The sequence below is a fragment of the Oncorhynchus mykiss genome, chromosome 2 (genome assembly GCF_013265735.2).
Source record: "Oncorhynchus mykiss isolate Arlee chromosome 2, USDA_OmykA_1.1, whole genome shotgun sequence".
Classification (NCBI taxonomy): Eukaryota; Metazoa; Chordata; class Actinopteri; order Salmoniformes; family Salmonidae; genus Oncorhynchus; species Oncorhynchus mykiss.
This window is the reverse complement of record NC_048566.1, coordinates 78,281,552-78,353,640: the sequence shown is the minus strand read 5'-3', so window position 1 is coordinate 78,353,640 and position 72,089 is coordinate 78,281,552. Positions and strand designations below refer to the sequence as shown.

At 43.4% G+C, this 72,089-nt stretch overlaps 2 protein-coding genes across 4 annotated transcripts; one reads left to right on the top strand and one right to left on the bottom strand.

Moving 5' to 3' along the window:
- Positions 1 to 995: 995 nt before the first annotated feature.
- On the bottom strand, positions 996 to 5,561 carry LOC110496927 (leucine-rich repeat neuronal protein 2). Of its 2 annotated transcripts, none has more exons than XM_021572942.2 (2): positions 4,983 to 5,561; positions 996 to 3,699 (listed from the first exon to the last, which is right to left on the bottom strand). In XM_021572942.2, exon 2 carries the CDS (start codon positions 3,459 to 3,461, stop codon positions 1,512 to 1,514), a length of 1,950 nt encoding a protein of 649 aa, XP_021428617.2. In that variant the 5' UTR covers positions 3,462 to 3,699; positions 4,983 to 5,561; the 3' UTR covers positions 996 to 1,511. The 2 variants fall into 2 exon arrangements, with proteins under 2 accessions (XP_021428617.2, XP_021428613.2); XM_021572938.2 differs by having other exon boundaries at positions 5,007 to 5,560.
- Positions 5,562 to 12,064: 6,503 nt separating this feature from the next.
- Positions 12,065 to 52,068, top strand: LOC110496911 (S-adenosylhomocysteine hydrolase-like protein 1). Of its 2 annotated transcripts, none has more exons than XM_036956197.1 (17): positions 12,065 to 12,340; positions 45,045 to 45,156; positions 45,571 to 45,714; positions 45,929 to 46,029; positions 46,159 to 46,261; positions 46,372 to 46,466; positions 46,592 to 46,698; positions 47,071 to 47,187; positions 47,269 to 47,332; positions 47,443 to 47,531; positions 47,730 to 47,800; positions 48,677 to 48,771; positions 49,117 to 49,215; positions 49,302 to 49,370; positions 49,556 to 49,634; positions 49,731 to 49,851; positions 50,011 to 52,068. In XM_036956197.1, the coding sequence occupies exons 1-17, from the start codon at positions 12,080 to 12,082 to the stop codon at positions 50,015 to 50,017; spliced, it is 1,734 nt and encodes a 577-aa protein (XP_036812092.1). In that variant the 5' UTR covers positions 12,065 to 12,079; the 3' UTR covers positions 50,018 to 52,068. The 2 variants fall into 2 exon arrangements, with proteins under 2 accessions (XP_036812092.1, XP_021428608.1); XM_021572933.2 differs by lacking the exon at positions 12,065 to 12,340 and adding an exon at positions 44,332 to 44,587.
- Positions 52,069 to 72,089: the final 20,021 nt, after the last annotated feature.

Sequence of the window (72,089 nt, the reverse complement as noted above, 5' to 3'; positions counted from 1 at the left end):
GTGAAGAATACTTCTCTCCTGTAATAGTCAATTTATTTTCTCTATGGCAAGTACCACAGTTTGAGTGTCCTCTTTATACAAACTCAAACAATGTCAATGTGTAGGCGTATGCATACAGTGCACTCGGAAAGTATTCAGACCCCTTCACATTTTGTGGAAAATGTCCGCATCAGTCTATACATAATACTCCATAATGACAAACCAAAAACAGACACTTTTGATAATATATTCTATATAAGGTCCCACAGTTGACAGTGCACGTCAGAGCAAAAACCAAGCCATGAGGTTGAAGGAATTGTCCGTAGAACTCTGAGACAGGATTGTGTCAAGGCACAGATCTGCGGAAGGGTACCAAAACATTTCTGCAGCGTTGACGTGACGGTCCCCAAGAACACAGCGGCCTCCATCATTCTTAAAGGGAAGAAGTTTGGAACCACCAAGACTCCAGAGTTCCTCTGCAGAGATGGGATAAACTTCCAGAAGGACAACCATCTCTGCAGCACTCCACAAATCAGGCCTTAATGGTGGCCAGACCAAAGTCACTCCTCAGTATAAGGAACATGACAGCCTGCTTGGAGTTTGCCAAAAGGCACCTAAAGGACTCTCAGGCCATGAGAAACAAGATTCTCTGGTCTGATGAAACCAAGATTGAACTCTTTGAGTAGAGTGTCCTTGAGTAGCCCAGCCAGAGCCCGGACTTGAAACCCCATCGAATATCTCTGGAGAGAAAATAGCTGAGCAGCAACTCTCCCCATCCAACCCGACAGAGCCTGAGAGAATCTGCAGAGAAGAATGGGAGAAACTCCCCAAATACAGGTGTGCCAAGCTTGTAGCGATTACAGACTCGAGGCTGTAGGTGCTTCAACAAAGTACTGAGTAAAGGGTCTGAATACTTATGTAAATGTCATATTTCAGTTGTTTTTTTTAATACATTTTTAAAACTTTCTAAAAACCTGTTTTTGTTTTGCCATTATGGAGTATTGTGTGTAGATTGATTAGAGAAAAAAAATGTTTCATCAATTTTAGAACAAGGCTGTAACATAACAAAATGTGAAAAAAGTCAAGGGGTCTTAATACTTTCCAAATTTACTGTATATATAAAATATATACATATCTGACTGTACAACACTGTCGTATGTACTGCCACTGTGTCATATATCCTATTTACAGGCCCCAATGCTCCCAACCACTCCCACAAGCATCTCCAGATTCAGCCCTAACATGTCCCAACTGCGGCAGGACATGTGCCTCCTGGATTGGGCTTCACAACCACCTACAACCGCACCCCCGCCAAGAGTGGTATCCATATCTATCCTATAAATCATCCCTGGAAGCGATGTTATCTTTGGAAACGATGTACTGCAAGTATGTGTGTATGTTATTATGTGTATAATATCATTCATTATTTATATAGCTAGGCTTTACTCATATGTGTGCTGCTCCTCATGCTTGTTGTCTTGACCCTTGCCCTCATGTGACCTCCTTTCCCTCAAAACCCTCTTCTTTAATCCCTATCCTCTACCCTCCAACATCTGTTGCCTCAACCCCTTCCCTGGCCCCTGCACCCCTACAGTCACACTGTGAGTGTCGGCCCCCAGTGTGTTCTCAGCCACACAGGTGTACAGACCCGAATCCCGGGATGTCACCATGACGATCTCCAATGTTCCCTCTGGCAGGAGCCGGTAGGCAGGGGAGGAGAGGAGGGGGGGAGAGGAAGGGGTGAGGCTGGAAAAGAGGACAGAGGCATTACCAGATGCTGGGCTGGGTAAGTGGGAATGGTAAGAGGAGTAGTTGGATGTCTGGCTGGATGCAGGCTTGGAGTTGAGGCTGGAGATAGGCTTGGAGTAGGGTCTGGATGCAGGCTTGGAGAAGGGTCTGGATGCAGGCTTGGAAAAGGGTCTGAATGCAGGTTTGGAGTTGAGGCTGGATCCAGGTTTGGAGTAGGGTCTGGATGCAGGCTTGTGGCTGTGGGTGTTGTTGGATGATCCCAGTCTCTGTCCAGAAGGAGTGACCCAGTAGATTGTGGGCTGAGGCTCTGCCAGGGCGCGACAGTGCAGGGCCAGCCTCTCCCCCTCTCGCACCCCCACGTAGGGGGGGAGGATGCCAGGGGGGATGAGGGGGAGGCAGGAGGCTGACATCTCTGTGATTGACACCTCCCTCACCCTGCGAGCCCTCAGCTCTGGAGGCTCAGAACACAATGTGGCCTGGGGCTGGATAAACCTCACAGCCTGTGGCATCTGTGTATCTGTGTGTGCGTCAGCATCTGTGTGAGGGTGCTCCTCAGCCACCCAGCGAAACAGGCAGTCACAGCGGAGGGGGTTGGAGTGCAGGCTGACCTCCCTTAGTCTGGGCAGAGACAGGACAGTGTGTTGGTGCAGAGCAGTCAGAGCGTTGGAGTTCAGCATCAGGCTCTCGAGCCTGCCCAGCTGGAAGAAGGCCTGGGGGTGGATGTAGGACAGCCGGGGGTTGTTGGTGATCTCCAGCTTGGTGAGCTCAGGCAGGTTCTCCATGGCTGCCCTCTCGATGGCCACCAGCTCCTCCATGTTGTTCAGACCCAGCTCTGTCAGGTGGACCAGGTCCCTGAAGTCCCCTGTCTGAACCAGACTCAGACGGTTCTTATTCAGGTCCAGGAACTTCAGGCCTGGGAGCCTCCTCAGAGCCTGTGTGGGGACAGTGGTGAGGAGGTTGTCGTAGAAGGACAGGCTCTCCAGGCTGTCCAGCCCCTCCAGGGCCCTCTCAGGCAACCCTTTCAGCCCCATGCCCCCCAGAACCAGGCTGCGTAGAGACACCAGGGCCTGGAAGCCCCGTTCAGGGAGGACCTCCACTGGGTTTCCCCCCAGCATCAGCACCTGGAGGCAGGGCAGGGTGGTGAACCAGAGGGGGTCAATTGAGGTCAGGTGGTTGTTGTTGAGGTGCAGGCGCAGCAGGGAGCCCAAGCCAGAGAAGGCTCTAGGAGCCAGGGAGGCCAGCTGGTTGTGGCTGAGGAAGAGCTCCTGTAGTGCAGGCAGGGAAGAGAAGGCGGCAGGGGGCAGGGACCGGAGCTGGTTCTCCTCCATGTGCAAGGAGAGTAGGGAGCGCAGGGAGGGAGTCTGGGGCTGGGTTGAGGTTAGTGTCCTAACACTGCTGAAGCGGTTCTGAGACAGATCCAGCTCTGTGAGGTTGGGGAGTGTCTGTAACAGTGGTGTCTCCAAGGCAGACAGCAAGTTACTCTGCAGACAGAGGGTGTGTGTGTCTAGGGGGAGAGGGGTGGGGAGCTGGGTCAGGAACAGGTTGTTACAGTCCACAGTTGGAACCTCGCAGGAGAATGACTGGGGGGAAAACCAGGGCTTGATCTGACACACACACCCTGCCGGGCAGGAGACGCTCCATGGCAGGGAATGGACCACTAGTGCACTGGACACACACACCCACACACACAGGACCAGCTGCCTCTGCAGTAGGACCATTGACACCCTCAGCATCCTCACTGCAGAGAGGAGTTGATTCAGAGGAGTCGATTCAGTGGTGGCAATTCGATTGAGGTAACTCAGTGTTGTTGCCAAGTTACAGCGCTGTAGGTATCTGCTGTTGCCAGGTTACAGTGCCATAGGAATCTAAAGTGTTGTGGACTGTCTAGGTGATGGTCTCCGTGGTCAGACGGTCGCTGTCACATTGTGACGACAGGTGTACTGGGCATGGCTCTGTACACACGAAGGAGACCTGGCAGAGAGAGAGAAGGAGTGAGTGAGAGCGGTGGAGAGAGACAGGGAAGATAATGTGTTAAGGACAGGTTTTGTAACACATTTAGATAGCCAGAGGACAGGTTGAGAGAGTACCTCTTGTTCTTTCAACTCTCAACCATTCCATTTGATTTGATTTCCAGTCTCTTTTCATATGCAATGGATTACATTTGATTTGATTTTTGTCTCTCTTTTCTTATTTACTTTAATTACATTTTGAATGAATGAAAATATTTGTGTGTGCGAAGTGTGCACTGATGACGACCAGTCACCACCTGGTGGCAGTGTTTACCAGTTAAGATAACAGAGGAAGTCTGAAATAAAACACACACACTCACACAATGGAAAGAAATGGGTAGAGAGACTACTAGACCATGTGTCAAGGAAATGAGAGGAAGAGGAATATATCAAAAGGAGATAGAGGAGATGAGGATGCCTAGTCAGTTGTCCAAATGAATGTATTCAACTGAAATGTGTCTTCTGCATTTAACCCAACCCCTCTGAATCAGAGAGGTGTGAGGGGCTGCCTTAATTGACATCCACATCTTCGGCGCCCAGGGAACAGTGGGTTAACTGCCTTGTTCAGGGGCAGAACGACACATTTTTACTTTGTCAGCTCGGGGATTCAATTCAACAACCTTTTGATTACTGATCCAACACTCTAACCAATAGCCTACCTGCTGGTGGGAGAGGAGGAAAGGAGGAAGAGGAGGAAAGGTGGGAGAGGAGGAAAGGAGAAGACTAGAGGAGGTTGTCTGGCTGTAGCTGAGACTGCAGTAGGAGGGATGAAGGAGTAATCTGCAGTGGAACCAAGCTATCTGTACTGACAGACAGGGAAATGGAGGTATGGGAGAGAGTGAGAGCAAAGAAAATGGAATGACAGGGATAAAAGAGAGGGAGGGTTAGAGAGAGGGTGCTGGATGCTGATGCCTCGATCGCTTCAATACACACAAACATGCGGGCACACACACACACACACACACAGACACACACACACACACGACAGAGTCTGAGCAGTTAGCACAAATGAGATGACACCACTGTGGCACATCACAGATGGCACTCTTCTCCTTCTACTGCTCTGATTCTGTGTGTGTGTGTGCGCGTGTGTTTGTGTGTGCGTGTGTGCGTGTGTGTCCATGTGTTTACCTCAGTGCCAGTATATCTGTGTCTAACCCAGACATATGTCCAAGCGAACACAAACACACACATTTGCATCTCACAAAAAAAAATCTTTACCATCGAATGAACAATAATCCTTACCATCGAATGAACAATAATCCTTACCATCGAATGAGTACGGTTGACTGCATGATTCTCTCGATCCGTCCTCTTTCCTTCTGTCCCTCTTTTCCTATCCCACAATCTTGTCAGAGTTGTTTTTCTCCAGGAATGTTCAGTCAGCTTGTCTTTGTCTCGCTTTGTCAATAGCTTGCGCCACAATAAATAATCCTTCCTCTCTCTCCCCTTAAAACATATGTGTTTCCCATTCTGTATTTCTCTCTTTTTAAAATATTCCTCCTTTTCTCTCTGAGGCTGAGGGGAGATCTCTACCGGATGAATCTGCACTCTCCCCAACCCCACTGTATCTCAGTCAGTATGTGTGAGCCCCCCCCCCCCCCCTCTCTCTCTCTCTCTCTTTCTCTCAGTAGCCAGTTGTCTTGAGCAGGAAAGCCAAAGATGATTTAATCTGAGTTTCTGTCCCTCTCTACTCCACCCCTCTCTCCAAATAAAAAAATAATTTAATACCTCTGAGTTTCCATTTGTCTCACTGGTTTGCTTTTTAAAAGCTGTCTAGTGGAGCATACTGCTGGCTACATAGAGAATGAACTATTAAAACCAAAAAAGCTTTCAGAGACATCAGCATCTCTTCTGTGCAGAGGAAGAATCCTGGTAGCTATTGTATAAACTTTAATGCACTGTGCGGGTGCGTGCGTGTGCGTGTGCGTGTGTGTGTGTGTGTGTGTGTGTGTGTAAAGCGGTGGATTCCATCTCCCCTTTCTCTCCAACCGTTCCACATCTCCCTCTCCCTTCTGCATGTGTATAAAAGAAAATGACTGTGTGTTTGTGTCACTGTGTTTATGCCCTCAGCCATTCCTGTGCCACTGCTGACAATTGAGAAGAAAAGACAAAAGGATTGCACAAAAGTTTCCATTCTCTCCCAACAAACCCTAACAAGTCACCTGCCTACCTGGTTCAACACGGCTCTGAGTTTGAGCAGCAAAACCTTGTTGAACTATGTACGGTAGGTGTGTGTGTCTATTGTAGAGCTGCAAATCTATAAATACAAATAAAGATATATAAATATATATTTATTTTAATCATCTAACCTAAATCCTAACCCATCTAACCCTAATCCAAGTCAGGATGGAATGTCATGATTAGTGTTAAATGTTTAAGTTGACCTAGTCTTACCTAATCACATAACACATAATATGGACAGCAGAGAGAGAGAAAGAGAGAGAGAAGATTGGATGGACGGAAGGATGGAAGCACTCTGAGGAGAAGTGTAACCATTCCTGTTAGGCAAAGTGAGGGGGTTATGGGAGCTGAGCAACTAAGTTTCAGAAAAGCATGTCACAGAGACACACACTCATGCACGCGCCCAGCAGGCTGGAAGGCAGTGAGAATGAGGGATGAGAGGTAGCACAATGAAAAGGAATCTAGAGGAGAGGTCGTCATAGCAACATTGAGAGAGAAAACATTTGAGAGAGAAAACAAGCACTGCTTCCTGTTCTCTCATATTTTTCTCCTGCGTCTTTCCTTTCTTCATGTCTCTCCTCTCTTCACATCTGCTCTCCTTCATATTTTTTAATTATCTTATCCTTCCCTCTAGTGGTTAGAGCGTTGGGCCAGTAACCGAAAGGTGTGTGTCAATCTGTGTGTCTCTCTGTGTGTGTGTCTGTGTGTGTGTCTGCCTCTCTCTCTCTCTCTCTCTCTGTGTTTCTCTGTCTCTCTAGCTCTCTCTCGGTGTCTCACTCCCTCTGTGTTTCTCTGTCTCTCTAGCTCTCTCTCTCTCTATGTATATCTCTGTCTCTCTCTCTCACTTTCTCTGCCTCTCTATTTCTGTGTGTCTGTCTCTGTGTGTGTGTGTGTGTGTGTGTGTCTCTCTCATTTGAATTCTGTACACAACAGGTGTTCGCTGGACCGGGGAAGGCTCAAGGACTTATGAAACGCTCCCCACAGCACAGCTAAATGGTGCGGTGTGTGTGTTGTAACGCTGCAGAGAGAATGAGAATCTGCTGCCATGGCGACAGGCCCAGCAGTATCTTATAGCAACAGGTTGCTAGGCTGCCTGCATTGGTAGATGAGTTGGAAGCTTTTGTGTGTGCATTTGCATGTGTGAGTTTTGTAACGGATTGTTGAGTTCAGAGGAGTAAATCAAACGCATCAAGTTACATTGAGTTCTCTTTGGCCTTGTAGATTATGGCTGTTGACGCTATTTGGCACAGCATTAAATCCAGTAAGGTTTTAATGTCCATAACATTGCAATGGTAGATTTTAAGACTTTTCTCTTTAACCTTTTAATCTGAAACCTTAAACTTTAAACCCTCAGACTGTTGACAGCAAGCCCACCTCAGAAACGTTACAATCGGGTTACTTACAGTGCCTTGCGAAAGTATTCGGCCCCCTTGAACTTTGCGACCTTTTGCCACATTTCAGGCTTCAAGCATAAAGATATAGAACTGTATTTTTTTGTGAAGAATCAACAACAAGTGGGACACAATCATGAAGTGGAACGACATTTATTGGATATTTCAAACTGTTTTAACAAATCAAAAACTGAAAAATTGGGCGTGCAAAATTATATAAATGCACCTGCACTGTGATAGTCTCAGAGGTCCGTTAAAAGCGCAGAGAGCATCATGAAGAACAAGGAACACACCAGGCAGGTCCGAGATACTGTTGTGAAGAAGTTTAAAGCCGGATTTGAATACAAAAAGATTTCCCAAGCTTTAAACATCCCAAGGAGCACTGTGCAAGCGATAATATTGAAATGGAAGGAGTATCAGACCACTGCAAATCTACCAAGACCTGGCCGTCCCTCTAAACTTTCAGCTCATACAAGGAGAAGACTGATCAGAGATGCAGCCAAGAGGCCCATGATCACTCTGGATGAACTGCAGAGATCTACAGCTGAGGTGGGAGACTCTGTCCATAGGACAACAATCAGTCGTATATTGCACAAATCTGGCCTTTATGGAAGAGTGGCAAGAAGAAAGCCATTTCTTAAAGATATCCATAAAAAGTGTCGTTTAAAGTTTGCCACAAGCCACCTGGGAGACACACCAAACATGTGGAAGAAGGTGCTCTGGTCAGATGAAACCAAAATTGAACTTTTTGGCAACAATGCAAAATGTTATGTTTGGCGTAAAAGCAACACAGCTGAACACACCATCCCCACTGTCAAACATGGTGGTGGCAGCATCATGGTTTGGGCCTGATTTTCTTCAGCAGGGACAGGGAATATGGTTAAAATTGATGGGAAGATGGATGGAGCCAAATACAGGACCATTCTGGAAGAAAGCCTGATGGAGTCTGCAAAAGACCTGAGACTGGGACAGAGATTTGTCTTCCAACAACACAATGATCCAAAACATAAAGCAAAATCTACAATGGAATGGTTCAAAAATAAACATATCCAGGTGTTAGAATGGCCAAGTCAAAGTCCAGACCTGAATCCAATCGAGAATCTGTGGAAAGAACTGAAAACTGCTGTTCACAAATGCTCTCCATCCAACCTCACTGAGCTCGAGCTGTTTTGCAAGGAGGAATGGGAAAAAATGTCAGTCTCTCGATGTGCAAAACTGATAGAGACATACCCCAAGCGACTTACAGCTGTAATCGCAGCAAAAGGTGGCGCTACAAAGTATTAACTTAAGGGGGCTGAATAATTTTGCACACCCAATTTTTCAGTTTTTGATTTGTTAAAAAAGTTTGAAATATCCAATAAATGTCGTTCCACTTCATGATTGTGTCCCACTTGTTGTTGATTCTTCACAAAAAAATACAGTTTTATATCTTTATGTTTGAAGCCTGAAATGTGGCAAAAGGTCGCAAAGTTCAAGGGGGCCGAATACTTTCGCAAGGCACTGTATATTTGCTTGTTGTTTTCTAGAATTAGAATTACATTATTCCATTTACTCTATATTTTTTTCAGTGACAAACAATGACCATGTTGCTATAGAAACAAAGTGACTTCATCAGCCAGCAGCAACAGGTAATTGAACAGGTGTTGCTGTAGCTACAGAGCAGGAGAGGTCAGGCTAGTGTGAGAAGGGTGTTTACTGTGCAGCAACATGGAGATGAGGTACCCAGGCTTCAAGCCTCGCCTGCAGCATCGTCTGGTCCTGCAGGGCCCTCCGAGAGGTACCGCCCACAAAGCCCAGGTCACCAACTCATTGGCCACTCCCAGGGAAACATTCTACTTGCCCCTCCCACCTACCCAACCTCGACTGGAGTTCTTGCACTGGGTGCAAGTGGAGAACAGCGAAGAGCAGGAGAAGAGGTGGAGGGATAGGGCTGAGAGGGAGCAGCGTAAGCCCCAGAGGGAGGCCAGCCTGCCTCGCCTCTCTCTACTTCCTCCTTCCAGAATGGGCCCCCATACCTTGGCACGCTTCTTCTTCCAGTGGAGGGGGAGACCCAGGCAAGTTCAGCCGCATCCAGAAACAGCCCCTACCCATAGGCACTTCTTGTAGTATTCAGGGGTAGGGGTTATTTTTGGATAGTTCCTTCAAGTTTATTTGCCAGTTGTTATAAATACATTGGAAATCTCAATGACGAGCTTTCACATAAAAAGAGTGCAGGACAAATATAGGTGTACATCCACAGGAACTGGAGCGGGGCCAGGGGGAGCCAAGCAGACTCACCCCAGGATGTGGACCCTGAGTGGGGGGAGAGAGAGAGACTGCTCTGGCTCAGTCACCTGAGGGCTCCACCACTGGACAGCCAGGGCAACATACTGCCCCCTAGTGGCTTTAAACGGTAATATTTGTAGAGATGTACAGTATATGCTGTTGTATATGCATGGTTCAGACATGCTCAGTCTTAAAACAGTGAATAGTTGTAGAATAGTGACAAATGCCTTTCTATATATGTGACTGAGCAGATCGATTCAGTCTTATTTAGCAACATTAGAAATTGTGTTTTTTACAATGGATAAAAGAAGAGACTCAGAGCTAGAAAATGGTACATCATACGCTATGGTTGAGGAACAATAGGAAAGTAATTCTGCTTTGAAAGTTGTAAACTTGTATCCTCACTTTTGAGAAAATGTCCTTTGAATGTTTTGGTACCTACTGGAGAGCTCTTCATTGTCTACACCCATTCAGCAACGTTCACAACCTCTTAAGCTTTAGCCCCACCCATCTCTTTAAGGGTTTATCTGAGCGTTCTGTCCTAACAACAGCAGTCAGGCACCCAAGCTAACTGGCTAATGTTGGCTAGCTTGCTAGCTACTTCCAGACATAAATGAGAGAACAGCTCACTGACCATTTTACTCACCCTATTGAAATGGATACTTGCATAGTGGAGTATTTTGTTAAAACATGTAGCTAGCTAGCTAAACAATGAACCATAATCCCAACTCATGAAGTTACAACCCTGCATGAATCTGCAGGTAGCTAACAAACCAGGTTCAACGTTAGCTAGCTAACATTAGGCTATAACTAGCAAAGCAAATGGCTCTGATATACAAATAATATTACTACACAGATCACACACATAACATTAGCTAGCAAGCCAGCCAGCTAATGTTAGCTAGCTAGCTAATAGTACACTTTAACTTGAAATGAAAACAACTTTCTGTCAAAATTAGAAATGTGTAATAACTGAAAATGTAGCTAGCTAGTCTATCTTACCCGTATAGATGGAATGGATGCTTCTCCCTGTCACGGTTGCCCTTACTTAGTTTGAAGATGTAATCCGGAGACAGGTGTTATCTCCATCTCTTTAGCTATCATACTCTAATTCTACTGATTTCAAAACTTGGTCCTCCAGAAAGTGGAGATCAACACTTATGCAGTTCTACTACACGATATATATATATATATATATATATATATATATATATATATAAACACCTGCGTTAGACAGGATTACCTACACATACTGACCAGCTCAAATAGACAGAAGCTGCTACATGGCAGACCAATCCGAACTCATCTCTCGGCATGTCCAGCCCACTCATTATCTCAGCCAATAACGGCTAGCGGGAAGGTTGCTCCTCCTTTTTCTGTGGCTAAACCAACTAGGCTTGTAATTGAACAATTGTATTTGTATTTCAAATCAAATCAAATTGTATTAGTCACATGGGCCGAATACAGTGAAATGCTTACTTACGAGCCCCTAATTAACAATGCAGTTTTAAAAAATACAGATAAGAATAAGAAATAAAAGTAACAAGTAATTAAAGAACAGCAGTAAAATAACAATAGCCCATTTACAAATGGCATACAAGTTTGTTATTAAGGCACATGAAAGTTCACATGTTCAAGAAGGCATTTCTGCCAAAAAACACATTTTGATAAAAATGTAAAAGTTTATGTTCTTCTGTGAAGTAGGGACGCGCGACATACGCCTAGTTTCCTGGAACAAGTCACATATGTGTTTGTGTGTTCGTGTGTTGAAGACGTGGACGATATGGGCCGCAGACAGAGGACCCTCAGACAGGAATGACACACACCTCCACCACCCAAAGCCTGCCCCTGCCGCCTCTCCTCATGCTCCGCAGACAAACCCTCTGCTACCGGTTACCTCGGAAACGACCCCCGGAGCACCTGATTTGCCCCATGAAGGGCAGAGCAAAGACTTCCTGAACACTCACCCTGACAGTAAAGACTACTGACTATCTGCATCATTGTCTGTGTTGCAACCTTCTTTTTGTTTAATAGATGGCAGTCCAGTGAACCTTTTCACTGGACTGCCATCCAGTGAGGGGTTGTTCAATGGAAGTTTCAATGGAAGTTACAAAATAAATGTTTGGGCTGTGGGCCTAAATCCTTCATGTGGATGTGATCTGCCTCTCTGTGTGGCTATCATGACTACAGGGTTTACTGTAAACACATGTCATTGCGCCTTTTTCTTTGTGTGTTATGTGTTGAAAATGAACACATACTGGCAGAGTGAAATGGGTCATCAGGGTCGGGTCACAAACATAGACAGTAAAATCTGTCTTCATTTTAGAATGTGGAAGGTCATCATTTTCAAAGTCACCATAGTCATCACTTTGGGATGTGGAAGGTATGTGGGTTCTTAGCATACTGGACAGACCATACCTCTGCTCAGACCCGCCCTTACCTATGTTTTTTTTTTCAAAAGAAGAGGTTATTTAGTTCAGTCACCACAACACCAGTCCAGTTATGGCAGAGAAATCTGAACAGACTGATGCTCCTTCTCCATATAAAGACCTAACCTTACCGGTCATGTTTCCCAAACTGCATACAGAAGATGAGGGTGGTGCTACTACCTTCTCATCGTCGACATGCAACCCCAACCTGTGGAATATGTTGCATGCAGCCGAGACCAGATGGAGCGAGCAGTCTCAACCGTCCAACGGAAACGGGGCCGAGGTGTCCGTTGGGGCGGGAGAGACAGTGATCGAAGCGCTAAATATGCAGAGGGTGAGGATAAATCAATTACCTAGACTCGTGTCTTATCCTACTTTTACTGTGGGGGTTTGGGTTTTAACTTCAGTAGGCTACTACATGTGCTAGAAGGCGCATTCAACAGTTTGAGTTGCTCAATCAATGCAACTTTAGTTGGATAGTGTCCTACCATCTTGGCTGTGACAGCGAATCAATGTGTGATACGTCAAGGTTTGAAAGATGAAGACAATATCTGCTCAGATCTCAATTGCGACGATTAAAAGCATTATCAAAGGCAAATTCGTCTGCGCCAAGACATGCGCCAGCGTTAGACACCAACCACCACGGCATATAATGTTGATCAAAAAAAATGTCGCGACCGCATGTTTCTGCAACGAGGCGCGCAGATCTGAACGGAGCGTCTGTAAATCTTGATGGTACTGTGACTGTAGCACATATAATGAAAAATGTAAATGAGAAACGCGTTTAATATGTAGGGGGTTAGTTAGGCTATTGCTGGGACTAGAATACAAGGCTGTATACCTGGAGTTTCTAAAGTTATGACCCAAAAGGAACCAATCCACCTTGTGAAATATAGCTTGCAACCTGGTCTCAGCGAATTTAATAATTGTTCTGTACAAAAATCGAGATACTCCAGTATGATTATACGTTTCGTATTGGTATGTATTATGGATTTGTTCAATATGTACTGAACAAAAATATAAATACAACATGCAAATCATTTCAAAGATTTTACTGAGTTACAGTTCATATAAGGAAATTAGTCAATAGAAATAAATAAATTAGGCCCTAATCTATGGATATCACATGACTGGGAATACAGATATGCATCGGTTGGTCACAGATACCTTTTTTTAAAAGGATCAGAAAACCAGTCAATATCTGGTTTGATCACCATTTGCCTCATGCAGCGCGACACATCTCCTTTGGATGGAGTTGGTCAGGCTGTTGTTTGTGGCCTGTGGAATATTGTCCAGCTCCTCTTCAATGGCTGTGTGAAGTTTCTGGATATTGGTGGGAACTGGAACACGCTGTCAAACACGTTGATCCAGAGCATCCCAAACATGCTCAATGGGTGACATAACTAGTGAGTTTGCAGGCCATGGAAGAACTGGGCCATTTTCAGCTTCCAGAAATTGTGTACAGATCCTTGCGACATGGGGCTGTGCATTACCATGCTGAAACATGAGGTGATGGCAGCGGATGAATGGCACGACAATGGGTCTCAGGATCTCGTCACGGTGTCTCTGTGCTTTCAAATGGCCATCAATAAAACACAATTGAGTTTGTTGTCAATAACTTATGCCTTCCCATACCATAAGCCCACCGCAACCATGGGGCACTCTGTTGACAACTTTGACATCAGCAAACTGCTCGCCCACAAGACCGCATACACATGGTCTGCAGTTGTGAGGCCGGTTGGACGTGCTGCAAAATTCTCTGAAAAAATGTTGGAGGTGGCTTATTGTAGAGAAATTAACATTAAATTATCTGGCAACTGCTCAGGTGGACTTTCCTGCAGTCAGCAAAACTATCCCTCAAAACTTGAAACATCTGTGGCATTGTGTTCTGTGACAAAACTGCACATTTTAGGGTGCTCTTTTATTGTCCCCAGCACACCCTTGTTATGATCATGCTGTTTAACCCGCTAAGGTCGATGTCCGCTCCCCTGGGGAAATCTATTTTGCATAGTAATAAAATCTGCATAAAAATCTGTTAATTTTAGCTAGAGATATGTATTTTTTGCGTTGGATACATCTTAATCCACTGCATCCGCCTGTGTCGCACTTATGCATCTGTGGTGACAGGTAACACAACTAGAGTGGTGTTTGTCAGACCATGAGACATTCCGAAAATCGGCTTCTCTCAAAATGGTCTGTAGCGTCAGAACAGTTTGAGCTACACACTAAAATGACCCCTCTATGGAAAGGGTAGACACTCACGAACACGTACATCTCGGTTTTACTCGTCTGAAGGTCCCACTGTACAAATGGAAAAAATCTATGGAAGTATATACTGTATTCTGACCCCTTCACTTTTTCCATATTTTGTTACGTTACAGCCTTATCCTAAAATGGATTAAATTATTTTTCCCCTTGTCAGTCTACACACAATACCCCATAATGACTTAAGCAAACAGAGGTTTTTCGATTTTTTTTTACAAATGTATTAAATAGAAAAACATTTAATATTATATTTACACAAGTATTCAGACCGTTTACTCAGTACTTTGTTGAAGCACCTTTGGCAGCGATTACAGCCTCGAGTCTTCTTGGGTATGATGCTACAAGCCTGGCACACCTGTATTTGGGGAGTTCCTTCCATTCTTCTCTGTAGATCCTCACAAGCTCTGTCAGGTTGAATGGGGAGCGTTCTTGGGGACCTTCAATGCTGCAGAAATGTTTTGGTACCCTTCCCCAGATCAGTGCCTTACTAACACTATCCTGTCTCGGAGTTCTACGGACACTTCCTTTGACCTCATGGCTTGGTTTTTGCTCTGACATACACTGTCAACTGTGGGACCTTACATAGAAAGGTGTGTACCTTTCCAAATCATGTCAAATCAATTGAATGTACCACAGGTGGACTCCAATCAAATTGTAGAAACATCTCAAGGATGATCAATGGAAACCTGAGCTCAATTTAGAGTCTCATAGCAAAGAGTGAATAATTATGTAAATAAAGTATTTCTGTTTTTAATTTTTAATACATTTTTAATACATGTTTTCACTTTGTCACTATGGGGTATTGTGTGGAGATTGCTTAGAATTGTTATTTATTTAATAATTTTTTTAATAAGGCTGTACCGTAACAAAATGTGGGAAAAGTCAAGGGGTCTGAATACTTTCCGAAGGCACTGTATATAGAGACAGTTTAGTGCCAAAAATAAGGGGTTAAATACACGTACAAAAAAAATAACAAATGTTTCCTGAGCTTTCTTATATCGCTCAGATATAGGACAGACACTTTAGGACAAACTTCCTTTACATTTTGGGGGTGGACTATCTTTTCCATGTAGTGAATCTGTTATTCAATGCGTTTAAATGGTCTAGTAGCAGTAAGGCCAAAAATACCTTTTCATCAATTCATTTTTTATATATATTTTTTATACTTCAAATTCCAAATCAAATAGCAAAATGATCATTGGTATGACCTTCTTAAAACAATTCCATATAGTTTAGTAGAACCCCCAGGCTTAGACAGGGCTTAGACTCTTATGGGTAATCAGTTTCTTGATATGCCACACCTGTCAGGTGGATGGATTACGCTCACTAACAGGGATGTAAACAAATTTGTGCACAAAATTTGAGAGAAATGAGCTTTTTGTGTGTATGGAACATTTCTGGGATCTTTTATTTCAGCTCATGAAACATGGGACCTACACTGCATGTTGTGTTTATATTTTTGTTCAGTGTAGCAAATATTTGATTTAATTTATTTCATTTGACCTTTATTTAACTAGGCAACCTTTAACTAGGCAAGTCAATCTATGGGGGACATACATTTTTAAGCCTATATTCATTATAAGCCTTCAATGAGAGGCAAGGTGATGTTGCACAGAGAATATTCATAAGCTGGCATAGAAAGGTTGTTTAAAGGTTGTGAACATGTACTAGGTTAGTTTGGTGACATTCAGAGGGTGCGAGAGTGACCAACTTCATGAGGTAAACACACCACACCCACACTTCATTAGGTAAGCTATACTGAGAGTCTGGGCCTTCAGAAAAACAGGTTCACTCTGAAACCTTTGAAGGTCAGAGTGTGCAGCTATTGTCTCCTACACCTTATTTATATAGGCTTTATTTGTGTGCGTGTTCAGGTCAGTTACAGTTTCTCCATCTACTAAGCTCTACCAAAATAAAGTGTGCTGCTGTTCTCCACACTGACATGATTTTCTCTACCTGTCCTGAGCACTCTCTCTACTGGTTCAGTCCCACACTGGTAACAGCCGTGCATCTGCATTTAGTGGAGGCTGTTGAGGGGAGGACGGCTCATAATAATGTCTGGAACAGAGCAAATGGAATGGCATCAAACCATAGCTGTGTTTGAATACTTATACTAACCATACTATTTGTGATGTAAATGGAGTAAATAGTATGCTTATTGGTCAATGTATGGGTATAGTTAGTATGGCAAAAGTTCCCAGATGTCGTACTGCATTAGCCAAAATACGAAGTATACGAGCAGTGGATACTATTTCCATGCTTTTAGGGCCCATAATGCAATTCTTCAGAAAGTGGGCGTGGCTTCATATAATTTTCAGATTTGAAGAAAATGGCAGAAAATATGCAGCCGAAGCCCAATGAGAGCGGATACAAATGAATTGCTTTAACTAATTATTACAAATGTTAAGAAAATGTTGAGCAATGTAATAAAGTAATGACTTTTCAAGTAAGTTACCTTACACGTTATGTTGGCTGACAATTTGTTAGCTATGCTATCCTTACGAACTACATAGCATATCATTACAGCAGTATGTACCCGTATGTTAGCTATCTACCTAACGTTAGTTGGCTACTAATACATCAAACTTGACACTGTATTAAATACAGTGGCAAGAAAAAGCAAGTGAACCCTTTGGAATTACTTGGATTTCTGCATAAATTGGTCATCAAATTTGTTATGATCTTCATCATATCACAACAATAGACAAACATAGTGTGCTTAAACTAACGACACAAATTATTGTATTTTTCTTGTCTATATTGAATACATAATTTAAACATTCACCGTGAAGGTGGGAAAAAGTATGTGAACCCCTAGGCTAATAACTTCTCCAAAAGCTAATTGGAGTCAAGAGTCAGCTAACCTGGAGTCCAATCAATGAGACAAGATTGGAGATGTTGGTTAGAGCTGCCGTGCCCTATAAAAAACTCACTAAATTTGAGTTTACTTTTCACAATAAGCATTGCCTGATGTGAACCATGCCTCAAACAAAAGAGATCTCAGAAGATCTAAGATTAATAATTGAAGACTTGTATAAAGCTGGAAAGGGTTACAAAAGTATCTATAAAAGCCTTGCTGTTCATCAGTCCACAGTAAGACAAATTGTCTATAAATGGAGAAAGTTCAGCACTGTTGCTACTCTCCCTAGGAGTGGCCGTTCTGCAAAGATGACTGCAAGAGCACAGTGCGGAATGCTCAATGAGGTTAAGAAGAATCCTAGTGTCAGCTAAAGACTTGCAGAAATCTCTGGAACATGCTAACATCTCTGTTGATGAGTCTACGATACATAAAACACTAAACAAGAATGGTGTTCATGGGAGGACACCGCGGAAGAAGCCACTGCTGTCCAAAAAAAACATTGCTGCACATCTGAAGTTTGCAAAAGTTCATCTGGATGTTCCACAGTGCTACTGGCAAAATATTCGGTGGACAGATGAAACTACAGTTGAGTTGTTTGGAAGGAACACACAACACTATGTGTGGAGAAAAAAAGGCACATCACACCAACATCAAAACCTCATGCCAATGGTAAAGTATGGTGGAGGGAGCATCATGGTTTGGGGCTGCTTTGCTGCCTCAGGGCCTGGACAGCTTGCTATCATCAATGGAAAAATGAATTCCCAAGTTTATCAAAACATTTTGCAGGAGAATGTTAGGCTGTCTGCCAATTGAAACTCAACAGAAGTTGGGTGATGCAACAGGACAACGACCCAAAACACAGAAGTAAATCAACAAGAGAATGGATTCAACAGAAGAAAATACACCTTCTGGAGTGGTCCAATCAGAGTCCTGACCTCAACCTGATTGAGATGCTGTGGCATGACCTCAACAGAGCAGTTCACACCAGACATCCCAATAATATTACTGAACTGAAACAGTTTTGTAAAGAGGAATGGTCCAAAATTCCTCGTGACTGTTGTGCAGGTCTGATCTGCAACTACAGAAAAAGTTCATTTGAAGTTATTGCTTCCGAAAGGTGGGTCACCAGTTATTAAATCCAAGGGTTCACATATTTTTCCCACCCTGCACTGTGAATGTTTACACGGTGTGTTCAATAAAGACATGAAGATGTCTAATTGTTTGTGTGTTATTTGTTTAAACAGACTGTGTTTGTCTATTGTTGTGACCTAGAAGATCAGATCAAATTTTATGAACAATCTATGCAGAAATCCAGGTATTTCCAAAGGGTTCACATACTTTTTCTTGCCACTCTATATGCTATCTAGCTAACTATCCAATGTGTATTAACCCCGTAATTCTTAGTTTATCTAAGTGGTATAGTCGTTGTGTGTTCTCAATGGACATTCTGTTGCTTTCGTAAATTTGCAATGGCTATCTACTCCGATTTCAGAGCACTCTCGTCTGAGTGTACTAGAGCGCAGAATAACTGATGAATTTATGAACACTCAACACCCATTGAAATGGCCGGTGTCAGTAATCATCAGCATAATAAAGTAATTCAATTGTTGCCAGCAGCACAGTTACAGTCACCAACGCTCTGGATAACATGAAAACCATCTCTGCTAGGGCGAGTAAAATGGTAAAGTGAGGTGTTCTCTTATTTGTGTCTGGAAGTAGCTAGGCAACGTTAGCCTGTTAGCTTGGGTGCTTGATTGCCGTTGTGAGTTCCAATGTGTGCTCTGAACGCTCCGAGAGCGAAACGCTCTGAATTTACAAACGGACAATCTGACAATGCTCTGAATTTACGAATGCCTAGAGGGCCTTCTGGTACTCCAGATTAAGAACACACCCAAAGTCATAAAATGTCTAGCTAGTAATTTGTTATGCTAAAAAGCTAGCAAGAGGTTTCATAGCAACAGCATCAACTTCTGGTAGACAGGCGAAGCTCTAGTACGCTCAACTGAAAGAATACAGTTTGTTTACAGTTTACTAAAATGTATTAGTATATAGTATGTAGTATATTCTCATTAAGTATGTAGTATACAGAATGTTAGTATTGGTATTCGAACACAGCTCTACTGTTTGATGTATTTGATACCATTCCACCTATTCCGCTCCAGCCTTTACAACGAGCCCGTCCTCCCCAATTTGCTTCCTGCAACACTAACTCAAAAAAGTTCTGGGACACTGTAAAGTCCATGGAGAATAAGAACACCTCCTCCCAGCTGCCCACTGCACTGAAGATAGGAAACACTGTCACCACTGATAAATCCACCATAATTGAGAATTTCAATAAGCATTTTTCTACGGCTGGCCATGCTTTCCACCTGGCTACTCCTACCCCGGTCAACAGCACTGCACCCCCCACAGCAACTCGCCCAAGCCTTCCCCATTTCTCCTTCTCCCAAATCCGTTCAGCTGATGTTCTGAAAGAGCTGCAAAATCTGGACCCCTACAAATCAGCCGGGCTAGACAATCTGGACCCTTTCTTTCTAAAATTATCTGCAGAAATTGTTGCCACCCCTATTACTAGCCTGTTCAACCTCTCTTTCGTGTCGTCTGAGATTCCCAAAGATTGGAAAGCAGCTGCGGTCATCCCACTCTTCAAAGGGGTGGACACTCTTGACCCAAACTGCTACAGACCTATATCTATCCTACCATGCCTTTCTAAGGTCTTCGAAAGCCAAGTCAACAAACAGATTACCGACCATTTCAAATCTCACCATACCTTCTCTGCTATGCAATCTGGTTTCAGAGCTGGTCATGGGTGCACCTCAGCCACGCTCAAGGTCCTAAACGACATCTTAACCGCCATCGATAGGAAACATTACTGTGCAGCCGTATTCATTGATCTGGCCAAGGCTTTCGACTCTGTCAATCACCACATCCTCATCGGCAGACTCGACAGCCTTGGTTTCTCAAATGATTGCCTCGCCTGGTTCACCAACTACTTCTCTGATAGAGTTCAGTGTGTCAAATCGGAGGGTCTGCTGTCCGGACCTCTGGCAGTCTCTATGGGGGTGCCACAGGGTTCAATTATTGGACCGACTCTCTTCTCTGTATACATCAATGAGGTCGCTCTTGCTGCTGGTGAGTCTCTGATCCACTTCTACGCAGACGACACCATTCTGTATACTTCTGGCCCTTCTTTGGACACTGTGTTAACAACCCTCCAGGCAAGCTTCAATGCCATACAACTCTCCTTCCGTGGCCTCCAATTGCTCTTAAATACAAGTAAAACTAAATGCATGCTCTTCAACCGATCGCTACCTGCACCTGCCCGCCTGTCCAACATCACTACTCTGGACGGCTCTGACTTAGAATACGTGGACAACTACAAATACTTAGGTGTCTGGTTAGACTATAAACTCTCCTTCCAGACCCATATCAAACATCTCCAATCCAAAGTTAAATCTAGAATTGGCTTCCTATTTCGCAACAAAGCATCCTTCACTCATGCTGCCAAACATACCCTTGTAAAACTGACCATCTTACCAATCCTCGACTTTGGCGATGTCATTTACAAAATAGCCTCCAATACCCTACTCAACAAATTGGATGAAGTCTATCACAGTGCAATCCGTTTTGTCACCAAAGCCCCATATACTACCCACCATTTCGACCTGTACGCTCTCATTGGCTGGCCCTCGCTTCATTCTCGTCGCCAAACTCACTGGCTCCATGTCATCTACAAGACCCTGCTAGGTAAAGTCCCCCCTTATCTCAGCTCGCTGGTCACCATAGCATCTCCCACCTGTAGCACACGCTCCAGCAGGTATATCTCTCTAGTCACCCCCAAAACCAATTCTTTCTTTGGCCGCCTCTCCTTCCAGTTCTCTGCTGCCAATGACTGGAACGAACTACAAAAATCTCTGAAACTGGAAACACTTATCTCCCTCACTAGCTTTAAGCACCAACTGTCAGAGCAGCTCACAGATTACTGCACCTGTACATAGCCCACCTATAATTTAGCCCAAACAACTACCTCTTTCCCTACTGTATTTAACTTATTTATTTTGCTCCTTTGCACCCCATTATTTTTATTTCTAATTTGCACTTTCTTCCATTGCAAATCTACCATTCCAGTGTTTTACTTGCTATATTGTATTTACTTTGCCACCATGGCCTTTTTTTGCCTTTACCTCCCTTATCTCACCTCATTTGCTCACATCGTATATAGACTTGTTTATACTGTATTATTGACTGTATGTTTGTTTTACTCCATGTGTAACTCTGTGTCGTTGTATGTGTCGAACTGCTTTGCTTTATCTTGGCCAGGTCGCAATTGTAAATGAGAACTTGTTCTCAACTTGCCTACCTGGTTAAATAAAGGTGAAATAAATAAATAAATGTAAAAAATGAAGGTGCCACCAACCTCCTGTGATTTGCATACCCTTATTCTGTTCATCATCGCCCTGCCAGTAGCCAGTGTTGTATATATACCAGGTTGTACCTTTCGTACCGCATGGCTAACTTTAGTTGTATGCTCAAAACATCATGGGAGTTTTGTGTTTAAATGATCAGGTTCATATAAATGGTTGAACTGAATTCCTCTTTCCCTTCTCATCATTACTGAATTGTTATAAAGACGTGGCTATGAAACCCACAAGACATAAACAAATATTGGCAACAAATAAGTCTGAACTGACAGTGGTTATTCTGTCCAGAAGAAGTCGGTTTTAACATGTTTAAAACAATTGTTTTTATGCGGTACAGTCTAGACTAGTGGTAGCACCGTGTATCGCTAGCAGATGCAAGTTCATACATAATCAAGCTAGCTAAGAGAGAGAGAGTTAGCATCGTCAGGGACGGCAGAAAATCATTTGAGACGAGCGTTGGAGCGAGAAAACAACGTGCTTAAAAAGGGAGGAATATACAGTGGGTAAAGGAAAATACTTTTATTCAACTTTAAAGATGAACTTTGGAATTAAAAACTGGTAAACAAGCAAACTTGAGGAGGAAACGTCAGTGAGTGAAGTTAATGCATATCACGTGACTGAGGAAAATGTTGCTGTGGCAGAACAGAACGTTGCCGTGGTTGAGGACAATATTAAAGTGAGTGACAATCAGGAAGGAGCCTATTGAGAAACAAAAAATGTCTGGAATTGTTGGAAGCATTGTACAGTTGGATGAAAGCATTGAACACCGGAACTTATATCAAGAACGGTTGGAATGCTAACGGTTGCAAATTACATTGACGAGGACAAAATTGTGCCAAATTTGTTTTGTGTAATGGGGTCGAAGGCATTTAATTTATTAGTAGCCTGCTACAGACAGACCAGGTAATAAGACATATGGGGACATCGTAGAAATACTGAAAGGACACTTTTCACCAAAACCACTAGTTATTGCTGAAAGGTTAACGTTCCACAGAATAAATCAGGAAGAGGGAAAATCAGTGACAATGTTTGCTGACAGAGCACTGTGAGTTTAATGATGTCCTAAATGACACCATTAGAGACAGACTAGTATGTAGGCTACGCAGTGAAGTTACACAAAAGAGACTATTGACTGAAAGTAATCTGACCTTGGCAAAGGTCATTGAATTCAGTGTGTGCAAAGGGTATTGAATTCAGTGCCTTCAGAAAGTATTCATACCCCTTGACTTATTCCACATGTTGTTGAGTTACAGCTTGATTTCAAAATAGGTAAAAGAAAATGCAAAAATTATCCAGCTATACACATTACCCCATAATGACAAAGTCATGTTTTAAAAATGTTAGAAAATGTATTGAAATACAGAAATACTTAATTTACATAAGTGTTGACACTGCTAATTCAATACTTTGTAGAAACACCTTTGGTGGTTATTACAGATTTGAGTTGTTTTGAGGATTTTCTCCCATTCTTCCTAGATTTTCAAGGCTTTCCACAGATTTTCAATGGGATTCAAGTCTGGGCTTTGGCTGGGCAACTCAATGACTTTAACATTCTTGTTCTGAAGCCATTCCAGCATTGCTTTGGCTGTATGCTTAGGATCGTTTTCCGGTTGGAACATAAATCTTCACCCCCAGTCTAAGGTCGTTTGCACTAAAAAGCAGGTTCTCATAAAGGATTTGCATGTATTTGGTTCCATTCATTGTTCCTCCGCTGAAAAGCATCCCCATACCATGATGCTCCACAGCCCTGTTTCACGTTAGGGATGGTGTTAGATGGGTGATTAGCTGTGCCTGGTTTTCTCAGGCCAAAGAGTTTAATTTTTCCTCCAAACACGACGAGTTGAGTTTTTACCAAAAAGTTATATTTTGGTTTCATCTGACCATTCTCCCAATCTTCTTCTGGATCATCCAAATGCTCTCTAGCAAACTTCAGACGGGCCTGGACATGTACTGGCTTAAGCAGGGGGACACGTCTGGCACTGCAGGATTTGAGTCCCTGGCGGCGTAGTGTGTTACTGATGGTAGGCTTTGTTACTTTGGTCCCAGCTCTCTGCAGGTCATTCACTAGGTCCCCCCGTGCGGTTCTGGGATTTTTGCTCACTGTTCTTGTGATCATTGCGTGGAGCCCCAGATCGAGGGAGATTATCAGTGGTCTTGTATGTCTTCCATTTCCTAATAATTGCTCCCACAGTTGATTTCTTCAAACCAAGCTGCTTACCTATTGCAGATTCAGTCTTCCCAGCCTGGTGCAGGTCTACAATTTTGTTTCTGGTGTCCTTTGACAGCTCTTTGGTCTTGGCCATAGTCGAGTTTGGAGTGTGACTGTTTGAGGTTGTGGACAGGTGTCTTTTATACTGAAAACAAGTTCAAACAGGTGCCATTAATACAGGTAACGAGTGGAGGACAGAGGAGCCTCTTAAAGAAGAAGTTACAGGTCTGTGAGAGCCAGAAATCTTGCTTGTTTGTAGGTGACCAAATACTTATTTTCCACCATAATTTGCAAATAAATTCATTAAAAATCCTACAATGTGATTTTCTGGATTTTTTTTCTTATTTTGTCTGTCATAGTTGAAGTGTACCTATGATGAAAATTACAGGCCTCTCTCATCTTTTTAAGTGGGAGAACTTGCACAATTGGTGGCTGACAATACTTTTTTGCCCCACTGTATATGCCTTATCACAATTATTTTACAGCCAGTTACTGGGACGTCATGGTATAGTTTCTGCTTTGACATGCACTGTCAACTGTGGGACCTTATATGGACAGGTGTGTTTTTTCTAAATCATGTCCAAACAATTGATTTGGCCATAGGTGAACTCCGATCAAGTTGTAGTGACATCTCAAGGATGATCAAAGGAAATTGGATGCACCTGAGCTCAATTTGGAGTGTCATCGAAAAGGGATGGGTATACCCTACTTATGTAAATGAGATATTTCTGCATTTCATAATTATTTTACATCAAAACTGTCTAAAACATCCCAAAAACATTCCTTACCCCAGGATACTTCAACTGGTGACTATCCAGGAGAATAAAGAAAAAGGATCACTGTTTCTGCATAAATCTGGTAGATTCATTAACGGGACAAGTAAAGAATCGGCTTACTCAGAGCTTTGTCTAAAAGCAGGTTTGGATTTTGTCATTATGGGGTGTTGTGTAGATGGGTGAGAATTATTTTTATTTTTTATCTATTTTGAATTCAAGCTGTATGACTACATTCTGAAGGCATTATAGGTGAAAAAGAGGCTCAGCAGTTGAGTTCATCAGGGCGAGTGTACGGAGTTGCAACTGAAAATCAGCGACCGGGGAATAGGGACACACTTCCGCTGAGGGAAGTTTCAGGTTTCAAGTTCTATTAGTCGTATGTACAGGGTACACATATTATACACCGACCAACAAGTGAATGTAGGCAACAACATCTCCGCCATGCTGATCCTCAACACGAGGGCCCCACAAGGGGGTGCATGCTCAGCCCCCTCCTGTACTCCCTGTTTACCCATGACTATGTGTCCATGTACGTTTCCAACTCAATCATCAAGTTTGCTGACGACACAGCAGTGGTAGGCCTGATTACCAACAATAATGAGACAGCCTACAGGGAGGAGGTGAGAGCCGTGGCAGAGTGGTGACAGAAAAATAGCCTCTCCCTCAATGTCAACACAATGAAGGAGCTGATCGTGGACTACAGGAGACAGCAGAGAGAGCACACCCCCATCCACATTGAAGGGCTTCAAGTTCCTTGGTGTGCACATCACTGATGACCTGAAATGGTCCCTTCATACAGACAGTGACGTGAAGAATGTGCAACAGCCCCTCTTCAACCTCAGGAGGCTGAAGAAATTTGGCTTGGCCTTTAAGGCCCTCACAAACTTCTACAAATGCACCATTGAGAGCATCCTGTCTGTCTATATCACCACCTGGCACAGCAATTGGACCTTCTGCAACTGTAGGGCTCTCCAGAGAGTAGTGCCGTTAGCCCAACGCATCATCAGGGGCAGTCAGCACAACTCATCATCAGGAGCATACTGCCTGCCATCACAGGAAGACCAGGAAGATCATCAATGACCTCAGCCACCCGAGCCATGGCCTGTTCACCCCGCTACCATATAAACATTTTTAGAAATGTTTGCAAATGTACTAATAATAAAACTGAAATATCACAGCAATTACAGCCTTGAGTCTTTTGGGGGCAGGTTTAGGGTGATTAAATATGAAGAGCGGGTGGGTGGTGGGCGGGTTGAATAAAGAGAAAATAATACATTAAAAAATCCATAAATGTAGACTATCATTCTTGTGCGATTTATATCGATAGGCCACATTGAAGTTTTTTGTTTAATTATTTTAGGCTATCTGGCATTAGTGTGTAAACCTAAGCTTTAGGGCCTAACTGTAAGCGTGCCAAATAGCTACACGCAAATCGCCAAATTATTTTTGGAATGGCCAGAAATCCATGGATATCTATCCATGGAGCCAAAAATGACAATGTCAGAGTTTAGTTCAATAAGAGAAAATCTGTGAAATGGAGAGTTGAAAATAAAGAGAAGGGAGAGCTAGAAAAGTAATGTTTGGGAATGATTTGGTAAAGTGGTAAAAGAGGATGATAGCAGTGTTATGTGTGATGATTGTGAGGTGCTGTAGGCCCACAAATTTGTCAGTCGCATTTCTTGCAGTAAAGGGAAATTCCAAATGTAGTGCAACATTTGGACTCTGGAACAGGAGTGAAGAAATATGATTTCTTTCTTTCAGCATTTTCAGAGAATTCGAATGCGCAGTTAGATACCGTCTGTAGAGGTCCTATCTTTATTAGCATCATAAAAGCTGATACTAGGCTATTTCAACCACAAAAATATAACATTTTATCAGAAACGTGTTGGGTCTTTTTCACAGCTGTCGTTTTCACAGCTTTCAGCAAAATGAACCTCTGCCAAGCCTATTTTTGCACAGAAAATCTTTTTTTTTTTTTTTTGCCCTGTCCGTAAAAGTGTTTGCTTCACGAAAGAAGCAGAAATGACAGGGAAAACTTTACCGATGTCAACTAGATGGAAGCATTAATTCTATCGATTTATGTCATTCTGGTGAGCAAGGGTTTAGCCTATTTAGTCTTCTAGGGCAACATGTAGGCCTTATGACAGAAGATAAGCTGCTTGTATCTAATTATAGACTACTTGACTAACAAATAGCCTACCAAAATGTATGCAGATAAATATATAAATCAGGCCAAAAAAATATTGCACCCCTGTCAAATCATTCTACCTTCCCCGACTAGCCTACAGCGCATTTTCTGTATTAGCGGGTTAAAGTCGAGTGCAGGCCTCAGATTTTCACTTTATCACATATAGGCCTAGTAAGCAGTTATGGGTGGGTTGTTAGCAATTCCGGGCGGTTGCGGGTGTACAAACAGCTGACCCACACACCACTAATCTCTTGTGTAAGACGCAGTCTACAAAAATACACTGAAACACCGACTTCAGCCAGTCCACATCATGTTAAAGACTTACACAGGTGAATCTGTCACTGTGAGAGGCATCACTGATGTCACAGTTCAGTTAAATGGACAAACTGAAAAGCTGCCACTATGGCGTGAAGGGAGACTATCCATCACTACGGGGACGTTTGTGGCTGGAGAAAAATCACACTAAACTGGCCATCAGTGCGTACAATGACATATGAAGACACAGGTCTACCCGCCAAGAAACATGGAGATGTATTTAATGGAGTGCTGGGTAGCATGAAAGACATTACAGTGAAGCAAACTAACATTTCTGAAAGCACGACTCGTACCTTATGCTATCGGACCAAAAGTCGAGGCTGACTTGGACACTTTAGTCAAGAACAAAGTCCTGGAGCCCATCAGTATGGGTGAATGGGCAATACTCATCGTACGAAGGATGGTGGAATCAGGATATGTGGAGACTTTAATTACACAGTTAACCCTGTGTTGTCCACTGAGCAGCATCTTCTACCACACATCATTGACCTTTTCCCGGATTTAGCTGGGTGTCAAAGTTCAGCAAAATCAACCTCTGTCAAGCCTACTTGCAGATGTATGTGGATGAAAAGTCAAAGGAGTACAATGCTACCTTAATGACATCCTCGTTACTGGAAAGGACGAAGAGGACCATCTCCTGAACTTGGATGTGACCTTACAGAGACTTAAGGACTATGGACTCCGAGTTTGTAAGGACAACTGTGCATTCTTCTAATCATTGGTTGAATACCTCGGACACGTCATCGACGCCACGGGCCTTCACACGCCTCCGTCCAAGGTCAAGGCTATCTTGGACGCCCCAGCTCCACAGAACATGAGCAAACAACCTTTTTTTCCTGGGGTTACTGACGCTTTCTCCCAAACTTAGCAACAAAGCTGATGCTACTGCATCAGTTGCTTTGTCAGGACAAAACATGGAAATCAACAGAACAATGTGAGGAAGCATTTTTGAAAACCAAGGAAACTCTCCTAAAATCTGAGCCACTGACGCACTTTGAACCGTCATTGCCCATCCAACTACCTTGTGATGCTAGTCCATATGGTGTAGGTGCAGTCGTGTACCATATCATGCCTTCCGGTGAAGAGATACCGACCACTTTCTCATCATGGACATTGAACAAAGGAGAAAGTAACTAAGCACAGACAGATCGGAAAGTCCTAGACGTTGTTTTTGTGGTGCGTAAAATTCGCCAGTATCTGTACGGGAGGAAGTTCATCCTTTTTCCAGATCATCGTCTGCTGACGAGCATCTTTGGACTGCATACTGTGATTCCGTCACTTGCTGCAAGCAGGATGCAAAGTTCCTCATGTCAGAAGGTCCCCAATATACCTCAACTTGCACCTCTTTATCAGTGGGATTGGCCGGAGGAGGCATGGTAACGTATACACTGCTTCTTGTGGTTGTGGATGTACATAGCAAGTGTCCAGAGGTTTCCATCATAAGGTCTGCTACTGTCGGTTCGGATCGCCACTCCAACTCTTTAGTGACAATGGTCCGCAGCTTGTGCCACAAGAAATGGCCACATTCCTAAAGGTGAAAGGCGTACAGCACATCAGATCCCAGCAGATTTCCCCGTGGGGCTCACAGTCACCTTCACAGGACTGTTGTTCATAATGGGGAAAATGAATGTAAGAGGAGATGAACATTAAGGTTAAACCTTTCGCACCTCCTTACTTACCTTAGTTGGTATGAGCAAAGCATCATGGAAATGATGTGTGTAGATGGTTGAATTCTTGGGAGAGAGAGTTCTGAGTTAAAAAAAACTTTATTGAGTCTGGGAACCCACAACACAATAAACACTCAAACGAGCAAAAACATGGTTAAACATCAATTAAACACACAACACCAAATCTTCCTCTACAGTAACAACAGCCTCTGAATACCCCATGTACTCATAAACAGCCCAATGCTATTAACCATTTTGTAATAGGCAAACTCAAACCTCAGTCTCGCTGCCAACATCCCCTCCAGCAATCCCACCACATCCACAGACCCCTGTCTCCGAATACTGTTCTTTCGTGTCTTCCAAATTGCTAATTTAACTGTCCCTGACACAAAGTTAAGCAAGAGAACTATACCCCATTGACTAAACCTGTACTTTGGCCCAAATATAAACAATTGGGAAGAGAAAACTTCTCCCAGAACTGAGAACCAACTAGTGATCAGGTCAATCATCCCAACCAACCTGGGACACTCTAAGAATAGATGTGCCAGAGTTTCAGACTCAGCACAGAATGGAAACCCCCCCCCCCAACAGTAGGATCCAGGTGTACCAGATGAATATTGGTGGCTATAGCTCCATGTATTATCCTCAATTGGAGGTCAGCTGTCCTCTTATCAATAGGCAGTTTAAATTAAGACCGCCAACAGCCTTTTGGGGAGACACCTGGACCAAACACACCTGCCCACCTCATAGATTTGACCCCTTCCAGGGTAGAAGCATGGGACACTTTTACCCATTATGTACATGGCCTTCTTTCCCACTGCTTTGAACTCCCCCATCTCCAGGATATTGAAGGAAAGCAGCATCCCCACGTCCTCTTCTATTGCCCCTGCAGCAGCACTAACATTCAGCACATGGAACACATAATCCAGACCCTCCGTCCACCGATGAGAATTGTAAGCATCAGTCACATACTGCCGATGAAGTACTGGCAAGGAATTGCAGGCCTCAGCTATGACCATCCTCGGTAGCCGAGATGATTGGATCCCCGCTCTTTCTCCCAGCTCTTCCAACGATCTGCTCCTGCTCCGTATCAGATGACCCAGCTTGGTACACCCCACACCTAACAGGCATGAACGTAGGCTGGCTGAACCCGTAGCACAGGACTGGATGACAGTGTTATTAAAAAATAGGCTCTTCATAAAGCCACATCCCTGGTGGGGTGCCGGTCTTACGGGACATGTCGAAAACTCTCCAAGCCTGCATAACAGACTCATAGAATGTAGTCAGGCCAGACAAATCACCCCCTCTAGCTTTAAGAAGAAAGGGTGCTTGTCTAAACCCAAACAGCCCACTTTCCTCATCAATGTGTAGGCTGAGTCGACCCAGCTAGAACCATCACTGTACAACAGTGCCTGGGCTGCTTGAAGCCTGAATGCCATGATCCTAGAATAAATGTCCACCAGGCCTTGCCAACCTTCGTGGCAGGTACAGGGCTGCAACCTTAATCAAATGTTGTCCAGACCAGAAAAAAATTGACAAGGGTCCTCTGAAGCTCTTGTATCAGACCCCACAGTGGCTGTAAAATCATTAGTCTGTGCCACAGGGTAGAGGTAGCTAGGTTATTGGATGCCAGCACCCCTCCCCTATAAGACAACTGGGGTAGCATCCCATTTACACCCAGACAACCTAGCACACACCTTCTCCACCACACACTTCAAGTTCTTTTTTTGAAAGACCTCCGAGCCTAGAAAGAAAGAAAAAAGTCTTCATGCCGTCTCTGCCCCATTGAAGCCCCCCGGCTAACCGTGGAGCGGACCCTATCTGAAAATGACCTGCCCACAGCAATTCACTCTTTTCCCAATTAACTCTAGACGAGGAGGCCCCCTCATACACCTTTAAAGCGTTTGAGAGAACCTTAAAATTCTCACCCCATGTAATAAAAACTGTCAGGTCATCGGCATACTCAGACAGTGCTATCGTGGGACCCTTCATAACCCCTGGCACAGAGAAACCAGTAAGCCTTGCTCTTAAAAATTAATCATTGGTTCAATTGCCAGACAATATAACTGTCCTGAAATTGGGCATACCTGCCTAATACCCCTTTGGTTGGGGATGCGGCAGCTCAAACCACCCCCCACCTCCCCCATACACGAGGCCCAAGCATATAGTAAGCTTATCCAAGACAACAAAAAAAAATTCCCAAACCCAAAAGCTTTCATTGTTTTGAACAAGTATAGGTGGTCCACACGGTCAAAAGCCTTCTGATCCAAAGAAAGCAAACCCACATTCACATCAAACAGTTTACAAATGTCTAAAACATCTCTTATTAGAAACAAGTCATCAACAATAGAGCGGTCAGGTACACAGTAAGACTGGGCTTTGTGGACCAACAGCCCCAGATATTCTTTCAACCTGTTTGAGAGACACTTAGATATAATTGTATATTCTGTACACAGCAATGCAACAGGTCGGCAGTTTTTTGAAAGAGCCAAATCCCTCTTTTTTTGGCAACAATGAAAACACAGCACATTGACAGCATACAGGAAGAAAACCCTCATGAAAAGATTCACACACCACTTCATAAAAATCCCCCACAATATAACCCCAAAGGTTCTTATAGAAATCAGATGGTAAACCATCGATGCCAGGGGCTCGGCCTGACGAGAGCTGCATAACTGCAGTGGACAGCTCCTGCAGAGTAATGTCAGAGTCCAAAGCAGCTCTCTGCTCATGTAACAACTCTTCAGTCCATGTAACAACTCTTCAGCACACAGAGGATCACAATCCTCTGACTTATGGAGGGCAGAGTAGACATCCACGGCATGTTTGCGCATCTCACCGTCATCCGTGGTCACCTTGCCAACAGGGAGACGAAGGCAGACTATCTGTTTGTGTTGCAATGACGACAGTCCTAGTGGTTAAAAGAAAAGTGCTAGCAGCATCCCTATCTTGAGGGTAGCAAAGTGAGACATTAATCAAGACACCCTTCACTCTTTCATGTAAAAACGACCTCAGTTCATGTCTCTTGTCCTGTAAGTTCATAACTAGTCCGGGGTCATTCTGAGTGAGCAACTTCAATTCAATAGATTTTATGTCCTGTTCAAGGGCCCTGGTAGTCTCTTTAGCTTCAATACTAGACAGAGCAGTATACTGTTGACAAAACACACATACAGTGCCTTGCGAAAGTATTCGGCCCCCTTGAACTTTGCGACCTTTTGCCACGTTTCAGGCTTCAAACATAAAAATATAAAACTGTATTTTTTTGTGAAGAATCAACAACAAGTGGGACACAATCATGAAGTGGAACGACATTTATTGGATATTTCAAACTTTTTTAACAAATCAAAAACTGAAAAATTGGGCGTGCAAAATTATTCAGCCCCCTTAAGTTAATACTTTGTAGCGCCACCTTTGCTGCGATTACAGCTGTAAGTCGCTTGGGGTATGTCTATCAGTTTTGCACATCGAGAGACTGAATTTTTTTCCCATTCCTCCTTGCAAAACAGCTCGAGCTCAGTGAGGTTGGATGGAGAGCATTTGTGAACAGCAGTTTTCAGTTCTTTCCACAGATTCTCGATTGGATTCAGGTCTGGACTTTGACTTGGCAATTCTAACACCTGGATATGTTTATTTTTGAACCATTCCATTGTAGATTTTGCTTTATGTTTTGGATCATTGTCTTGTTGGAAGACAAATCTCCATCCCAGTCTCAGGTCTTTTGCAGACTCCATCAGGTTTTCTTCCAGAATGGTCCTGTATTTGGCTCCATCCATCTTCCCATCAATTTTAACCATCTTCCCTGTCCCTGCTGAAGAAAATCAGGCCCAAACCATGATGCTGCCACCACCATGTTTGACAGTGGGGATGGTGTGTTCAGCTGTGTTGCTTTTACGCCAAACATAACATTTTGCATTGTTGCCAAAAAGTTCAATTTTGGTTTCATCTGACCAGAGCACCTTCTTCCACATGTTTGGTGTGTCTCCCAGGTGGCTTGTGGCAAACCTTAAACAACACTTTTTATGGATATCTTTAAGAAATGGCTTTCTTCTTGCCACTCTTCCATAAAGGCCAGATTTGTGCAATATACGACTGATTGTTGTCCTATGGACAGAGTCTCCCACCTCAGCTGTAGATCTCTGCAGTTCATCCAGAGTGATCATGGGCCTCTTGGCTGCATCTCTGATCAGTCTTCTCCTTGTATGAGCTGAAAGTTTAGAGGGACGGCCAGGTCTTGGTAGATTTGCAGTGGTCTGATACTCCTTCCATTTCAATATTATCGCTTGCACAGTGCTCCTTGGGATGTTTAAAGCTTGGGAAATATTTTTGTATCCAATTCCGGCTTTAAACTTCTTCACAACAGTATCTCGGACCTGCCTGGTGTGTTCCTTGTTCTTCATGATGCTCTCTGCGCTTTTAACGGACCTCTGAGACTATCACAGTGCAGGTGCATTTATACGGAGACTTGATTACACACAGGTGGATTGTATTTATCATCATTAGTCATTTAGGTCAACATTGGATCATTCAGAGATCCTCACTGAACTTCTGGAGAGAGTTTGCTGCACTGAAAGTAAAGGGGCTGAATAATTTTGCACGCCCAATTTTTCAGTTTTTGATTTGTTAAAAAAGTTTGAAATATCCAATAAATGTCGTTCCACTTCATGATTGTGTCCCACTTGTTGTTGATTCTTCACAAAAAAATACAGTTTTATATCTTTATGTTTGAAGCCTGAAATGTGGCAAAAGGTCGCAAAGTTCAAGGGGGCCGAATACTTTTGCAAGGCACTGTATTTGGGCTTTCCCAACCTCCCACCATTGTCTCAAGGACTCAAAATTCAATGTAATAACCCTCAATTTTTCCCAAAACAACAAACACATTTCACAAGACTTGGCATCATGTAATAACTTAATATGAAAATACCAATAAGGTGATGACCTTCGTGGACAGGACAATATCAACAGTAACAATATGGTGATCAAAAAAACCCACAGGGGTAATGTCACACCGTACAACCCTACCACAGTACTGCTCAGATACAATCTGTTTAACCTTGCTGCACTGACACGACCTTGATTAACTTTTAGCCATGTGTACTGCCTAACTTTTGTATGTCTTACTCTCCACACATCAGAAAGCTCAAACTCGGTTAGTAGACCAGACAGACAAATTGCTGACCACTGGTGAGGATCTTCAGCAGTGCGATCAACAGTAAAATCTACAGTACAGTTCCAGTCCCCCCCTAAAACCATCTTGGTCACACTGTCTTAAGGTTTTCTTTATTTGATCAAATACAGCAATACGCTCTGTACCCTCATTAGGAGCATAAACATCTCTGTTGTAGATACCACAGTCATCCCTAAGCCTGAGGAAAACAAAATTGCCATCCTACCAATGAAATTAGTACCATGACTGAGTATATGCTGCCCCTCCCACCACATACCCCAGTCAACCTCATTTTCCTCATCACTATGTGTCTCCTGTAGGAAAACTACATTAAGCCTTTTCTGTTTTATTACTTCTAATACCCAAGCCCTCTTATTCCTGTCCCTTCCCCCATTCATATTGAGAGAACCTACCCTTAGTACCACCATGTAGAAAAGAGAAAGGAAAAACAGAGAAACCACAGAGAAACCAGACAAAGAGAAATAAGCACCCTATGAGGCATGATAATTATCATTGTTTTAAGTTTCTCTTAACCTTACCACATTTCCCACTACCTTTTGTTGCCGTGACAGCAGTAACAAATTTCCTCAAGTGGAAACGCTTCTTCACACTCAACTGGTCTAACCCCACTGTCTTCTGTAACACCACAGCTGACCTCACAAACTTATCAACAACAACAAAAAATCTGGCAATTTAACAGATTCCCCAAAAGTCTGGTCCAGGAACCCATTTACCTCATCTAGATTGTAAATTGAGTCGTTGCCAGCTTCTATCATATCAGCAGGGATATCAGAAATGTCCATATACTTCTCCTGATCCTCCTCAACTGAGGCCACAGACCCCTGACTCCCCTCTGCCACATCCCTCTCCATTATGAGCAATGAGGTACAGGAGAAGGTTCAGGCTAGTTTCCCAGGCAGTGGAGTGATAGGGTGCAAGAAAACTAACTCCAGACACCCCTTGTACTCATTCATACAATTCCCAGCATGCACCAAACACTCCCAGCATGCAGAGAGAGAGAGAGAGAGAGAGAGCGCTCCCCTTCCAATACTAGCAAGAATAAGAGTAGTCACCGGGACAAGTGAGCTCTCACAGTTTATGTGGCCACAGTGTGTGTTTTTAATTGTCCATGGTTTCCGTGTTTGAACATGCTTGTGTTTGTTTTTCCACACCTTTCCTTTAGACACACACAGACACAACCTAGGTAGCACATAATGTTCTGAGAATCATATTTTGAGCTTGGTAAGAGCATGGTTGTCCTATGTTTTTTTTCTGGGAATGGTGCAGGATAGTTGCTTGGCTTTGGAACATTCTGAGAAAATCTTAGAAAATGGTCAACAACAAAAAAATAATCTTGGTATTTCATTACTTTAACAGAACGTTTCCTAAAAGTTCAAACATGGATACATTTAATTTGACAAATTATAATGTTCTAGGAACATTCTCCAACTGGTCTGACATTGGGAATGTTCTCAAATAGTTTTTTCTCAAATAAATTTTAAGAAACAACATTCTTCTGGGGAATTTCAGTACTTCAGCATAACATTTCCCACAGGTTTCCTCATGGTTCTATTAGTACCCACAAGTTCCAGGGTACTAAATGTGCTAGCTGGGAATTATGATACACTCAGAGACACACACAAACTCACATGCACACACACTTCTGTGTTTTTTATGTTTATGCTTGGGAATCAGAGAACACTCCAAACGTTATTCATATTCATTACAGGCTTCAAGTAATCCTGTATGAACTCTCTCCCTTCCTCCATGCCTCCCCTCCTTCTCTCGTTATTTCCCAGCCCTCCATCCTGGAACCGCTCCTCCCGTCTTCTCAATTCACAAAGGCTCTTTTCTTCTTTGGCCCACTCCCTTTTCTCTCTTCTGTCTCTCCTCTCACCTGCCTCCTCTAACAGATGTAGGATCTTAATTTGAGAATTTCCCTGCACGGCAGGAAATGCAAACTTGTAGTGTATTCACAGTTTAGAAAGGCTTTTTAAGTTTGTAATTTCCACTTTGTCAAGGACAAAAGATGGACTTGATTTTCCCTAATGAAAAATGTATCAACCCATACAAAAAAAAATGTCAATTAATTATAATCCTCATAATAATTCACATTTCCTGTTGCAGCATGATTATTTTCCTGCTGTAGCAAACTGGATCAAATTAAGGTCCTACATACTGTATGTACCAGTAACCTGGGCCTGAGAGCATATGGTGTAGCGCCTCTCAGTGTGTTAGCTTAGCAAGCTTTTATCCCTGAACCTTCTCATCAAACGCGGTCAAGTCACAGTCGAGCACGGTCAGTCCACGGTTAAATACAGTCTTTGTGTGGTGGAAAGCGTTTGTTCTGACAGCATGAAGAAGGTGTACAGCCTGGTCAACTTGAACAAAACCAAGGAACAGAAGGCAGTTCAGTCCATCTGTATCAAGGTATCTCTGTTGTAGTCTATATTATCTGTAGTTCTGTCAATCTTTATCAAGGTATCTCTGTTCTAGACTCTGTCACTGGTCTCTTTATTACAGTCAATCTGTATCAAGGAACACTAAATTACCAAAAGTATGTGGACACCTACTTGTCAAACATCTCATTCCAAAATCATAGGCATTACAATGGAGTTGGTCCACCCTTTGCTGCTATAACAGCCTCCACTCTTCTGGGAAGGCTTTCCACTAGATGTTGGAACATTGCTGCGGAACTTTGATTCAGCAACAAGAGTATTAGTGAAGTCGGGCACTGATGTTGGGCGATAAAGACTGGCTTGCAGTCTTCGTTCCAATTCATCCCAAAGGTGTTCGATGTGGTTGAGGTCAGGGCTCTATGCAGGCCAGTCAAGTTCTTCCACACCGATCTCGACAAATTATTTCTGTATGGACCTTGCTTTGTGTACGGGGGCATTGTCATGCTGAAACAGGAAAAGGCTTTCACCAAACTGTTGCCACAAAGTTAGAAGCACATAATCATCTAGAATGTCATTGTGTACTGTAGCATTAAGATTTCCCTTCACTGGAACTAAGGGGCCTAGCCAGAACCATAAAAAACAGCCCCAGACCATTATTCCTCCTCCACCAATCTTAACAGTTGGCACTTTTCATTGTGGCAAGTAGCAGTCTTCTGGCATTTGCCAATCCCAGATTCGTCCGTTGGACTGCCAGATGGTGAAGTGTGATTCATCCACTGATTCATCCGCGTTTCCACTGCTCCAGAGTCCAATGGCGGTGAGCTTTACACCACTCCAGCCGACACTTGGCATTGCGCATGTTGATCTTAGGCTTTTGTGCGGCTGCTCGGCCATGGAAACCCCTTTCATTAAGCTCCCGAAGAACAGTTCTTGTGCTGAAGTTGCTTCCATAGGCAGTTTGTAACTCGATAGTGAGTGTTGCAACCCAGGACAGATGATTTTTACACGCTATGCGCTTCAGCACTCGTTGGTCCCATTCTACGAGCTTGTGTGGCCTACCACCTCGCGGCTGAGCCGTTGTTGCTCCAAGACTTTCCACTTCACAATAACAGCACTTACAGTTGACCGGGGCAGCTCTAGCAGGGCAGAAATTTGATGAACTGACTTGTTGGAAAGGTGACATGCTATGACTGTGCCACATTGAAAGTTACTGAGCTCTCCAGTAAGGCCATTCTACTGCCAATGTTTTTCTATGGAAATTGCATTGCTGTGGGCTCGATGTCATACACTTGTCAGCAACAGGTGTGGCTGAAATAGGAAAGTATTCAGACACCTTGACCTTTTCCACATTTTGTTACGTTACAGCCTTATTCTAAAATTGATTAAATTGTTTTTTCCCCTCATCAATCTACACACGATACCCCATAATGACAATGCAAAAACTGTTTTTTAGATTTTTTTGCAAATGCATAAAAAGAAAGAAATGGAAATATCACATTTACACAAGTATTCAGACCCTTTACTCAGTACTTTGATGAAGCACCTTTGGCAGCAGTTACAGCCTTGAGTCTTCTCTTGTATGACGCTACAAGCCTGGCACACCTGAATTTGGGGAGATTCTCCCATTCTTCCCTGCAGATTCTCTTAAGTTCTGTCAGTTTGGATCGGGAGCGTCGCTGCACAGCTATTTTCAGGTGTCTCCAGAGATGTTCAACCTCTGTTCAAAGGACATTCAGAGACTTGTCCTGAAGCCACTCCTTAGTTGTCTTGGCTGTGTGCTTAGGGTCATTGTCCTGTTGGAAGGTGAACCTTCGCCCCAGTTTGAGGTCCTGAGCGCTCTGAGGAAGTGTTTTCATCAAGGATCTCTCTGTTCTAGTCTCTGGTATCTCTAGTTCAGTCAATCTGTATCAAGGTATCTGTATCCTCACCAGGTTGAATTACTTCTACCTCTCTGTGGGGAAGGTACCTCTGCTGTATGTGATTTAGTTATTTGAGAGTGGATTAGTTGCATCCAGAGTGTGGATCCAAATTTATCCTGGCCCATAGAGTACATTCAAGGTAAGGAAACACATAAGTAATTTCATAATTTGCGGTGAACTACACTTTTAAATCAGAGCCTTTAATTAAATAACATGTATCTGTCCGTCCATCTTTAATCACAGTGGCTCAGATCATCCCTCTCTTGGGACTGTGTCGTCATTCAGTTAACTCGTGCTCTCTTATGATTTGAGGCCATTCAGTTCGGTATCCTTCCTTGTGTGTGAAAGATCAAGCAGCAGTTTGAGTTCTGAGTATACTCAGCTATGCACCTTTTCTCAGGGGAAAGGCTACTAGTGTTGATGTAGTCCTTTGAATCAGATCATCTCATTTAAGTGCAAGCAGTATTTACCTTTCTGTTCAATGTCAGTGAGTGAGTGTATTCTGCTTCAACAGCCGCAGTATCTACGTAGGAAGAGAGCCTTATAGGTCTGGTTAGTACAGTCGTGGCCAAAAGTTTTGAGAATGACACAAATATTAATTTTCACAAAGTCTGCTGCCTCAGTGTCTTTAGATATTTTTGTCAGATGTTACTATGGAATACTGAAGTATAATTACAAGCATTTCATAAGTGTCAAAGGCTTTTATTGACAATTACATGAAGTTGATGCAAAGAGTCAATATTTGCAGTGTTGACCCTTCTTTTTCAAGACCTCTGCAATCCGCCCTGGCATGCTGTCAAATAACTTCTGGGCCACATCCTGACTGATGGCAGCCCATTCTTGCATAATCAATGCTTGGAGTTTGTCAGAATTTGTGGGGTTTTGTTTGTCCACCCGTCTCTTGAGGATTGACCACAAGTTCTCAATGGGATTAAGGTCTGGGGAGTTTCCTGGCCATGGACCCAAAATATCGATGTTTTGTTCCCCGGCAACTTAGTTATCACATTTGCCTTATGGCCAAACTTATCACCAAACTGTTCCTGGATGGTTGGGAGAAGTTGCTCTCAGAGGATGTGTTGGTACCATTCTTTATTCATGGCTGTGTTCTAGTCAAAATTGTGAGTGAGCCCACTCCCTTGCTTTACTGTTGGCATGACACAGGACTGATGGTAGCGCTCACCTTGTCTTCTCCGGACAAGCTTTTTTCCAAATGCCCCAAACGATCGGAAAGGGGATTCATCAGAGAAAATGACTTTACCCCAGTCCTCAGCAGTCCAATCCCTGTACCTTTTGCAGAATATCAGTCTGTTCCTGATGTTTTTCCTGGAGAGAAGTGGCTTCTTTGCTGCCCTTCTTGACACCAGACCATCCTCCAAAAGTCTTCACCTCACTGTGCGTGCAGATGCACTCACACCTGCCTGCTGCCATTCCTGAGCAAGCTCTGTACTGGAGGTGCCCCAATCCCGCAGCTGAATCAACTTTAGGAGACGGTCCTGGCGCTTGCTGGACTTTCTTGGGCGCCCTGAATCCTTTTTCACAACAATTGAACCGCTCTCCTTGAAATTCTTGATGATCCGACAAATGGTTGATTTAGGTGCAATCTTACTGGCAGCAATATCCTTGCCTGTGAAGCCCTTTTTGTGCAAAGCAATGATGACGGCACATGTTTCCTTGCAAGTAACCACGGTTGACAGAGGAAAAACAATGATTCCAAGCACCACCCTCCTTTTGAAGCTTCCAGTCTGTTATTCGAACTCAGTCAGCATGACAGAGTAATCTCCAGCCTTGTCCTCGTCAACGAGAGAATCACGGACATGATGTCAGCTGGTCCTTTTGTGGCAGGGCTGAAATGCAGTGGAAATGTTTTTTGGGGATTCAGTTCATTTACATGGCAAAGAGGGACGTTGCAATTAATTGCAATTCATCACTGTTCATAACATTCTGAAGTATTTGCAAATTACCATCATACAAACTGAGGCAGCAGACTTTGTGAACATTTTTATTTGTGTTATTCTCAAAACTTTTGGCCACGACTGTACATAGGATCAGTGATTTCTACAGTCTTTCTACAGTTTGTACAGTGTTCTACCTCCGATATCCATCCCCTCCCTTTCCCCAACAATGTTAACTCATCCTGTATGGTTTGTGTTCTTATCATGCTATAGCTGTTATTATTATTGTTTACTATGGGGTCTCACATGTTTCTATGTTTACACCACAGGCTGACCAAAAACAACCCCAAGCCCCTTCCCCAAGGCTCTACCTTCCTGTTGTATTCACACCTGAAGGGATCAGATAGGGCAGAGCTGCTGTAGGGATCTAGTGGAAGGGAATAGGGGCGGTTCAGGGTCAGGGCTGTTTTGTCATCAAATCAAATCAAAGTTTATTTGTCACGTGCGCCGAATACAACAGTGAAATGCTTACTTACAAGCTCTAACCAACGGTTACATTTTTAAGTAAAAAATAGGTATTAGGTAAACAATAGATAAGTAAAGAGAAAAAAGGAAAATAACAGTGAAAACAATAGTAGCGAGGCTATATAGGGGGGTACTAGTACAGAGTCAATGTACAGGGGCACCGGTTAGTTGGGCTAATTGAGGTAATATGTACATGTAGGTAGAGTTAAAGTGACTATGCATAGATGGAAAACAGAGAGTAGCAGCAGGCGTCACTGTGGCGTGACACAATGCAAATAGTCCGGGTAGCCATTTGATTACCTGTTCAGGAGTCTTATGGCTTGGGGGTAAAAGCTGTTAAGAAGCATTTTGGACCTAGACTTGGCGCTCCGGTACCGCTTGCCATGTGGTAGCAGAGAGAACAGTCTATGACTTGGGTGGCTGGGGTCATTGACAATTTTTAGGGCCTTCCTCTGACACCGCCTGGTGTAGAGGTCCTGGATGGCAGGCAGCTTAGCTCCAGTGATGTACTGGGCCGTACGCACTACCCTCTGTAGTGCCGAGCAGTTGCTGTACCAGGCAGTGATGCAACCAATGCTCTCAATGTTGCAGCTGTAAAACCTTTTGAGGATCTGAGGACCCATGCCAAATCTTTTCAGACTCCTGAGGGGAAATAGGAGAAGGTTAATGGGAAAGTGGTGCCCTGTGTGAGTTTGTTTGTGGACAAATGAGCTCTGTAGAAAACACTGGCCTCCTGTGGCCTCCTGTGGCAGCCCAGATGAGCCATCCCACGTCTCAGTTCAGCTGAAATATATAACTGAAATATATCTGATTAGAGTTACACATTGGGCTTGTTTGACATTCTGTAACTCTCTATGTGCATCTCTCTCTGAGTGCTCACCATGCGCAAGGAATAGGACAGGACAGAAATGTGAGCTATTCATGTGAGAATCTCTCTTGAGGAAGTACAGTAATTTACCATGAGAAACTGCTTCTTAGCCTGCGTTTACACAGGCAGCTCAATTCTGATATTTTTTTCATAAATTGGTGAATTTTGACCAATCAGGTCAGCTCTGAAAAAGATCTGATGTGGAAAGGTCTGATGTGATTGGTCAAAAGACCAATTTGTCGAAAAAATAAAAAAATTGGGCTGCCTGTGTAAACGCAGTCATATTGACCCTCATTATAAACCATTAGAAAGACTGTGAGGTTAATTACGTTTAATGAGGCAGCTCTTAACAAGGTGGACAGTTTGATCCTGAGCAGCACATATGGCCTTTATGAGTCTTATGATCCACCCGTTAACCATTGGAGGGTGATTGAGGGTGATTCAGGCAGGGTATGTTTCTGATTTATAAAATAAGTAGTATTGTGCAGCCCTCACCAAACGATACATTCTGGTGAAGGGAAAGGGTCTATGGGTAGAAATGGAAAGTGTCAACAAATCAGAAACAGACCCAGATTAGATGGGAAGGATGAAAAACAGCAGTGCTGCAAACTTCAAGGTTTGAATAGTGCTAACGGTAAAAATGGTATGTGTTCTTGAGTGGGGGATCTGAAGTCAGCATTGTTGTAGAATTGGAATGTGGCCCAGTGTGGGGGATCTGAAGTCAGGAATTCAGCTCCACAGACTTCTGACTGACCTACGACCCTTATCAGCTAATCCTATTAAGAGCTGCCAACTCGGCTCCACTCGGACCGCATAAGACAAGGGGTGTACCCACGGCCTAACACCAGTGTGTGAGTGTGCATGTGTGAGGGGGGGTCAAGCCAGAAAACTATTCTGAGAGTGTGTGTGTGTGTGTGTGTGTGTGTGTGTGTGTGTGTGTGTGTGTGTGTGTGTGTGTGTGTGTGTGAGAGAGAGAGTGCAACCCAGGTCTCAGAGCATTTTGTATTATTCTGTATGTAAATCCCAGACACTCAATTTAGTATGACATGTTCCGTTTCGTATGATATGTATTCATTTGTGGATGTCCATCACCCATTTTGTATGATATGTCACAAATTACAATTCATGTTATATGTTACAAATTTGAAAAACGTACAATATGTTACAAATTTGTAAACTTACAATATGTTACAAATTTGCAAAACATATGATATGTTACGAATTCTAACTAGATGGCTAACATTAGCTCGGCTAGGGTTAGGAGTTAGGGTTAAGTTTAGGAGTTAGGTTAAAGGGTTAAGGTTAGGGGAAGGGTTAGCTAAAAGGGTTAAGGTTAGGGGAAGGGTTAACTAAAAGGGTTAAGTTTGGGGAAGGGTTAGCTAAAAGGGTTAAGGTTTGGGGAAGGGTTAGCTAAAAGGGTTAAGGTTAGGGGAAGGGTTAGCTAAAAGGGTTAAGGATAGGGGAAGGGTTAGCTAAAAGGGTTAAGGTTAGGGGAAGGGTTAGCTAAAAGGGTTAAGGTTAGGAGAAGGGTTAGCTAAAAGGGTTAAGGTTAGGAGAAGGGTTAGCTAAAAGGGTTAAGGTTAGGAGAAGGGTTAGCTAAAAGGGTTAAGGTTAGGGGAAGGGTTGTCTAAAAAGGTTAAGGTTAGGAGAAGGGTTAGCTAAAAGGGTTAAGGTTAGGAGAAGGGTTAGCTAAAAGGGTTAAGGATAGGGGAAGGGTTAGCTAAAAGGGTTAAGGTTAGGGGAAGGGTTAGCTAAAAGGGTTAAGGTTAGGGGAAGGGTTAGCTAAAGGGGTTAAGGTTAGGAGAAGGGTTAGCTAAAAGGGTTAAGGTTAGGAGAAGGGTTAGCTAAAAGGGTTAAGGTTAGGAGAAGGGTTAGCTAAAAGTGTTAAGGTTAGGGGAAGGGTTGGCTAAAAAGGTTAAGGTTAGGAGAAGGGTTAGCTAAAAGGGTTAAGGATAGGGGAAGGGTTAGCTAAAAGGGTTAAGGTTAGGAGAAGGGTTAGCTAAAAGGGTTAATGATGGGGAAGGGTTAGCTAAAAGGGTTAAGGATAAGGGAAGGGTTAGCTAAAAGGGTTAATGATAGGGGAAGGGTTAGCTAAAAGGGTTAAGGATAAGGGAAGGGTTAGCTAAAAGGGTTAATGATAGGGGAAGGGTTAGCTAAAAGGGTTAAGGATAAGGGAAGGGTTAGCTAAAAGGGTTAAGGTTAGGAGAAGGGTTAGCTAAAAGGGTTAATGATAGGGGAAGGGTTAGCTAAAAGGGTTAAGGATAAGGGAAGGTTTAGCTAAAAGGGTTAATGATAGGGGAAGGGTTAGCTAAAAGGGTTAAGGATAAGGGAAGGGTTAGCTAAAAGGGTTAATGATAGGGGAAGGGTTAGCTAAAATGGTTAAGGTTAGGAGAAGGGTTAGCTAAAAGGGTTAATGATAGGGGAAGGGTTAGCTAAAAGGGTTAAGGATAAGGGAAGGGTTAGCTAAAAGGGTTAATGATAGGGGAAGGGTTAGCTAAAAGGGTTAAGGATAGGGGAAGGGTTAGCTAACATGCTAAATAGCTGCAAAGTAGCAAGTACTTGAAAAGTGCTAATTAGTTCAAATGTTGTCCATGATGCGTTGCTAGACATTCACGTTATACTCCAGACCAACCACCCTACTTAAATCCTTAACCCTACTTCTTTCCTTAAGTAACCATCTGTTTTATGTAACCATACCAAACGTAACATATAATACTAATTTGAGTATCCCGGAATTACATGTACTATGTTACGTCTAGTATATGAGACCAGGATGATGTGTGTGTGTCACTTTGGAATGGAGGATTAGGTAGAACAGAGCCCGGTGGGCGGGGAGTTTTAGGGAGAGTGGTGCATGACTTTAAAAAGAAGAGTCCTAGCACCTAACCTAACCAGACTATGCTACCAGGCTGGATGAGATTGGACTGGATTGGTCTAGGCTGTACCAAGTGGGAATAAGAGGCAGAGACGGGGGCAGACTGGACTGAACCTGGCTTAACTGAACTAGGCTGAGTGGGTAAAAGAAGCATAGACTGTGTCAGAGGGAGCAGACAGCAGGCATGGCTAAGTGGGAACCCTCCACCAGCCCTGCCTTCCAACCACCACACTGGATGGTGAGACGGAGAGAGGGGGAGAGTGATGGAGAGAAAAAAGGGGACTATGAAAAGAAAGAGACATGGATAAGGGAAAGAGAATGAAAGTGGGTTAGTGAGAGACGGTGAGCGTGTTATGAAGAGTGTGTTAGGGAGAGAGGGAAGGTGTGTGAGTGTGAGCTATGGTGAGAGAGTGAGAGAAATATGTGAACTTCTTGAACCTCCTGAATCATCTGTGCCTCCTTTGTGTGTTTTGTTCCTTATGTTGAGTAAAAAAAGGAGGTTTATATAATGCCTTGGACAATGCGGTGGATATAACCCTGGCGTCCTTCTAACCTTGTCTGTTTCTCTTGCCTCAAAAGTCTCTCTCTCTCTCTCTCTCTCTCTCTCTCTCTCTCTCTCTCTCTCTCTCTCTCTCTCTGTCTGTCTTCTTTCTCTCTCTCTCTCTCTCTCTCTCTCTCTCTCTCTCTCTCTGCAGCAAATCCAGTTTGCTGATCAGAAGCAGGAGTTTAACAAACGTCTCACTAAGACCGGGCGTCGCTCCCTGTCCCGCTCCCTCTCCCATTCCTCCACAGACAGCTACAGCTCAGGTATCCACACATGCACCCACTGCTTTTAACCCTTCTTCAGCATGGTGTGTTTTGCCTCTGTGCACAGCCGACCCATGTAGCTGGCTGTGGTCACAGCGTCTGGGGAACAGAGGGCTGGTTACATATAGATTAGTCCAAGGCATTTCTCCTTAGGAGATAAAGTCTTCAGAGGAATTACCATTTTTCATTTACTCCTAATCTGTCCCCTGGGGGTGGGGGGGTGTAATCCAGACTGTACGTAGCATGTAGTTAAACCTCAGACCTGAAAGATCACACAGCCGTTAACTTTAGACTATTTGGTAAAATGAGAGCTTTCGTGAGGCCTAGATGATTTATCTTGTTCATACTGTTTCATTGTGCCTGATGTTGACTACTCTATCACCCCCTTACCTCCCCTTACACACAAACCCTTAGCTGCGTCGTACACAGACAGTTCAGAGGATGAGATGTCTCCTAGAGACAGGCAGCAGAGGAGCTCTAAGGGACATCAAGACTTCTGCATCAAGAACATCAAACAGGCCGACTTCGGACGCAGGGAGATCGAGATTGCTGAACAAGGTGAGAGGGAATGGAGGGTGTGTGTGTGTGTGTGTGTGTGTGTGTGTGTGTGTGTGTGTGTGTGTGCGTGCGTGCATGGTAAAGAGTAAGGTAAGAAAGAGGTTGGAAACATGACTCAAGGTCTGTCAGGTTCTCTCCCTCTTTCTCTCTGTCTCTCACTCTCTCTTTCCCCCATTCCTCCATATTCATCCTTCTCCCTTCTCTGTCTTTGTAGAGATGCCAGCTCTGATGGCCCTGAGAAAGAGATCAGGGGGCGAAAAGCCGCTGGTTGGTGCTAAAGTTGTGGGCTGCACTCACATCACCGCTCAGACCGCTGTGAGTATGCATGCACGCACACACACACATGCACACACAAACAGACACTGAATCACGCACATACACACACAGACACAAACTGAATTGGACTGTGTGTGTGCGTGTGTGTATACATGTACATACCTGTAGGTCTTGATGGAGACTCTGTCTGCGTTGGGGGCTCAGTGTCGCTGGGCAGCCTGTAACATCTACTCCACCCAGAATGCTGTGGCTGCAGCTCTGGCTGAGGGAGGTGAGAGACACGCAGTATTTCTCTCTCTCTCTCTCTCTCTCTCTCTCTCTCATATTATCTCTCTCTCTCTGTCTTCTCTCTCTTTCATATTCTCTCTCTGTCTCTCTCAGGCTTCTCTGTGTTTGCATGGAAGGGGGAGTCGGAGGATGACTTCTGGTGGTGTATTGACCGCTGTGTCAGTCTGGAGTCCTGGCAGCCCAATATGGTACAGTACAGTATAGGCCTACCTACCTGTCTCTCTCTTAATGTGGTACAGTACAGGCCTAGCTCTCACATTAGACAGCCATGATCCGGATGGATACAGTCATGGGTGGATTCTGTTTTTCTCAGATCCTGGATGACGGGGGAGACCTGACCCACTGGATCTTTAAGAAATACCCCAACATGTTCAAGATGATCAAGGGAATCGTGGAAGAGAGTGTCACAGGGGTTCACAGGTGGGACTGGAGCACACGTGTCTCTGATTGTTGTGAAATACCTTTTAGATTAGAAGACACTCTTATCTAAATCAATGGATATTTCAGGTATGATAAGCCTATTGTTTGCCTTAGTCATTACAACTTGTGTGACTCATGTGAGTCACCTGTGTGAATAAGGACAGCTCATTAAAGCATGTGGCAATATAAATTGAATAAAAAAAGCTAACACTTGTGACATCATTATACTGGTATATTTTGTCTGTGTCCCAATTTACACAATATTCCCTTAAGGGCCCTGGTCAAAAGTAGTGCGCTACATAGTTAAAAGGGGACATTTAGGACACAGCCTATGTGTAGTGCTAAGGTAGCAGTGTTCCCCTTCTTCCGAAGGCTGTACCAGCTGTCCAAGGCAGGGAGACTGTGTGTCCCTGCTATGAACGTCAATGACTCCATTACTAAACAGAAGTTTGACAACCTCTACTGCTGCAGGGAGTCCATACTGGATGGGTACGTATATGAAAACACACAGGCGCAGAATCAACATGCGTGTTTGTGTGTGTGACCTTTGGCCTCCCATCCCTCCCCCAGATTGAAACGCTCTACAGATGTGATGTTTGGGGGAAAGCAGGTGGTGGTGTGTGGCTATGGAGAGGTCAGTATTTTATTAGCACCTATTAAACACCGAGGTGTAAAGTGTTCTCTCTATGTATTTATTCCATCTGTGTGTACGTATGTTTTCCCCTCCCCTCTCCCTCTGGCCAGGTTGGTAAAGGTTGCTCTGCCGCTCTGAAGGCCATGGGCTCAGTAGTGTATGTCACGGAGGTGGACCCCATATGTGCCCTGCAGGCCTGGTATGACGTGTGTGTGTGTGTGTGTGTGTGTGTGTGTGTGTGTGTGTGTGTGTGTGTGTGTGTGTGTGTGTGTGTGTGTGTGTGTGTGTGTGTGTGTGTGTGTGTGTGTGTGTGTGTGTGTGTGTGTAAGACATGTACTATAGGTGACAGAAGCAGGTCTTGAACTACTTGTGTATATCTCTCCTCTCCCTGCCCCAGCATGGATGGCTTCAGACTGGTCAAGCTCAATGAGGTCATCAGACAGGTGGACCTGGTCATCACCTGCACAGGTAAGACATGATGTCATCACCCACAGAGGTTATGTGAATGGTCCAGTAGAGAGACTGTAGGCTGGGAAAGCCTTTACTCTCACACACTACAGCTCTGAAGAATTAGCTATAGAATTACATTACATTCCTTTTAATGCCAAAAATGTACCTGTAGATGTATACTCTCCAGTAGGAGTGTTTCTCAGGTTACCAACCCTCTCAGTGGTCCTGTAATGTGACTGTGATAAGTTATAACAGGCAATGATAGGTTATGACCAGTGGTTAAATTGAGCTGGAGCTTCCCGGAACTGGTCAAAGGGAGAGCCAGAACCTTACTGGTTCAAAGTAAATAAAAAGAAGAATTAAACATTTGATAAAAGGACACTGAACTGGAATCAGGGTTTAGCCTTATACCTTATGTACGCAATGCAACAATGCTAAGCAAATTGGCTATTCTGTGAGTTATGAATTGACTGCATTGCAATGCCATTTTGCATAGCTACTTGTAGTTATTCCATGCCTACGTAGGGTATAAATCAGGCTGTAGAGGTTAGGGTTAGGGTTGAGGCTCCGGTTAGGGTAGAACTGAATGTGGACATGAAGCTAGGGTTAGGGTTGGGGTTATGGTTAGGGTTCAGAAACTAGCCCTAACTCTAGTTCTAACCCTAATACCATCTCCAACCCTAATCCTAACCCCTATATAATAACTTAGAATAAGCTATTTAAGCTTGTTGTTACCTTTATTTTACCAGACAGGTCAATAAGAACTCATTCTTATTTACAATGAAGGCTAGCTATGTTATGATAGGCTATGGTAGTTTATGGTAGGCTATGATAGGTTATAACAGGCAATGACAGAATATGACTGACTATGAAAACCTCAGTGTTTGTCTTCAGGCAACAAGAATGTGGTAGCAAGAGAGTACCTGGACAGGATGAAGAACGGCTGCATCGTCTGTAACATGGGACACTCCAACACTGAGATAGACGTGGTGAGACGTGTGTGTGTGTGTGTGTGTACAAATGTAGGATCTTGATTTGATCACTCTTGTTGCTGAGTATTTTCCTGCACAGCATTATTCAAGGTATGAAAAGGCTTCTAAACTTTGTAATTTCCTATTTTAAATAGCAGACTTCATTTGCCCCTAAGGAAAATGTATCAACCCCTACAAAAAATGTAAATGAATTATAATCCATATAATAATTCACATTTCCTGTTGATGCAGGATACTTTTCCTGCTGTAGAAAACTGGCTCAAATGAACATCCTACATCTGTATGTGTCTGCATTTATGTCTGTGTGTGTTTGAGGTTGATAGACTGTTTCTCCTCTGTAAGGTGAGTCTGCGGACCCCAGAGTTGACCTGGGAGAAAGTGAGATCACAGGTGGACCATGTCATCTGGCCCGATGGCAAGAGAATAATCTTACTGGCTGAAGTGAGTGTCTGTGTGTGTGTATGCTTGTTGCCTGAGTGTGTGTCAGGTGTGTGATCACTGGTATGTGTATGTGTGTGTTTTCTCAGGGTCGTCTGTTGAATCTGAGCTGCTCCACAGTGCCCACCTTCGTCCTCTCCATCACCGCCACCACACAGGTCTGTCTGTTTCACACACTGCAGGGGAACTCATGGTCGCAGCAAACACACAAGCTGTACTGCTGTTTTGTGGAGTGCTACATGTATGCATTATGAAAAGGGACAGGCCTTTGTATCCACAGTCTCTTTGTAATTTAAATGTTTTCTATGTATACTATTTCTATAACGTAACGTAATGCACTCAGGCACTGGCTCTGATAGAGCTTTACAACGCCCCAGAGGGACGATATAAACAAGACGTCTACCTTCTGCCCAAAAAGATGGGTAAGACACACCACCTCACCTACCTACTGCCTTGTTACATAGGTTTTGACAGGGTCTACTGTGACTGTGTGTGTGGTTGTGTGTGTGTGTGTTCAGATGAGTTTGTGGCCAGTCTCCACCTGCCAACGTTTGATGCCCACCTCACAGAGCTGACGGATGAGCAGGGCAAATACCTGGGCCTCAGCAAGACCGGACCCTTTAAACCAAACTACTACAGGTGGGGAAACTCTCACACACATACACTCACATCTGCATTTGCATACTCTCACGCATATAATACACATATACACACTAAAATCAGGACTGGACATAAACAGTAAAGTCATTTGGTGTTACAGTATGTTCCTGTAAGTGACAGTGAGTGTGTTCATTGCAGATACTAATCTATGGTAGTGAAGACCAAAGACGTTCCATACCATCCCAAAGACATATGTGGCTCAGAGGGAAGGAGGACCAGGAGACCTGGCTCAGATTTGTGTTTGTGGGGGAACTATAGCCCAGCACTGACGGGTAACACCACAACCATGATGTCTGACTGACCTTTAACCCCTGTCCTCTGACCTCTGCTGAGCCATCTGACCTCACTGGAGGGCTGTCATTGGTCTGAGAGAATTGATATGCTGAGAAGCTCTTTTTTTAATGTACATAAAGTATTATTGTGAACAGAAGCAGAAATGATAATTTCCCATCAGATTCATATCCCAAGGCCAGACTCAGTTGCCGGGTTTGAGTTTTCTATTTTCCATTATTTGTATCTGTTGTCTGAAGGGGCAGAGTTTGGAGGAGGTGTATGTTATTTAGCAGAATCTTACAAAAATATCAAGTTGTAACAGAGGAACACAGATTATCTAATAAACATATAAATACATCTTATTTTCAATCTTTCCAAAGATATCTAAATAATGTTTAAACTTTCTGAATGTAAACAAAGCAGATAAGTAATAACAAATAGGTTAAAGTTTACCAAATGTTACATTTTACCATATTTTTTTCTGCGTCTTTTCCAGATAAGATAAAGTTGTGACCTACCTGCTAGTCAGTCTCATTAACTCTGCTCTCCTCAAACAGCGTGTCTGTCTCTGTAGTTCTAACTATGCCCAATAGGTGGTGCAATGAAGCTAGTCAAAGAAGTGTAGCGGCTGTTCTGTGGATGTTTCTGGAGTTTGGTTACTCGCACACACACACACACTTACAGGATACAGTGGTAGATGGACCTGTGTGTTTGTTTAGGTCTTCCCTCCTGACCTGTAGATAATATGTGGGGTGAGGAGATAGACTGATCCAGAGTCATTACTTTACTGTAAGTGCCCTTCTGGATGGGAGAGGTGATAGCAGGGCCAATGTTATGACCTGTCCTGTCTTACTATACCTCCTGGCCCGTCCTAATAAAATACATAGTTGAATTAAACTTTCTTTTTTTTTAAACTTTTTGTTTGCTATAACACTGATTTATGTATGACATTAAGGCCATTTAAAGTTTCAATTACCTATAAAAAAGGAATTGTCTTGTTAAATTAAATATGGCTCAAGTAATTATGACTGACAGGGTTGTACACCTATCATGTGCATCATGAAGTCACGTCTCTTTTTTTACCGCCATTTCGAATTAGTAGTGGGTGGGGCGTTAGTTAAACACAACAGTGTGCCTCAATGATCAGTAGGCCTGGATACCTTCAAAATAGATATTAGAAATTGGTTTAAAAAGAATGCATCATCTGCTGCAACAAGTGCCGCTCAAATTCCACTCGTCCAAGCCTCTGCTACGGTTGCTGTCGATCACGGCAAGAGTTATTTTTATTAGTATTATAATGTTTCTTAGGACGAATGAATAATGGATTTCTTTGTGATGGTGAATATGAAATGGATTTATTTTTAAAAAGACGCCCACCCACGTCCCACACTCCCACTCGTCAATTGTGGTGCCGGCATTAGCGCAGAGGTGTAAAAGACTTATGCCGGCAATATGTGGTAAAAATGTTGCAGTTTTTTACATGCAGCATACGGAAATTCTTCTGTGAACTAGAAGCAAATCTTTTGGGATGATTCCCAATCTACTTAATTACTGTTTTAATTATTCTTGCCTTGGTTTGCACATGCAATCAAAGATTTGTATTAGCCTATTATAAAGGATATGTCGATATGAACAGCTAAGAGGAGTGTTGTTAGTAAAATAATTTACATTTCTTTGAAATCTTACTGTATTTCGCCATTTTATGTAGTTAGGCCTTGCATACTACAAATATACGGAGCTATCCATAGTGCTTAAGTTAGAGATCAATGTACCATTAATGAGGAAGTTAATGAGGAAGCCTACAGATCACCAACAGGCCAAATCAGCACGTAGAACATGGCCAGGAGTATGTAGGCCTATGTTGTGCCTTTTATTATGTTTTTGGAATGCTCTATAACAATGGGAATTAAAATTCCAACCCCACACGTTGTGTAAATTGTATTTTTACATCTTAATAAAGAAGACTGTTGGCACCTCCCTGAAAATCAAAAACGGGCCCGGCATGGAAATCAAATGCCCTTCCAACGGATTCGTTCTGGCAGGGCCTTCCCAGGTGTTACCATGGCACTCAACAAGTTGGTGTGTATGCGTGCATGTGGGGGGGCTTTTTGAAGAGCAGTCGGCACATCCACACTCAGTGCCCCCACCTCCCACCCCCCCTTTCCATCAGATCTGAGAGTTTGTCTGCTCACTTGGTCCCTAATCAGGTTCTGCCCCTCACTCTGTCTCTCCCCCCCTCCACTCTCTCTCCTCTCCATCAGATAATGATCCTTTAGAGCAGATTATTGTTTTACTAAAGTGTGTATGGGCTAATGTTGAAAGTAGAGGTAGTGGGTAAGCTGTGTGACTTCCATTTGAGAGCAGGGCTTTAGAACCCTCAGAGTGTTATACAGTGTTACCTGGACACATCAGGACTCCCCTGGGGTCTCCTTACCTGAGTTCACCTGAGCTCCTCTGTCTGCTCTGCTGCACTCTACTCTGACTCAGAGGGCATGGTTGGATTTCCACCATATTACTTACACCCCTCCTATTTTTTAATATGTGTAAATGACAGGTGGGTAGGGTTGGGCATCTCTCATCTATGTTTCTCTAGTCATGGTTATGTGTTCGCTGTGGTCATCCCAAGCACCAGGTGGCAGTATTCAGTAGTATATCTGGCCAATGAGATGAGAAAGCTCTCCCTCAACAGAATTACACAGATGAACCTCAATACATGAGCAAATTGCCATTTTCTTAAGCATTTATTTTGTTTTTATTCTGTATGAAATGCAACAGTGCACACACATGTTTATTCAGTTCAACCACAAAAGCAATCCAAGGCCCAACTAATTGATTTTTAGAACATTGGTGCATGTTTTCCTAGATCAGTGTTCCATGCCTATCATGAGTGTAGATCTCTGTCCGCACAGACCTAAAAATACCCTATGTCCCTGGATTACAGTAATCCTGTGTGTGTGTGTGTGTGTGTGTGTTTGTGTGTGTGTGTGTGTGTGTGTATGTGTGTGTGTGTGTGTGTGTGTGTGTGTGTGTGTGTGCGCGTGCACTCACTGAGACAGGTCTAGGATAAAGACCTCTGGGTGGAACCCTTCCTCCGAAACCCCAGTGCATTGTGGTTATTTTAATCAGGCTAAATTGATAGCATCCAGGATGAAGAGGTGGTGATTGTGCAGGTGGTGGTGGTGTGTGTGTGTGTGTGTGTTACAATGTGTAACCTGTTATTTTTATCTGTCCCCCTTCACACTTCATATTTCAGACCCCACCTTACCTTCTTTCTCACCTGCCAACCACCTGTCACTCTGTAGGCTCTATGTTCAGTTGTTACTATACAGTATATTATAATATACAACAATACAATTTAATACATCTTTATTAATCCACTTTGAGACAATTTAGAAGGCATCACTAGAGCACCTAAAACCTCCACTTCCTATAGGCCGACATGCAGCATAGAAGTACATTCATTCAGCATTAAGACATGAATACAGTGTGATCAGCTGTACAGTCATTTCCCCTGCACTTCTATTACTACCATCACTGAGTGGCTGATAATGGGATCCATTTACACTCCAACCCATAATCCACCCTCTTTCTCCCCCCTTTCACCCTCTCCCACTCCCAAGCTCATTTATCCTCCTCTTGCCCTGCTTCCATATAACCCATGAGTGGCGGGCGGGGCGGGTTTTAGAACAACACACATGCACACTTCCTACATCCCTATAAACCTCCTCTGGTCTCCCTCCAGGGGTCTGCTTTGGGACACCATATAGGTCAGAGTGTGTGTGTCTCCCCCCTCTCTCTAAACAGCTTTGATCCCCTCCATCATGACTACATGGTTTAATCACCAGCAGCAGCTGTCAGCAGCACACTGTCCATAGACATCAGTTTAACCCTGTGTTAAATTGGACCTACAGTAGTCTTCTCTGTTTAGACTATTTCTATGACAACGTAATGCCCTCAGGTGCTGGCTCTGAGCTGTGCAACACCCTAGAGGAACTGTGCGTGTGTGTGAACGAAAAACCTGCCAATTCCATGTTGAACCCGATGAACTGCAGTGTTCTAAAGCTGATTAGTGTGCACAATATTTAGAAAATGGACATCATCAAGACCTACTTCCCTCCTCTCAGGGAGCTGGTTTCATTACACGCTGCGGTGGCTAACTCTAAAGCCCAGGATTTAAAGCAGGCCCTTCTGCTGTTGCAGGGACAACATAGGCTCTAATCTACTGCACATCAGTGTTACAGTGCTACAGTGCTAAATCCACTCACGCACTGCCCAACCCAGACCCATATTTTTTTTTTTATTTAACCTTTATTTAATTAGGCAAGTCAGTTAAGAACAAATTCCTATTTACAATGACAGCTAGTGGTTAGGAAGAGTGGGTTAACTGCCTTGTTCAGGAGCATAATGACAGATTTTTACCTTGTCAGCTCGGGGATTCGCTTTAACCACTAGACTACCTGCCTTCCCCAGCCCCATATTCCAGCCCCAGCTCTATATTCCAATCCCAGCCCTGTACTCCAATCCCACCCCCATATTCAATCTCTATATTCCAATCCCAGTCCCATATTCCAGCCCTATACTCCAATCCCATCCCCAGCCCTATACTCCAATCCCAGCCCCATATTCCATCCCCAGTCCTATATTCCATCCCAGCCCTATATTCCAATCCCAGCCCCATATTCCAGCCCCAGACCTATGTTCCAATCCCAGCCCTGTACTCCAATCCCAGCCCCATATTCCAGCCCCATATTCCAACCCAGCCCCATATTCCAGCCCCAGACCTATATTCCAATCCCAGCCCTATACTCCAATCCCAGACCCATATTCCAATCCCAGCCCTGTACTCCAATCCCAGACCCATATTCCAGCCCAGCCCTATATTCTAATCCCAGCCCTATACAAAAATGCTTCTCAACAGTTTTTACCCCCAAGCCATAAGACTCCTGAACAGGTAATCAAATGGCTAACCGGGCAATCTGCAATGTGTCCCGCCACCCGCCAACCCCTCTTTTACGCTACTGCTACTCTCTGTTCATCATATATGCATAGTCACTTTAACCATATCTACATGTACATACTACCTCAATCAGCCTGACTAACCGGTGTCTGTATATAGCCTCGCTACTGTTATTTCCAACTGTCTTTTTACTGTTGTTTTATTTCTTTACTTACCTATTGTTCTCCTAATACCTTTTTTGCACTATTGGTTAGAGCCTGTAAGTAAGCATTTCACTGTATGGTCTACACCTGTTCTATTCAGCTCACGTGACAAATAAACTCTGATTTGATTTGACTCCAATCCCAGCCCCATATTCCAGCCCCAGCCCAGCACTATACTCCAGCCCCAGCCAAACCCGTCCCTACGACAGGGAAAGCATATAAATCAATCAAATTGATTAGCTGATTGGGGCAAATCTCTATAGGATGCACTTCTCTTTCCAGTGAGGATAATGGTTAACGGGGATGAGTATGGAATGGATCTCTGTTACAACCCCTGAGGCTGAGTGTGCTACACACACTCCTCTGTGAAGTGTAAGGTTACTCTGGGAGTGTATGTCATAAGCATCTAATTGTAGCACAGATGCCCCCAGGGGGATGACACACAGCTACTGAGAGCCTTAGCCCTGGGACCTGGGGGAGAGAGGAAGAGAGAGAGATGGGGGGGGGGGGGGGTTGAAGAGAGGAGTCAGAGCAAGTGGAAGGGGGATGCTTGTTCTTCTGCCCATCATTTGGTCACCAAATGATAGGCAGAAACAAATAAAGGCTGCATTGCCTGCTGGTTTTCATTATTGCCTTTTAATTCCATCAACATGTGGTCTGAAGGGGGTGTTTACCATGTGGATCTGGCTGGCTGGGAAGCTCTCAGTCAGTTGTTGGCAAGTCTAGAACCACCGGATCCAACTAGCCCACCAGTGTGAGTTCTACCATTGCCAAACACCGGGGGAGAACAGGGGAATCAGAAACACATCGGTGGAGCACCTCAGTTGGTCAGTTTGGTTTCAACTCCTGAACATTCTCTGGATTGTTATGGTGAGAACTTGGGACTATAAGGTTCAACCTCATTTTTGTCAAAAAAATTGTTATTGACATAGCCTTGTTCTGTTAAATTGTATCTACCTATGCACTCTTAATACCCCAATTAATGTCAAGTTCAAAAGAATACAAGATAAAAAAATTGCTGACACCATTCAAACCAATGAGGGTTCGAAACTTTAAAGCCATTTATCTCATACTCATCTTTTTACAGATAGAACCTTGCTCTCCATTGGTCAGTAGTATTGCCCAGGAGTCACCAAGGAGAATAATGATCATCATAGGGAGGCACTAGAACTTGGCTGCTGTGGAATGGTTTGAATACATTTAGTCTGAGAGCATCATCAGGCTCTATGTGAGTCATGAGGCCTGTGCCTGAGGCTACAGCTCAGGTTCCAGGATTCAGGGCCTCTGGAACAGAGTATAGACCTCCATAGCAAGCAAGATATTGGAGAGGACCCAGACCATTGATCAAATCTATAGATCATCTTCTGCGGTCTCTCTAGAGCTCACCTCTTTATGTCTGTCTCTTTGTCCGTAGGAAAGAAAAAGAAATGGGATCATTAAGTATTTATGAATCTAAAGAGACAAAGTCATTGGTCCCACCCTCAGGTTTTCCGTCAAGTCAGTGACAATGCACATCTGTGACAGGACCTATCACCTATGTATCACTACTCCACGTTCTACACAACCTCCGTCCACTCAGAAAACAAACCAACAAGACAAGTGTTGAGTGTCTGTCTCCTCCTATATTGGCACTACACATGATTGCTCAAACAGATATATACAGAAGCAAAAATGTGCTAGTGCCAAAATGGGCAAAGAAGACGAGTGGAGGCCATGTCTTAACTGACAGCACCAGCATGAGGAAGACTACATGTAATAGTTGGATGAATAGCAAGTTGTTTGTCTGTCCACGGACATTGAAACCCAAGCATGGTCATAAACCTTCATAAACACTGAATTCTACGCAGTTGGTGTATAGAATGTAAAGAGGGTAGGGCACAGTGTCAGCAATGCATATTGGGTAATGTGGTTATTTCTCTACTCTGTTTATGGCCCTATGGTAATTCACTGATAGTGTGCCGTCACAGTGAATTCTACCAGTGCCATACACAGAACAGGAGGAGTCATCAGGCCAGCACCAGGGCATGCTGCATGGGTAGCCTACTACATCCATGCAGGGCAGGACAGAACACATGGAAGGCTGCGTTTCAATCCAGGAACTTGTTCCCCACCTTCTGCCCTTGTTTATTCCCCTTCACAGATCTGATTGGATGGTTGAGAGAATTCTCTCAGCTCTGTGAAAGGGGACTGAACAAGGGGGAGCGGAAAGGCAGAATTTGAAATGCATGACTAGAGAACTCTCTCAAACACCAGAACGTATCCCTCACCACACAGAAAACAATTATGCTCTATCTATGTGTTCCAACAAAGACCTAAAACATATAATCCAACACAGTGTAAACCATGCATTCAATACACTGGGCTACTACTTAAAATCAGCCCACAATATGCCACAGTATGAATGCGTTAAGTAATGAGACACTGTGGAGCAATTGGTGACAAAATGTTGGTCTGTTTAAGGCGCTGCCCCATGTTTGAGTTTCTTATATCCATGTCCTCTTGCAACAATTTTCTCTCTCCCTCCGCATGCACTGCACCGCGCAGCGGCGGGTTTTAATCCGCTTGGACCATCTGCTATCCTCTTGTGTCCCTTCTGCCGGGTTAGAACAAACATCCATCCCTGGGACACCTAGAGAGACGCAGACAATCAGCCCCGTGCGGTGCCGACCCACTGTCCAGCTCCAGAATTGATCCCGGCTGTGTGGAATGATGCGCTAAGTGATTTTTGAGACGCTCCAAATGGGTCCCAGAGCAGAGCTCGTCTTCCAGCTTCCGGGAAAAATCAATAGTGCTAAAGAGCAAAGTTTTTTGAGTGAGAGATGGAGAGAGGAGACAGAGCGAGAAAGAAAGAAAGAAAGAGACCTCTGACATTATGCGAGATGAGTGAGCTCTTTGCAATGGTTAGTAGAATGCCCCTGAAATTGGTTAGCAATTTTTATTAGGCGGGTACAGACGTTTCACTCGTATTATAGGCATATTTCGATTAGAAAAATTATACCGTTGTAGGCCTAACAATTAACTCGAGCCTTTTCACATCGGGTATAGGCTAATCAAAATGCCTACATTTAACGAATACATATAAATAAATATTATTTCTACAGAAAACAGTCAGATACTTTTGGTTATTATTCAGTAGGCTTTAGGCCCAATTCCCCAAAAATGCAGGTATAGGCTCTGAAGAGTATCGGCAGGCCTATCTGCGTGTCTAGGGGAGCGGGCAGAGTTCACCTTTCTTTAGAATGCACTCGGCGCTGGAGGTAATCGCATTTGTCTGATGATGACGCAGTCTACTCTCCTCCACCTGCTGTTATTTTAAGAACGATTTGGAAATACTAACCCTGGAAGGAGGGCACGAGAGGGTTCACCAAGAGGGTAGTTTACTGTAGGCCTATAATCGTCCACGAACGACCTTGATAATTTTTTACAAATATAGTTTAATCAGTTAGTCACCGCTTTATAGCCTACAAATGGACTAAAAAGTGATGATATGGTTTTTGTAGGCCTAGAAATAATTTATCTGCAAAGCACGAGAAGCCAATTTAAAATAATTAACTATAGCCTAGGCTACTTAGAATGCTGTGTAATTTTATTTGATCAAACTGAATTGTAGGCCTCACTCATATTTTTCGAGAAGTGATCTAGCTTTTCTGATATAGATTACATAGCCTACAATTACAATTAGATTAAAATATATTTTTCAAAAGACTAGGCGACCACTTTTAATTCAAATTGTATTACGCATCAAATGTTTGAAATAACACAGCATACAACACGTAAATTGTAAAAGGTTTATTCTATGTGTAATTTAATTTTTTTCTCTCTCTTTTAAGATGCGGGGACTTCTGTTAATAATATAGCATGCCCTAATGCGAATGCGAACTGCGAAATAAAATCAAATAATCCAAGCGTACTTTACGCACGCAAAAATAATACACTGTAGAAGGGTCATACATCTTTATACTCAAGGACTGTTTTCTCCCCTTCACTCTTTCCCTCCTTCGCTCCTCGGGGAATAGCTACATACCTGAACGAAGGCCACATCACCTAAATGACGGCATCCTCACCCTGACCTGAAAAACAGACAAACACCTCATATTCTCTTCTCTCCACCGCCGGCCCCTCTATCTCTCCATCTCTCCCGGCGCCCCGTCTGTTTGGGCTGCCTGGCCGGAGATTTTCAGGTGGAAAGGTAACTCGTTGGTAAGCATCTTAACCCAGTGGAGAGGGATTACTCCATGCTGCCATCCTCCCTCTCCTCCTGCTGCTATTCAACGTCTTGCGCAGTTCGTCAGTGTCACAGACCTCTTTAGTGCGTGGAGATGCACAGCAGTCCCGTGCTGTGTGCCACTTGACGGATTTGCCGAACATATTAAGATTGCTGATGGTGACAACACTAATCATTTTAGATTCTATTACCTTTTTTAAGCCTATTGGCTATACTGATACGAGCATTAAAGTTATTTCTAGCCTACTACAAAAACAATCGCATTAGGCTTTAAAGCTTTCGCATACATTTCTCAAGTTTTTGATGGTTTGACATATTGCATATTGTTGAGTGCGCGTGCAGTTCGTGCGCCAATACACTGCCCCAGGATGGAAGGACGTTCCCCGGATGGCGGATATAGTGAATCCAAACAACAGTTCTAGATCGAGGATGAGGAGATATCTCTAGCGTAACCCGTGCCATGAAGCACGCTTTTGCCTTTTCCAGTTTTAAAATAGGCCTAGTCTAGTTAGTCTAAAAGGTTATTTCTAATAATCAACAAGTCAAATCAACACAAAACCTTTCATTAAGCCAAGCAAAAGCTTAATGCTTTCCCTTTTAACCAAGCCATTTCAGCCTAGAGACACATTTTATTTTATACAACCTGTGCCGTCCATCGAGTGTTGCTGTCTCTTCCTCCATAACCATATTCCCCGAAATGACGCTCTGGTCGAAATGGCGCTCTGTCCATGAAAAGTCCCGCTTGAACTGTACATTGCGGCTCACATCTCCTCAATATATAGGCCTACAGGTGAGCACCTCCTATACTCCCCTCTTCTTCCACTGACCTGCTGTTGATAATTAGATAGACATACAGAGAGACCTGGGTGGAAAAAGAGACCTCATCCTTTCATCTGATCTTCGGTTTGGATTTCAGACTCTAAAGTCGCGCTGAAATCCATCCACGCGCACCCATTGTCCAAAACATACATTATATAATAGAAACAGCCTGTCCAGCCTAACCCAACTCAGCTCAATACCCCAAACCAGGAAGCCGTAGCTATAGGACAGCCAAATTAAAATCCACAAAAGTTTAAATTAGAGACCCCAAAGACTGAAACAGGAATAAAAGGATGTGAATAAATATTTCACGTCTTCATTATGAGTCTGTCCCATCGCGAATGATTCGTGTGACGCGGTGGATTTGGCGTCTCTCCCAGTCAGCATCTGTCCTCGCTATCTCTGGTGGAGGGATGCTCAGCAGAGCGCACCTGACATTAAGGCGTCGTGCTACAGGGTCGGGCTGGGCTGTGCACAGAACATTGCGGGGAGAAGTGCAAGCGGGCCATATGCATTAATAATAATGTGTACGTGGAATATTGTCCTCTGAATACAGCATCCTCGAGTTTACCAATAGGCCAAAAATAAACATATTTTGTAATTTAAAAAATACGACTATTTAATTATATACCTGCCTCAGGCCTGCAGGTTCAAATACGTGTGTATTTGAGTATTTGTTATTTAAATACTTTTTTTTCTGTGTATTTGAGTATTTTCAAATAAACAGCCCCAAACAAGTAGGCCTACTTTTATTTGATTATTTAAATAGTTACTTGTAAATACTTATTTCAAATACTATTTTCAAATGGCAGGGAGTGTATTTTAATCATTGTATTTGATTATTTTCAAATACTTTCCAAGTGTATTCCCAAATACATTCCAATATTCAACTATTTGTTTTTTCATATAAAGGCAATCTGATTACTTGTTTTTAATTGTATTGAAAAGTAATTTAAATACCTGAAATAGTATTTGAACCCAGGTCTGATCTGCCAAGGCTACCCCATTACATGTTGTGCAATCACTCTGTAAATATGATTCATTATTGGGTTGGCCCTAAACAACAGACAAGCCTACATGTGATATAGACACATTGATCTATAAAGACCATTTTCCTACTGTACAATTATTTCAGTGCCAATTACACTTAGCCACAGAGACGTATCCAGTTTGGACCACCTGCTCTTTATCCATTCAAGATTAACTAAACTGTGTTTAATGGTCATATAAGCATATAGGCTAGTAGACTAGCCTTTATGAACGAATGTGTTGAATCCAAATGTATACTAAGGAAAATATTTCTGTAAAAAGCTAGGGATGGGGCTGGAGAAATGTAAGCACTCTCAAATTCATAGACAATGCTATGAACCTGGGACCATTTACCAGATTTATTTATTTATTGGCTCTTAACCAACCATGTTATTTTTTTTTTCTTTTTTTGCGTTGTTCATAACCTGTTTTGCACATAATGTTGCGGCTACCGTCTCTTCTGACCGAAAATAGCTTTTGGACATCAGAACTGCAATTACTCACCTCAGATTAGACAAAGAGTTTTTCTTCAATGAGTCGGATGGGAGGGAAATACTACAGACACCCAACCAAGCCCAGATCCCCATCATTCACAGGAGAAGGAAACTGAGATTTCGCAGAAAAGGATCAGGGTGCCTTGTGAGGATCAGGCGACGAGTAGCTAATATGCCTATCCATAAATATATAAACAACAGCTGGTCCACGATATCTAAGGAAGTCTCAAGGTCTCAAGGTCTTTCTCCCCTGAGGTAGAGCATCCAGAGGTGGCACTCCTAGTGGCCGGAGACTTTAACGCAGGAAAACATAAATAAGTTTTATCTCAGGGGGAAAAAATATAGGTCACCTGTACTCCACACACAGAGACGCGTACAAAGCTCTTCCTCGCCCTCCATTTGGCAAATCTGACCATAATTCTATCCTCCTTTTATAGACCGAGTCACTGGTGCAGGAAGCACCAGTGACTCGGTCTATAAAAAAGTGGTCAGATGAAGCAGATACTAAACTACAGGACTATTTTGCTAGAACAGACTGGAATATGTTCCAGGATTCTTCCGATGGCATTAGGAGTACACAACATCAGTCACTGGCATTATCAATAAGTGCATCGAGGACGTCGTCCCCAGAGTGACTGTATGTACATACCCCAACCAGAAGCCATGGAACACAGGCAACAAGAAATTCCGCTATGCCCTCCGACGAACCATCAAACAGTCAAAGCGCCAATACAGGACTTAGATCAAATTGTACTACACCGGCTCCAATGCTCGTCGGATGTGGCTGGGCTTGCAAACCATTACAGACTACAAAGGGAAGCACAGCCGAGAGCTGCCCAGTGACACAAGCCTACCAGACGAGCTAAATAACTTCTATGCTCGCTTTGAGGCAAGTAACACTGAAACGTGAATTAGAGCATCAGCTGTTCCGGACGACTGTGTGATCACGCTCTCCGCAGCCGATGTGAGTAAGACCTTTAAACAGGTCAACATTCACAAGGCCACAGGGCCAGACGGATTACCAGGACGTGTACTCCGAGCGTGCGCTGACCAACTGGCAAGTGTCTTCAATGACATTTTCAACCTCTCTCTGTCTAAGTCTGTAATAGCAACATGTTTCAAACAGACCACCATAGTCCCTGTGCCCAAGAACACTAAGGTAACCTGCCTAAATGACTACCAACCCATAGCACTCACGTCTGTAGCCACGAAATGTGTTGAAAGGCTGGTCATGGCTCACATCAACACCATTATCCCAGAAACCCTAGACCCCCTCCAATTTGCATACTGCACCAACAGATCCACAGATGATGCAATCTCTATTGCACTCCACACTGCCCTTTCACACCTAGACAAAAGGAACACCTATGTGAGGATGCTATTCATTGACTACAGCTCAGTGTTCAACACTATAGTGCCCTTTAAACTCATCACTAAGCTAAGGACCCTGGGACTAAACACCTACCTCTACAACTGGCTGCTGGACTTCCTGACGGACCGCCCCCAGGTGGGTAGAATAGGTAACAACACATCTGCCACGCTGATACTCAACACAGGGGTGTATGGAGGTGTGTGCTCAGTCCCCTCCTGTACTCCCTGTTCACTCATGACTGCACGACCAGGCACGACTCCAACACCATCATTAAGTTTGCTGATGACACAATGGTTGTAGGCCTGATCACCGACAACGATGAGACAGCCTAAAGGGAGGTCAGAGACCTCAGCTGCACCATCGAGAGCATCCTGACAGGTTGCATCACTGCCTGGTATGGCAACTGCTCGGCCTCCGACCGCAAGGCACTGCAGAGGGTAGTGTACCCAGTACATCACCAGGGCCAAGCTTCCTGCCATCCAGGAACTCTACACCAGGCGGTGTCAGAGGAAGGCCCTAAAAATTGTCAAAGACTCCAGCCACCCTAGTCATAGACTGTTCTCTCTGCTACCGCACGGCAAGCGATACCGGAGCGCTAAGTCTAGGTCCAAGAGGCTTCTAAACAGCTTCTACCCCCGAGCCATAAGACTCCTGAACAGCTAATCAAATGGCTAACCAGATTATTTGCATTGCCCCCCCCCCCCCTTCTACGCTGCTGCTACTCTCTGTTATTATCTATGCATAGTCACTTTAATAACTCTACCTACATGCACATATTCCCTCAATTACCTCGACACCGGGGCCCCCGCACATTGACTCTCCAAAACCTAGGAAGAAACCTAGAGAGGAACCAGGCTATGAGGGGTGGCCAGTCCTCTTCTGGCTGTGCCGGGTGGAGATTATAAGATGGAGATTTATATTTGAGATGCTTCCAAGTAGCCACCCTTTGCACACTCTTGGCATTCTCTCAACCAGCTTCATGAGGTGGTCCTGGAATGCATTTCAATTAACAGGTTTGCCTTGTTAAAAGTTAATTTGTGGAATTTCTTTCCTTCTTTGAGCCAATCAGTTGTGTTGTGACAAGATATGGGTGTGTAGTGGACATTTCAGTACTGAGAGAGACTTGGACAACTTTCCAAACAATCATCTTTTTCAACATCGACTAATTATTGCAATAATTAAACTGTCGACCACACACTCTAAGTTGTGTTGCCGAGAGCTTAACTGATAATGAAAAAATAGAGATCTCATATAGGCCCTAAATGCTCAGTCAGTAATTTCTACTGTTCCCATAAGCAATCTTGGTCCATCTCCTAGTTATTATCTACACGGGATGTTGTTTGACTTCCAACCCAGCTTAGTTTCCCAGGTACCAGGAAGATGAGACAATGAGGCATTGTTCTAAACTCTTCCAGGCTATCTCAGGTCACACACATCTTGTCTATAGAATGCCAGCTTTTAAACACCAAGTCATTGTAAGCTCAAGCTATCCCTAGCTAAACCCATTTCCTTAACCAGACACCCAGACTAACTGCAGGAATCTATTTTGATTTTACTAGGCAAGTCAGTTAAAATCTCCTTGGGCTAAGATCCTGCTAACAGGATCGATATGACAACAGCCAGTGAAAGTGCAGGGCGCCAAATTCAAAACAACAGAAATCCCATAATTAAAATTCCTCAAACATACAAGTATTTTAAACCATTTTAAAGATACACTTCTTGTTAATCCCACCACAGTGTCCGATTTCAAAAAGGCTTTACGACGAAAGCAAACCAAACGATTATGTTAGGTGAGTGCCTAGTCACAGAAAACACAGTCATTTTTCCAGCCAAAGAGAGGAGTCCCAAAAGCAGAAATAGAGATAAATTCATCACTAACCTTTGAGTCAGAAATAGCATTATAAATATTCACTTACCTTTGATGATCTTCATCAGATGACACTCATGTGACTTCATGTTACACATTACATGTATGTTTTGTTCGATAAAGTTCATATTTATATAAAAAAAATCTCAGTATACATTGGCGCGTTATGTTCAGTAGTTCCAAAACATGCTGTGATTTTGCAGAGAACCACATCAATTTACAGAAATACTCATAATAAACATTGATAAAAGATACAACTATTATGCATGGAATTACAGATACACTTCTCCTTAATGCAACCGCTGTGTCAGATTTCAAAAAAGCTTTACCAAAAAGCACACCATGCAATAATCTGAGTACAGCGCTCAGAGACCAAAACAACCCAAACAGATATCCAGCATGTTGTGTAGTCAACAGAAGTCAGAAATAGCATTATAAATATTCACTTACCTTTGATGATCTTCATCAGAATGCACTCCCAGGAATCCCAGTTCCACAATAAATATTTGATTTGTTCGATAAAGTCCATAATTTATGTCAATGGACCTCCTTTTTATTCGCGCGTTTAGCCCAGTAATCCAAATTCATGACGCGCGATCACTAGGTGCACACGAAAAGTCTTAAAGTTCCATTACAGTCCGTAGAAACATGTCAAACGATGTATGGAATCAATCTTTAGGATGTTTTTAACATAAATCTTCAATAATGTTCCAACCGGAGAATTCCTTTGTCTGTAGAATTGCAAAGGAACACAAGCTAACTCTCATGTGAACGTGCGTGTCAGCTCATGCCTCTCTGGCAGACCTCTGACTCATTCCCCTCTCATTCGCCCCCACTTCACAGTAGAAGCATCAAACAAGGTTCTAAAGACTGGTGACATCTAGTGGAAGCCTTAGGAAGTGCAATATGACCTCATAGACACAGTGTATTCAATAGGAAAGGAGTTGAAAAACTACAAACCTCAGATTTCCCACTTCCTGGTTGGATTATTTCTCAGGTTTTTGCCTGCCATATGAGTTCTGTTATACTCACAGACCGAGTGTTTTCTATCCAAATATACTAATAATATGCATATATTAGCAACTGGGCCTGAGTAGCAGACAGTTAACTCTGGAACTTTGAAAGTTTCTTCAAGTGCAGTCGCAAAAACCATCAAGCGCTATGATGAACCTGCCTCACACAAGGACCGCCACAGGAAAGGAAGACTCAGAGTTACCTCTGCTGCAAAGGATAAGTTCAATATCGTCAACTGCACCTCAGATTGCAGCCCGAACAAATGCTTCACAGAGTTCGAGTAACAGACACATCTCAACATCAACTGTTCAGAGGATTCTGTGTGAATCAGGCCTTCATGGTTGAATTGCTGCAAAGAAACCACTACTAAAGGACACCAATGAGAACATACTTGTTTTGGGCCAAGAAACAGGAGCAATGGACATTAGACAGGTGGAAATCTGTCCTTTGGTCTGATGAGTCCAAATGTGAGTTTTATGGTACCAACCGCTGTCTTTGTGAGACGCAGAGTAGGTGAATGGATGATCTCTGCATGTGTGGTTCCCACCGTGAAGCATGGAGGAGGAGGTGTGATGATGTGGGGTGCTTTGCTGGTTACACTGTCAGTGATTTATTTAGAATTCAAGGCCCACTTAACCAGTATGGATACCACAGCATTCTGCAGCGATATGCCATCCCATCTGGTTAGCGTTTAGTGGGACTATCATTTGTTTTTCAATAGGACAATGACCTAACACACCTCTAGGTTGTGTAAGGGCTATTTGACCTAGAAAGAGAGTGATGGGGTGCTGCATCAGATGACCTGGCCTCCACAATCACCCGACCTCAACCCAATTGAGATAATGAGTTGGACCGCGGAGTGATATCTTCACTATTATTCTACAATGTATAAAATCGTAAAAATAAAGAAAAACCCTTGAATGAGTAGGTGTGTCCAAACTTTTGACTTGTACTATGTGTTTGCATCAATTTTAATGCGGGATGAAACGCCAATTCTACTATTGTGGCTAATCGTTACTGTGGCTCAGTTTAGGGAGGTCTTTACTTGGAGACAAAATACATTCAATTCTTATCTCTAACCTATAACTTTGCTCCCACCTACTGGATGAAAATAATAAAACTGAAGTATCAGACTTGTTGTAGAGTGCTCTCAATCTAGTCTGTTGTTTCCCAATGCTTATATACATGTTTGTATTATTTAACCTTTATTTAAATAGGCAAGTCAGTTAAGAACAAATTCTTATTTACAATGACCCCCATCCCGGCAAGACCCTCCCCTCCTTAATTGAATATCTCAGTATGGAATACTATAATTTCATAAATATGGAATACTATGTTCATGTTGTATATGTTTTAATAGACTCTTTGCTTCAGTACTATCTGTGACCATATTTTGGCAATCAGCCAAACTCTCAATGTGGTTCAACTAGCAGAACCAGCAAGTTACTCAGCTCTGTCAAACAAACACTTTCAGAGAAATGAAACTTAACAGGAAGACAACACCCTAAACTCTTGCCACTGTTCAGTCGGTTAGTCTGTGTATCAACATGGCAGAGGCAACTTTAGAAGATAAGGATTTGATTACCTGTTCAATCTGTCTGGACCTACTGAAGGATCCAGTGACTACTGCCTGTGGACACAGTTACTGTATGGGCTGTATTAATGACTGCTGGAATCAGGATGATCTTAAAGGTAACTACAGCTGTCCCTTGTGCATGGAAAGATTCACCCCAAAACCTGTCCTGAAGAAAAACATATTACTGGCTGAATTAGTGGAGAAACAGAAGAAGACAGGACTCAGATCTACTCCTCCTGCTCTCTGTTATGCTGTACCTGGAGATGTGGAGTGTGACTTATGCACTGGGAGAAAACTCAAAGCAATCCAGTCCTGTCTGGTGTGTCTCGCCTCTTACTGTAAGACTCACCTCCAGCCTCACTATGATTCCCCTGCCTTTAAGAAGCACAAAAAGAAGCTTGTCGAAGCCTCCACACAACTACAGGATAAGATCTTTCCTCATCATGGCAGTCTGCTGGATGATTACTGCTGTACTCATCAACAGTGTATCTTTCTGTTGTTTGTGATGGATGAACATAGAGGCCATGATACAGTTTCAGCAGAAAGGAGAAAGAAACAGGTACCAAACCACTTCTATGCAAACTATTCCAAATCATACATTTAACACATTATTAATAAATTATGTCTTTCAAAACATACATTTAAAAAAGTTATAATGATTTCATCTGAGTTCCATAGAAATGAAGCACTGAGTAAAACTGTACCTAGTTAACACTCGGTGACAGACAGACAGACAGACAGACAGACAGACAGACAGACAGACAGAGTTATTTTAAAGATAATGGTAGGAGTAGTTACAAAATCTTTATTCTTTAAAGAAGCAGAGGAGACCCGGCCATCGCTATGCAACCCAGGTCATGAGGCCACAACATTTTCAGTACATGCAACTGACCATGAAGCCCACCTTCCAGGCTGCAGCGCCTTGCATGTTTTCCACTCAGCACACGTCCGGTCAGAACATGGGCCTCTGCTTATTTATTAGTATTGTTTTGTTTGTTTGGTTGTTTTTACTGTGAAGAGTTGAAATAGTAGGATACATAAGGCACCATTTTGAAATGTCGTAGTGTGCAGCAGTTTTCCTCGTTATGTCAGTCACTGCCAGACCTACGCAGGCTATTTACTATGCCTACCTGTCAGAAATGTCCAGTTGATCAATTTAGTGACAGAGACAGGACAAGCAGGGCCCGTGTGCAAAATATTTATCACAGTGGGGGCACAACCAAATCTCGCCAGGGGCCCCCAAGAAGCGGGCCAGTGAAACAGATGCAAATGCTGGGCGAGCGCCTCTTCCCGCTCAACCAGAATATGCACTCCAGCCTGGCTTGAAAGATTGACATGTTGCTGGAGAGTCTCCAGAGTCTCTCCGCGTCCAGTTGGATGAAGCCATGGCAGTGCTGCAGGTTTACCAGAGATTATGAACTACTCATCTGGTGTTCCAAATGTCTAATAAGCCACTGAATTGGAAACCTTGAATCTCACTTGACTGAGGAAAAACATAACATTGAAAAATAACTAAAACATAAAACAATGCAAGAAAAATAAAACAATATTTTAAAGAAATGAAAAGGAAATACCTTGATTGAGCTTTGACTAGGCAAAAAAATGGTTAAAATAAAAAATCTTAAAGTATTGGATTTTAAGAATGATGACAGAAAATGAAATTACTGAAGTAATGCCTGGGATATCCTGAATACATTTTTTTAAATATATTATATTTTATAAAGTGGCGTTGATGTAGGATTAGGGGGCACTACTCCCTGGTCTATAAAGCCAGGGTGAAGTTGCCTCTAGACACTGGTCTATAAAGCCAGGGTGAAGTTGCCTCTAGACACTGGTCTATAAAGCCAGGGTGAAGTTGCCTCTAGACACTGGTCTATAAAGCCAGGGTGAAGTTGCCTCTAGACACTGGTCTATAAAGCCAGGGTGAAGTTGCCTCTAGACACTGGTCTATAAAGCCAGGGTGAAGTTGCCTCTAGACACTGGTCTATAAAGCCAGGGTGAAGTTGCCTCTAGACACTGGTCTATAAAGCCAGGGTGAAGTTGCCTCTAGACACTGGTCTATAAAGCCAGGGTGAAGTTGCCTCTAGACACTGGTCTATAAAGCCAGGGTGAAGTTGCCTCTAGACACTGGTCTATGGTCAGTTGGTCATTTGGTCATTTGTCAGCAAAAGGCAGTAGGATGACGTGTACCATTGCACAGACCACAGACCCTCTATCCAGATCATCTGTGAGTATACTGAGACCTATTTAGTGATCAAGAAGTTGTGAGCTTCTGCTGGTGGGCCTTTTCTATATCCAGGGCAAGTTAAGGGTTGCGGTCGAAGTATGGTTTAAGACAATGTTAAATAGTTTGGACTGTTGTTCTCTCTCCTCTCTCCCTCCCTCTCCCCACCCCCCTCACGTAAACTATGAAAATGTAATATTATTTTAACAAACTCTACCATTTTATTCATTGTATATGACATGTCATTGTGTAAAATAAATACATGAAGTATTCTATGAGTCATGTGAAGTGAATCAATCATCTGTGTTTACACTCAAGCTTTATTGGGAAAAATGGCATTCCGATCTTGCTCAGTAGGCTACATTCAAACTTTATATACCATTCTAACCTATAGACATACATATTAACCATACTACATCCGCTGTTGCACAGTGTTGATTTTTATAACAAATACTCACAACAGTTGTGTACAGTATGTCAGACTGTCTAATAAATGCACAACATATAGAATGCTCTCTCTATGGCAAAACGCAGCCTCTCTAACAAGATGAGATCATCCAACTGAAGTTGTTATAGAGCGCAACCACCTAGTAGTCTTCCCAGTGTTCACTCTAGCTCTTCTTGCCACAGTTTACGATGTGTGTGTTTGCTGGGACACAGTCCCTTCATGAAAGGAGATGAGACTCACCTGTTGCAAGATGGCCGACCCCAGGGAAGGATCAGTAGTCAGCTCCACTCTCACTGAGAGAGAGAGAGAGAGAGAGAGAGAGAGAGAGAGAGAGAGAGAGAGAGAGAGAGAGAGAGAGAGAGAGAGAGAGAGAGAGAGAGAGAGAGAGAGAGAGAGAGAGAGAGAGAGAGAGAGAGAGAGAGAGAGAGAGAGAGAGAGAGAGAGAGAGAGAGAGAGAGAGAGAGAGAGAGAGAGAGAGAGAGAGAGAGAGAGAGAGAGAGAGAGAGAGAGAGAGAGAGAGAGAGAGAGAGAGAGAGAGAGAGAGAGAGAGAGAGAGAGAGAGAGAGAGAGAGAGAGAGAGAGAGAGAGAGAGAGAGAGAGAGAGAGAGAGAGAGAGAGAGAGAGAGAGAGAGAGAGAGAGAGAGAGAGAGAGAGAGAGAGAGAGAGAGAGAGAGAGAGAGAGAGAGAGAGAGAGAGAGAGAGGATGCTCGCTCTCTGATGCAGTGGCTTGCAGTGGCTCCTGAGTGGCGCAGTGGTCTAAGGCACTGCATCTCAGTGCAAGAGGTGTCACTGCAGTCCCTGGTTCAAATCCAGTCTGTGTCACATCTGGTTGCGATTGGGAGTCCCAGGGTGATCCACAATTGGTTTGGCCAGGGTAGGCCGTCATCGTAAATAAGAATTTGTTATTTTACTGACTTGCCTAGTTAATCTTTAAAAAATGTGTTTGTCTTGAAGCAGACTTTCAATTCTAAATCTTTGCTCCCACCTACTGGATGAAAATAAACTGAAGCTTAGATTTGTGACTGTGCTCTCAATCTATTGTCATGTTTCCATTTGCTTATCCCCAAGTACTCTAAAGCATGTGTAGTTTGCTATTTGTATCGCTTTATGGAAAACTAGGATTTCATTAGTCTCCTTCCATTCAGTACTAGATTCAGCCAACACCACACCCCCTGCTTGTGCTAAGCGCACACAGAACCAGGAAGTAATTCCCACTGCAGCACAAGCATTTCCAGAGAAATGAAAACAAGCAGGCAGATAACATCCTAGTGTGACGTCTGCAATGGAAGAAAACTCAAAGCCATTAAATCTTGTCTGGTGTGTCTGGCCTCTTACTGTGAGACTCGCCTTAAACTTCACAATGAATTCAACCCAGGAAAAAGACAAGTTGATTGATGTCACTGGACAACTACAGTAGAAGATTTGCTCACTTCATGACAAACTGCTGGAGGTTTACTGCCGTAGCGATCGGCAGTGTATCTGTCTGCTGTGTGTGATGGATGAACATAAAGGCCATGATACGGTCTCAGTTGCAGCAGAAAGGACTGAGAAACAGGTAAGGACCAAAACATTTCAATGCAAGCTCTTTCACACTTTCAAAATACATATTATATTTAGGCCTATAATGGTTTAATCCTTCAGAGTCTGAATCCATGCTAATAAAGCACAAAGTAAAACGTTAACTAGTCAATACTCAGTGCCAACACACACACTCTT

Coding starts and splice junctions, on each gene's coding strand:
- LOC110496911 (XM_036956197.1), top strand. CDS start 12,080: ATGGCAGAGAAATCTGAACAGACTGATGCTCCTTCTCCATATAAAGAC. Junction 47,532..47,729: donor ATATGTGCCCTGCAGGCCTG/GTATGACGTGTG, acceptor TCCCTGCCCCAG/CATGGATGGCTTCAGACTGG. Junction 49,635..49,730: donor CCTTCTGCCCAAAAAGATGG/GTAAGACACACC, acceptor GTGTGTGTTCAG/ATGAGTTTGTGGCCAGTCTC.
- LOC110496927 (XM_021572942.2), bottom strand. CDS start 3,461: ATGCTGAGGGTGTCAATGGTCCTACTGCAGAGGCAGCTGGTCCTGTGT.